The sequence below is a fragment of the Glycine max genome, chromosome 13, assembly GCF_000004515.6.
Source record: "Glycine max cultivar Williams 82 chromosome 13, Glycine_max_v4.0, whole genome shotgun sequence".
NCBI classification, from domain to species: domain Eukaryota; kingdom Viridiplantae; phylum Streptophyta; class Magnoliopsida; order Fabales; family Fabaceae; genus Glycine; species Glycine max.
This window is the reverse complement of record NC_038249.2, coordinates 33,186,696-33,253,855: the sequence shown is the minus strand read 5'-3', so window position 1 is coordinate 33,253,855 and position 67,160 is coordinate 33,186,696. Positions and strand designations below refer to the sequence as shown.

At 32.2% G+C, this 67,160-nt stretch overlaps 10 protein-coding genes across 11 annotated transcripts; 6 read left to right on the top strand and 4 right to left on the bottom strand.

Moving 5' to 3' along the window:
• The first annotated feature begins 6,563 nt into the window (after positions 1–6,563).
• LOC100811153 (U-box domain-containing protein 17) lies at positions 6,564–9,637 on the top strand. Its single transcript, XM_003542927.5, has one exon. It carries the CDS (start codon positions 7,259–7,261, stop codon positions 9,407–9,409), a length of 2,151 nt encoding a protein of 716 aa, XP_003542975.2. The 5' UTR covers positions 6,564–7,258; the 3' UTR covers positions 9,410–9,637.
• Positions 9,638–17,036: 7,399 nt separating this feature from the next.
• Positions 17,037–18,668, top strand: LOC102666239 (transcription repressor OFP5). The gene has a single exon (XM_006594469.4). The coding sequence runs from the start codon at positions 17,266–17,268 to the stop codon at positions 18,508–18,510; it is 1,245 nt and encodes a 414-aa protein (XP_006594532.1). The 5' UTR covers positions 17,037–17,265; the 3' UTR covers positions 18,511–18,668.
• Positions 18,669–23,258: 4,590 nt separating this feature from the next.
• Positions 23,259–25,405, bottom strand: HSF-29 (heat stress transcription factor 29). Its single transcript, NM_001353462.1, has 2 exons — positions 24,502–25,405; positions 23,259–24,369 (listed from the first exon to the last, which is right to left on the bottom strand). The coding sequence occupies exons 1-2, from the start codon at positions 24,718–24,720 to the stop codon at positions 23,410–23,412; spliced, it is 1,179 nt and encodes a 392-aa protein (NP_001340391.1). The 5' UTR covers positions 24,721–25,405; the 3' UTR covers positions 23,259–23,409.
• Positions 25,406–29,925: 4,520 nt separating this feature from the next.
• Positions 29,926–33,495, bottom strand: LOC100305463 (uncharacterized). 2 transcript variants are annotated; one of them, XM_006593267.4, is made up of 3 exons: positions 33,129–33,495; positions 31,298–31,597; positions 29,926–30,173 (listed from the first exon to the last, which is right to left on the bottom strand). In XM_006593267.4, exons 2-3 carry the CDS (start codon positions 31,566–31,568, stop codon positions 30,094–30,096), a joined length of 351 nt encoding a protein of 116 aa, XP_006593330.1. In that variant the 5' UTR covers positions 31,569–31,597; positions 33,129–33,495; the 3' UTR covers positions 29,926–30,093. The 2 variants fall into 2 exon arrangements, with proteins under 2 accessions (XP_006593330.1, NP_001235743.1); NM_001248814.2 differs by having other exon boundaries at positions 30,001–30,173; positions 33,372–33,454.
• A 726-nt stretch (positions 33,496–34,221) lies between these two features.
• Positions 34,222–36,489, top strand: LOC100799943 (uncharacterized). The gene is made up of 3 exons (XM_041007942.1): positions 34,222–34,303; positions 35,199–35,408; positions 35,936–36,489. Exons 1-3 carry the CDS (start codon positions 34,222–34,224, stop codon positions 36,487–36,489), a joined length of 846 nt encoding a protein of 281 aa, XP_040863876.1.
• Positions 36,490–36,673: 184 nt separating this feature from the next.
• On the top strand, positions 36,674–37,858 carry LOC121172650 (ankyrin repeat-containing protein NPR4-like). Its single transcript, XM_041008306.1, has one exon. It carries the CDS (start codon positions 36,867–36,869, stop codon positions 37,449–37,451), a length of 585 nt encoding a protein of 194 aa, XP_040864240.1. The 5' UTR covers positions 36,674–36,866; the 3' UTR covers positions 37,452–37,858.
• Positions 37,859–37,963: 105 nt separating this feature from the next.
• LOC100813648 (uncharacterized) lies at positions 37,964–42,239 on the bottom strand. Its single transcript, XM_003542932.5, has 5 exons — positions 41,857–42,239; positions 40,593–41,519; positions 39,800–40,000; positions 39,217–39,412; positions 37,964–38,350 (listed from the first exon to the last, which is right to left on the bottom strand). Exons 1-5 carry the CDS (start codon positions 41,968–41,970, stop codon positions 38,166–38,168), a joined length of 1,623 nt encoding a protein of 540 aa, XP_003542980.1. The 5' UTR covers positions 41,971–42,239; the 3' UTR covers positions 37,964–38,165.
• A 1,790-nt stretch (positions 42,240–44,029) lies between these two features.
• On the top strand, positions 44,030–44,769 carry LOC100781567 (uncharacterized). The gene has a single exon (NM_001254713.3). The coding sequence runs from the start codon at positions 44,093–44,095 to the stop codon at positions 44,408–44,410; it is 318 nt and encodes a 105-aa protein (NP_001241642.1). The 5' UTR covers positions 44,030–44,092; the 3' UTR covers positions 44,411–44,769.
• A 3,686-nt stretch (positions 44,770–48,455) lies between these two features.
• On the bottom strand, positions 48,456–49,565 carry LOC100799408 (probable C-terminal domain small phosphatase). Its single transcript, XM_003541638.5, has one exon. It carries the CDS (start codon positions 49,494–49,496, stop codon positions 48,627–48,629), a length of 870 nt encoding a protein of 289 aa, XP_003541686.2. The 5' UTR covers positions 49,497–49,565; the 3' UTR covers positions 48,456–48,626.
• A 5,385-nt stretch (positions 49,566–54,950) lies between these two features.
• On the top strand, positions 54,951–56,401 carry LOC100816306 (pyridoxal 5'-phosphate synthase subunit PDX1). The gene has a single exon (XM_003542937.4). It carries the CDS (start codon positions 55,148–55,150, stop codon positions 56,081–56,083), a length of 936 nt encoding a protein of 311 aa, XP_003542985.1. The 5' UTR covers positions 54,951–55,147; the 3' UTR covers positions 56,084–56,401.
• The last annotated feature ends 10,759 nt before the right edge of the window (positions 56,402–67,160 follow it).

Sequence of the window (67,160 nt, the reverse complement as noted above, 5' to 3'; positions counted from 1 at the left end):
TTTGTCATTTATAGTAATTTTACGAGACTCAAATAAAATTATCTCGTAGAAGATACAACACTTCTGCAATTTAGTAGATGCATGTATTGATTTTAGTAAAAAGAAAAAAGAAATTCAAAAACACTATTGCAAAGACCATCACTTCCAATATATTATTGATTCTGTTTATACCTATGACAGCGAGAACAAATACGAGTTGATCGATTTCCACTAATTTGTTTAATTGAAAAACATATTTAGAGAGCAAAAGGGCAAACGTACTTCTAAGTTCTTCAAAAGGCAACATTTAATTAATGTTTAGTTATCTGCACACGTTTCGAATGAGATAAATGATTGTCATTTTACACATCCTATTCAAAATTAAAATCAACTGCATTTAACTTCAAAAACAAACAGGTAGCCATATTAATAACTACCTATCTCGAGGTTTCCTCCTTCTCGTGATTCACATTAATTAGAAGGAGTGACCAATTTGGTTTCTTTGTTTATTTAATTGTTATTTCGTAAATGTACTCTAAATAGATTACTTTTGCCTTCCTTCATCTTGAGGAAAGAAAAATGTGTGATCTTAAGAAATTGAAAGTTCCGTGGTCGGTCATTTTGTTAACCATGCAAACTGCAACCCCACAAAAGAAGTAAACGGAATGAAATCTATTGTGCCTTTGCTGAAAGGGCACTAGGGCAGTGACTTCATTAAAAGCTTAAAGCTTAAAGCGTCGCGTGCCTTTTTTCCCCCCCCAAACAACAAATTAAGCAGAGACACTTGCACATTCCAGCGTTTGCCTCTTGGCAAAATCTCATGTAGGGAAATGCACTCTTCCTTTGGTTGTTGAAGTGATTGTGAAGCTTGGATGAAGATTAAGATTCAAATATCAATAATGACGTTTTTCTTTTACAATAATATTTTCAACGTGAAGAAATATTTACTATTTTTTATACTCGAGAATATTCAAAATAATAGTATTTCAAATTATTTTTTTATTTTATTTGTGATATAAGGTGATCTATAGCAATTCTTAATTGAGGTCGAAAGTTTAGAAAAAGGGCTCAGACCAGTAAATTAAGAAAGGTTCTGACACCACCTTCGACATAGAAGAATATCTCTTTTAATTTTTATCTGACTATTTAAAAGGAATTAATTATTTTAGTTGTGCATTTTAGGTGCATGTGTTAAGAATAATAGGTAATGAACATCATTCACTCTAAACTTGGAGGTGGATAAGTGGAAAGCAGAAACATATGAGAGAAAATGTGAAAGATGATGCAATGAAAGTAGGAAAAAAAATGAGAAAACAAATTAGTTGGAAAAAATATTTTTCATTAATTGGTTTCCATTATATTTAATCTTTATTTTAGCAAATAAAAAATTGAAATATAATATCTTTATATTCTATTGTCTTCCATTTTATTTCCTCTGCTCAACAATCTAATGATAATGTGTTTGATTGACAGTTGACACGTGTTCTAAATCACGTTTGTAGCCCAATCCATGAGTGAAATTCTCAGTGCAGATTAAGTAAATAACTGCATACAAACACGTAAGATTAGAAATCAGACCAGTTTAAAAACATATTGGAACAGAACTGGCAAAATTAACTTGTTTTTTTTTATAGCAATATTAAGTTAAGAGTACTGTCATTAATAGAAGTGGAAATATTAAGTCGTTCGAAAATTCAGCATTTAACATGAATTGAAATTATTCTTTTTTTTAAATTAAAGATTCAAACATAACTAATTTTTTCTAAGAATTGAAATTAAAATTAAAATTATTTTATAAAGATTAAAAAATTATTTTAAAATTTAAAGAAAATAATTTACTGTTCAAAGTAATTGTAGTTAACTTGACTTAATCAATAGTATTATTAAATTTCTTCAGCCTCTAAAATTTTCTGCCACGTGTTAATCAGCTGACTGCTTGCTGATTTACTTTTTCTTTTTTTTACTTGCTTGCTCTCTTCTTTAACTTGCTCAGTTTCTTGAGGTTTTTTTTTTTTTTAATTACGGGTTACTATGCCTGCAAAGCAGGCTGGCCCACACCTAATTTATGTATAATCGAATGTATGTGATATCAGGATATTAAAAATAAAAAGGAAACTTCAAACTGTACCGAATGAAAGAATTAGCACTTTTTTTTTATGGAATGCACATGATATTTGGATGTTGGTTTTTTATTTTATCGTGTTAATTAGTGTTGTGAATAACCAATATTTGTGGGACAACTTGACTGACTTTTTAAATTAATTCTTTTAATGATTTTGGATTCAATTTTATTCAAATCACTACATAGTATTAATAAGTGTTATAAATGTAAAATATTTGGATACCGAAATGTATCATATGAATATTTGGATTTTTTCCATAAAAAATATTTATCAATTTTATTGAACACAATGCCATTGGCCATCCTTTAATAAAAAAATTATAAGTAAATCACCTATTATTGATAATATAGATGTAAAATATCTATAAATTTTATATAATTAATTTATGTCAAAAAATTTGATTCAACATTTTTTATAAGGTTTCTTTTTTTAACTATATTGTTTCAATTTACAAAGTTTAAATTTGAGATCCTATTTAGGATATTTGAATCAGTTTTATTCAGGTCAATTATGTGCATATTTTTTTTTTATAATTGAAAATGTTGAAATACATGTTTTAATGTAAATCCAACAAATAAAAATAAACCAAACACAAAAATAAGAAGTTTAGTCTGTTGTCAAAATAACTTTTCTTTCACACACAATTTTATAATAGAATTTCAAATATGCTAATCACTAAAAAATACAGGTGTTTGATAGAAAAATATTTCTTCATGAAAAGGAAAGGGGGAAAGGACAGAAATGTAAAAGTAATAAATTTAATGAATGGTCCTAGGCAAAGCATTTAAAAGAGTGTTTTGCATATGAATGATATTATGAGTAATACATTATTAATGATATATTAGTGAAAGCGTGTGGTAAGTGGGCAAGTGATAACGTGATTCACTCGCTGAAAGGAAGCAGAATCGATCAGTCATTATTCCGCAGGACAGACCAATGACCAATGACCAATGACCAATGACCAATCCACTCATTCTTAGGTGCAGGTCAAATGATCCAACGTAAGCGTCACCTGTTCCTTCAGCTTTCCAACAAGTCCTCGATTGACCATGCGACACGTGGCCTCATTTTAGTTTTTGACTTTTCACAAAACGTGGTTGGAAGTGTTTCGTACTTAGGTTAAGTCACGTCGTTACTTGCCATTCAACTCTTCTGCTGTACTACCTACTGTGTAAGAAATTGTACTCATACTTCAAATTTATTTAACTTCCTTCTTATAACATAAGAAAAAGATTAAAAAAAAGTATGAGATAATTAAGATGTGTGATATGATACTCTGATAGAAAGATGCAAAAAGTGAAGTATAAAAATATAAAAAGTATAATTTATTCATTAATTATTTAATCGGTTTGTTAAAAATTTGATAATTTGTTGGTTTATAAAAAAAAATTTCCTTTTATTCTTTCATTACTTCTAAATGAAGTGTTAATCATATATTTATATGATAAAAATATTATATAGAAAATTATTCCCAAAAAATAATTAAATAATTATATTGAATGATGTAAGATTGATTGGGATTATAAATTAATTGCTCCATTATTACATGAAGACAAATTTATTAGCATTGATATAAGATTTTTACAATTGGTTAAGACTTTAACATTATTTCCTCCGTTCGAAATCGAAAATAATAATTATTTAAGTTGTTTTACATAATAATTAATATTAAATTAAAAAACTAAAATAACAATTATTTTAAAATATTTTTTTTTCTGTTACATAATCATTATAATGGGAGGGAGGAAGTATTTAACAAATCAATTTAATCATTAAATCATGACTATATATTATTTTAATGATTTCTATAAAATCCTATAAAACTAGTATGCGTTTATTTAATTTATTTTAAAATAATCAATTAAATTTATCAAAATTTGAAAGTTGATTTGAAAAAGGAAACTATTACTTGACTTAAGCAGCAATAAAAAATTAAAAACATAATAAAATTACCAATATTTATCATCATTATTAAAAAGTATTATATTATTATAATATATAATTTTTAGAAGACTTAAATATATTTTTATTTTTAATAATTTAGTTTTTTTTTTTCATTTTTTCCTTGAAAAAAGTTATGTTAGTAATTGTACATAAAGTATAGATAACATTTTAAACAATAAAAAGTGTCTTGAATAGTAAAATAATATTATCTAAAATATTTTTAAAAAATAAAACAAACAAATTTTAGAAAAAAAAATACAGATGAAAATCATTAAATTACATAAACTAAGTAAAAGATATTGAAGTCTTTCTGGAATATGGTATGTGTGTTTGGAGATTCTGATTTCTGAGCGGTCAACTTGGCGTTTGGAGTGGTGCCTACTGCCTAGTTCTTTAGTTTAGTCAAAAGATCCAAACCCCGCATTTACCTCCAAATTACAGCTAAGCTAAGCATACCATTTTAATCCACTCTCATAAATCATAATCGCGTGCCCTGGCCCCACCACCTTTCTCAAGTCAACCCTCCTTCTTCCTCTTCTCTCATCTTCACTCCAAACTTAACTTTTTTTTTTTAATTCTTATTAATACTTTTTAATAAAACTATTATGATTTATACTTTAAATAAAATAAAATAATCAATTAAAAATATACATTAATACTAATTTAAATTAAAAAGGTAATATTTTATATTTTGAACATTTTATTTTATAATTCATCTCGTTAAGATACTTTATCTGACTTTTTCTTATAATAACTACATAGTTTCTTTTTCTAATAATTAAACTCCTTAACATTGTTAAAAATATCAGTTATATTTTAGTTTGATTAAATTTAAAGGGAATTCATGATTGAAATACAGAAGTATAAATTTTTTTATTTATTTTAAAAAGTCTACATACTCTCTCTTATTCTTTTTTAGTAAAAAATAATTATTTTCCATGAAAGACAATTAGATTGAAATTCGTATAATAAAACACACAATATTAGTAGAAAATAAATTTTTTTACTAAATTGTGAATTTTTTCCTGATGATATTGGTGCAAATATTCACCATGCGAATCAATGATTAATTTTTTTTAGAAATTACGAGCACACAAAAAATAAATATTTTTTTTAATATAATTTATTTTATATCAAAGATCAAAATTTAAATCCTAAAACACTTAAGGGACACAAATAACTATCACTTGTGTCAATCACATTTAATTAAAACATCTTCAACACAGGTGCTTCATAAATGACTTAAAATTAAACAATGTTGTTTAACAATTTTTTATCATTGGAACAGATGGCATGATAGTATATTGCTTAAGTGAGTTGTTTATACAAGAAATCATTGTTTAATTTATTCTTACCAATTAAAGAATCATTTTTCAATTAACAAATTTAATGTGACTCAAGTTAAATATTTTTTCTAACAACTTTAGCATGGAGTAAATTTTTGTTTAATTTTTTAAAATTTATGTAACATTCTAGGACTCATAAATTTTAGATAAACAACTCATTTAAATAATCATACATTATATATGTTATTACTATAATTTTATTTTATGAGAGAAAATCATACTCAAACATTATACGATTATTATGAACAATAAATTTTTTAAATATTTTAAGACTCAAATTCAAGATACCAATAAATTATAGTAGTCTTCCAGAAAAAGTTTCCTCATAGGCAAAGGCAACCCAACACTCAAAGGAAATGTCTTGCGTAACTTGTCTTCTTAGGTAAAAAATATGAGATTATTTATTTTTGTTTGTTAGCGTGTATTTTCCAATATTTACTGATCGGGTCATTTGTGGAACATAAAAACCTTCCATCATATCTTGAAAATCTCAATATATAATTGTTTGTATCAGTTAATTGTGATCAAATATAGATCATTCAACATTAATTGAATTGGCTCAACACTCATTTTTGATAGAAGTGATCAAAATACGATCTAATTCGATCTTGAAGTTACACAACCTTATAATCTCAAAATATGTGAGTAGAGACTAATGGGTATTGATAGGAATGGATCTAGATAATACCACTAAAAAATAACTAATTAGGATCAATTAATAATGAAAATTACATATATGTCCATTAAGATTTTTTCCTTGCGGCAAAGATTTTTATCAAGGGATAAATTACCAATTTATGATAAAAAAATAAACACGACATCCAAAATTATACGATCATCTACCCATTTTTGAATTAAAGCAAACAAAGTGATAAAAAACCTCAAAACGGTAGCAAATGCCAAATGCATCCATCCTATTTCCTTATCTTGTGGGGGAAAAAGAAACAAAACATGATGCACGCATATCAAGGAACTGCAAACAGTGTGGACTTTAAGCAAGTTTGAAATCATAGCCGAAGAAAGCAAAAACGAACAAACGAAGGGCATCAAAGAAAGGTGTACCTCAAACACTATTTCACCCACAAAGTCAAAACCTAAACAACACACAAGACAGAGCCAGCAAAGAGTCCCAACTTCCCCATCTATTACCATTTAAGCCTCATCTGAAATAAAGTAACAACAACTAATAAGTAATAATACTAACATCTCTTTCAAGCCATTCCAAGAACACCAAAATTGTAATTTCCTACAAAAGCCGAACCCTTCTTTTTTAGGTTGACAAGCCAAACCAACCTATCTTTAACCCTTTGCTTTACTCTTTCCCTGCCTCGCAGTCGCAGCAAAGCAAGGGGAAACCAAACCTAACCCCAAAATAAATGCAAATAAAAAAACAAAACAAAAAATGAATGGACCAGAATCTGCATGATCAATCCGTCAAACTTAGGAAAGTCATTATCACGCAGGCTGCATCGAAACTCCTACGGGATTGAAAATTAGAAAAAAAGAAACAACACAAAGTCATAGGAAATTCAGTCCCTCTTACTTTTCCTTCTTGCACTCATACGCGGATTCGGCCCATTTTTTAATTCTCCATCCTCATCGCTTCTTCTTAACCCTTTGAACATTCAATCCCTCACCCAACACCACCATCAACTGTTTCATAGTCTTTCTTTCTCTCTTGCGTTTCCCAGAATAATTTTCCCGGAAAATTTCTTCACTCCCACCCCAGATCTGAAACTTCCGCAAGTTCTTATCTTTTCCCTTAGAAACTTCGGTGTTCTTAAAATTATCATCTGGGTATCGAAGATAACAACATATTAAATCCCCCAAGTGGAGTTTCAACGCGGAAACCCTAGAATTTATTGAATGGCTTCAGGGGCAATTTTCTCGTCGCTCCGGCGGAGAAGGTCGCCGACGTTGGAAGCGTTTCTGGCCCCCGTTGACTTAAGCGACGTCGCTTTGGTTCAGACCCTCATCTCCGTTGCCAACGAGATTGTGTCGTGTTTTTCGAAGCGTAGTTTCTTCTTCCAGCGCAAGAACTCGCGGTCTCTGATCCGAAAAGTGGAAGTTTTTCAGTTGCTTTTGGAGTATTTGCGTGATTCCCAATCGGGTTCTTCGTGTCTTCCACCCACGGCGGTGCTTTGTCTCAAGGAGCTCTACCTCTTGCTCTACCGCTCCAAGATTCTCCTCGATTACTGCGCCCAATCGAGTAAGTTGTGGCTCTTGCTTCAGAACCATTCCATCTCTGGTCACTTCCATGATTTGAACCAGGAGATTTCTACCCTTATGGATGTTTTTCCTGTTAAGGATGTTTTGTTGAGTAAGGATGTTAGGGAACAGGTTGAGCTCTTGCAGAAACAGTCTAGAAGAGCTAAGCTTTTTATAGATATGAAGGATGATGCTCTCAGGCTTCGGTTTTTCTCCTTTCTTGATGAGTTTGAGAATGGAGGGATTCCTGATTCTGCTGAATTGGGGTCTTTCTATGTTGAGAAGCTGCAGATTGTTGATGCGGCTAGTTGTAGGACTGAAATTGAGGGCTTGGAGGAGCAGATTGTTAATCATGAAGGTGACATTGAGCCTACTATTTCTGTGCTTAATGGGTTGGTGGCTATGACTAGATATTGCAGGTTTTTGCTCTTTGGCTTTGAGGAGGATGAGCTTGGTTTTGAGAGTGGAAGTCAGAAGAAGCCTAAGAGGAGGTTGATTACTCAGGAAATTGCTGAAACGTTTTTGACTGTTCCTAAGGACTTTTGCTGTCCAATTTCGTTGGATTTGATGAGAGACCCTGTGATTATTTCCACTGGTCAAACCTATGATCGGAGTTCAATTTCGAGGTGGATGGAAGAAGGGCATACTACTTGCCCCAAAACAGGTCAAATGCTTGCTCACACTCGTCTTGTTCCAAACCGGGCTCTGAGGAATTTGATTGTGAAGTGGTGCACTGCACATGGAGTTCCTCTTGAGCCACCAGAGGTCATGGATGCGATGGGTGAAGTTTTCCCGTCGGCCTGTCCCACCAAAGCTGCCCTTGAAGCCAACAGAGCCACAGCGACGCTTCTCATTCAACAGCTCGCGGGTGGGTCTCAAGCTGGGAAGACTGTGGCTGCCCGGGAAATAAGGTTGCTTGCAAAAACTGGAAAGGAAAACCGAGCCTTCATTGCAGAAGCAGGGGCAATTCCGTATCTGAGGAATTTACTTTCATCGCGAAATGCTGTTGCTCAGGAGAATTCTGTGACTGCGCTGCTCAATTTGTCCATTTTTGACAAGAACAAAAGTAGGATTATGGACGAGGAAGGGTGTCTAGGATCGATTGTTGATGTGTTGAGATTTGGACACACCACAGAGGCAAAGGAAAATGCTGCTGCGACGTTGTTCAGTCTATCGGCCGTCCATGACTATAAGAAAATAATTGCAGATGAGATGCGAGCAGTCGAGGCCCTCGCAGGACTGTTGCAAGAGGGGACTCCAAGAGGAAAGAAGGATGCTGTGACAGCTTTGTTCAATCTTTCCACACACACTGAGAATTGTGTTAGAATGATCGAGGCCGGGGCAGTGACAGCTCTTGTTAGTGCTTTGGGGAATGAAGGAGTTTCAGAAGAAGCAGCTGGTGCACTGGCCTTGATCGTCCGGCAGCCAATTGGGGCCAAAGCAGTGGTGAATGAGGAATCAGCAGTGGCTGGATTAATTGGAATGATGCGTTGTGGAACACCGAGAGGTAAAGAGAATGCGGTTGCAGCGATGCTCGAGTTGTGCCGGAGTGGAGGTGCAGCTGCAACAGAAAGGGTTGTGAAGGCACCAGCTTTGGCCGGATTACTTCAAACCCTTCTTTTTACGGGGACAAAACGCGCAAGAAGAAAAGCAGCTTCACTTGCAAGAGTTTTTCAGAGATGTGAGCATGCAACTTTACATTATGGTGGATTAGGTGTTGGCTATGCGTTTGCTAGCAATTCAAATACAACTAGGGATACCAGCTTTGCGGGTGATGTTTCAGTACCAATGTCCATTTCTGTGTTATAGTGGTAATACTCCTGTGTTTACTTAAGTTCCCAATTTTTGTTGTAACTTGTAAGTGTTTACAGATTCTTTTATTGAAATTTAAAGTCATAAGAAATTATAGCAATATCATCATGTATTCTAAGAGATCCAGGAGTGTTGTTGAGCAGTTAGCCTCAACACATATGTTATGAGTCAAATGATGTAAGAATAGAGAATGCTCATAAAAAAGAGAGACCATGTCTGGAATCATATTTGTTTCTTGCCTTTTTTTCTACTTATTTTCATAATCGATGATGGCCATGGCGACAGAACCTCGCACATACGCAATCATATCAACATATATAATTTGGGACATCTTTGCGCGTCACATTATCACTTTTAACCACAAATTCGTAAACAATCTATGAGTTTCTTACGCTAGCTGTTTTCATTTTTTTTTTTCTCTCTCCAAAAGTCCAGCGGTTGGACCAGCCTAGTGATTTGTGAGTATTGAATTAGAACCGTTAAATTGGACCATAGTGTGAACAATTAAAATATTTTTGTGTTATGTAATATAAAGAGTGTTTTTAATTATAAATTCAATTTGTTCTCCAGTCCTCTGTCAATAAAATGGGTGTGTTCAGATTGAGTTGCGTCTCGCTGGATATTACGTGAGGAATGCCTCAAATCAAATGTGATTCTTAAATTCTATAGTTATCACAGTCCACTAAATCTGTTCCTAGAAGAATCTAGACTTAGACTATACGGGTGAATGTTCTATTCTTTTTTGTCCACGATGGCATTGATACACTTTTTATTGGCATAAAGTTAAAACGAAGGTAGATCACACAGATGAGATGCTCCCTGCCTGGAGTGTCTATGCTCTTTTGATCCATGAGAAAGCAATTGGGGTGAGTGTGCATTTGTATCGTGGGAAAGGTACGAGGGAGAAAATTCTTCGAGTAATTTTATGAAGATCCTGAAAAGAGGTTAGGAGGTAGATATTTCAAAGAGGGATATTATTCTCGAAATTAAAGTAATTGGCCCCTTTGAGTGGTGCAGGATAGTCGTCAGACTCATCACTTATTCTTTCCTTTCCCATAATTATGACGCTGATGACCAAACCAGGTTTCCTCCAATCAGATTCTTTCCATGGATGCACATCACCACTGTATCAAAAAGCTCATCACATGTTTCATTTGAAAAAAAATAGAGTACAGAATATTTTATCAACATAATACAAGAGATTAGTCTCTCATTAAGATTCAAATCCCGATAAGAAAGTATATACTTAGTGTTTGATCTTTCTTCCAACATGATTGCTTTAGAGAATAGTACATATAAAAAATATAAATATTTTTTTTTAAATTCATTTTAAATAAAAAATTGACAATTTTATTTTATTTTCCTTTAATTTTTTTGTATAAGAAGGGAAAATTAAAGATATTTTCTCAAAGTAAACAACTATTGTTTCTGCTCTATATTTTCGATAAAAATAAATAAATAAAAAGATTGATTAACCAAAGAAGAAGAAAAAGTGTCAAATAGAATTGAATTTTTCGTCTCAGGAAAAAAAAGATTGAATTTTCCGTATGAAGAATATGGTGATCAACGATATGTTTGTAACGTTAATTTATTTTCAGCTGATGAATTGATAATAACTTCAACGTTTAAAGGCATTTTTAGTCTATATAATTTAGTTTTTTTTTTAATTTTCGTTTCTTTTATTTTTTTTCTTTCTAAACCTTGTAAAATGTAATTATTTTATTTTTAGTTGTGAAAGTGCTTTAAATATATATTTTTCATTGTTTCTCAAAGAATTTTTTTCTATTTAATACATTTTAAAGACAAAAAATAAAATAAACACATTTTACTAGAATTAAAATATATTTTTACAGAAATAAAAATAAAAAATACATTAAATTACAAGAAAAAAATGTATTTAAACCTAATTTTAGTGGTTATGCAGCAGGTCCCCATAAGTTCTGAATCCCCTATATTTTATCTTCTTTTTACGTGCCTTATATTTTATCTTAAATATTTACAAGAAGAAGATAAATGTTAATTTTGTGATTCAAAATTCGTCATAAATCCTTTCTAAACATTCAAACCAGTTGGAGGGATTCCAGTCCTGCAGATTCCACGCCGTCCAAACAATCCATGAAAACAATGATCATGGACTCATGGTAGCTTGTTTGTTTCTGCCATCGCTTTTTGGGAAGTAATTGGAGCCACACATTACAGGTTTTTCTAAATGCTTGACTAACAACAGACATTCTATTAAAATCTAAATATCTGTAGACACGTTCTAATCTAAAATTTATGATTAATATTATTAAAACTATTTTATCTAACTTTAAAACAAATTCACTTCAACTTGTGGATATTAATTAAACAGATATGTGCATCTCATTTTTATTTATTTATTTGTGTACAATAACATTAATGAAGTTTAAACCTATACTCTCGTACACTACATACACCTCTAATTGCCTAAGGTAATTAATCCATTATAGGCATAATATTCACTATTCATGAGATAAATTTTATTGTACGGGTGAGGTAAGGTGGGGCATGACTTCACCAAACGAGTATTTAATATTCAAGACTAAATGAATGAGAAAGAAAGTGGTAACACAAAGGACACGTAAATGAAAAATAATTGGAGATTTCGCCAAAAACTTATAATCAGAGAGACATGGTGGTAGTTGAGGTTGAGTAATATGCTGCAGTTGGAGAAAGACGGTTGTTAATGGTGACAATAACACTGTATTAGTATTAATTTTCAATTGCTTTATTGATTCTCAGCCATTATATTAGTCGTACTTTGTTGCTCCATCATTAATTTTGTCCGACCAAAGAAGCAGCTCGAATGGAGTGTCTTATGTCCCAGCAATGGGACCAGTTCACCCGATTAATCTTTTGCTCATCATGAAAATGGAGTTTTGTTAGAGTTGTTATAGTGTTATTTTAATAATAAAAAATAAAATTTAGTCTCAGTAATCTATGCCAAAGTTTTAGTACATATTTGGATAAACTTTTCCAACATAGTTTGTATCATTTTTGAGGCAAAAACACAAAAAACATGTAAATTTGTTACTTTTGCATTTTATCTATTGAAAAGAGTGAAAATTGGTGACAACGTACGTAAATACACACATACTCTTAAAAAGTAATCTATAATTATAATTTTGACTGCAATTAAAAGTTTTTTTAGTGTTTGATAGTGTAATACGACTACAACTATAATCAGATCAATCACATTTATTTATTTGTAATTTCTTATCATATCAAAAAAATAAAACTGCAATAATGACTGTAATTTAAAACTTTATGTTTGTCAATCATTAATACCAATTTTTAATGCATGAATTATCAAAGCAAGGTAGAGATAAATATCATTCAAGAAGACGAGACAAATTCTAAGAAATTAAACCTAGAACTATAATTTTTTTATTATAAAAAAGTAAGTTAAAATGATTTAAAATTCAATTCAGAAAATCATATAAACTCTTTTATCCAAATAGTTTTTGTTTTTAAATTTAAGTTTGAAAATAAAATTGAGTACAAAATTTAATATCACTTCTAAGAGAACCTTAGAGATTAAAAAACAATAAAATCAATATGTATCATAGAGATCTACCGTGAATTTTGTATGGAGATGTAGTAAATTATTATCAGAATTTAAGGCAAATTGCCATAATTTGAACAACAAACTTCATGCAAATTATCATCATGCAAACATATAGCATATAATAATTATCTAAGGTTCTGTTTGAAGTGGTAATAAATTTGTTATCACTTCATACAAACTTTACTACTAGAAGATGTGAGTGAATTATGATAATAATTTGCCTTATATAAAAATCTCTCGTCTTCTGGTTTTTTTCTTAAAAAAAAAAAAAAGTGTCCAGTGGTCCCATTTTTTATTTCTTTCCCATTTGCCAGTTCTATTTTGTAAATGATGAGTTTTTCCCTATTTTACACTTGACATTACTCGATATATTGTTTCCCAAATTACGCAATCTTCAAAATTTCAAGTCATGATAACATTCACACATATAGTATAATGTGTCAGACCCCCTTTTTGGGTAGTTCTTAGATGTCTAAAGTTACGTGTGGTTTTCATTTAGTTATATTTGGTCATCATGGGCAATTAGTTAATTTTGGATTTCTCAAAATACTTTTTCTCAACTTTGTCTATATCTTATTTATTATATCATAATTTATTACACCGGATAATATATGAAATTTTAGTAAGATAAAATTAACAAGATAATAACACTAAAAGTTCCCATAAAGTTAGTATTTCTCTTATTTATTATATCATACTAATATTTACATTTTTTATTGAAAAATTAAGCCTACTTCTTTTATACAGTATTTCTCTTGCTTTGTAGTTTTAAAGGGCATTAATATATGGTCTGTATATAAAAATAGGAGAAGTAAGTGTAATTTTTTAAAAATAATGGCTATTAATGTGTATTAAAAGATTAAAAAAATCCTCATTTCTCACTAATTTGTTGCCATGAGAAAGGAATGCTATTCCATCCCTATTTTCCATTGCAAAAATGTATTGTTCCATGTGTAAAGTTAAAGGAATTAGATGTACTCTTCCTAAAAAAGGAAATAGGAATAATGGTGTACATATAATTAATGTTAAACTCAGATGAACGGTTATATACAAATTAAAGGATTTATTGAGAATACAATTTTTAATTTATAACAAAAATATCAAGTTTATTGTTAGGGAAAATCTGAGATTAAGGAATTAGGGACTTTAGTTAACTTATATTAATATGGAAAAAAGAAAATGTAATAATTTGATTGTGCAGCATATCAGGGAAACAAGTACTCTAGAAATCGTATCCAGAAATATTAAATTAAAATAGGAGGATTAATTGTCAATTTGCGTTGCAGAGATGGGCTTGTACTGTGTCTGTTTATAGACCATAGTCCCGTTTGAGTATAATTGATGTCATCTTGAAGCAATAATAGCCATGTTTTAATCTGTATGTACATTATACTGTACTTATTGAAAAGAGCTTAATTATCAGCTTATCAGAGGCCCACGAAGACGCCTTACAAATGTGAAAGCAATTGATAGCCATTGCCTATTGGGCTTTCTTCTGGAAACTTATTGCTCCGATTCCTTTACTTGATTTCCAATCTAGGGCCAAGCTTTGTTGTTCATGGATCACCTACAGCTCCAATATACTTTACTGCAGCAAAATTCAAAATGTCCTTTTTTTTTTTCTTTTTCAAACTACACTCTCAAACATAGTTTTTTCTATTATACTCACCCATTAGTTAAAATTTACTACAAAAGTACAAAATAATGAGTGAATCTTCTAAAACAAAGTGAGGCGAACACAATTTTGTATTTTATAACGAATTTTAGCCAATAATAAAGAATATTAGAAAAAGTGAATTAGAAAGTTTGTTTTTATTTCTCTCTCTCTTTTTAACCAAGTTTGAAGTTCCTATGTTTAACCATTAGTGAAAAAAATAAGAAATCTCACGCTGGGACCATTTGCCAACGAGTATGGAAAATCATGGCAAGTATTAAGTGTTTAATTGAGCCTGAACTTTCTTATTACTCCTTTCTTTTAGTATCTCAACATGAAGGTGACGTAAGCGGATCCTTATTTCCCTTTAAATTAACATGACTGTAGTTTTTTTTAGCTCTTTTATAGAAGGTAATCTTATTCTAGTCTTGTGATATTAAAACATGACTGCATAATATTACAAGAAAGAAAAATAGACAAATTTTGTTATGTGGAAAATTTGAGCGTTTCTTTCACATAAGGTAAAGAAAAAAAATTGTGCGTTTCTTTACCAGCACGCAAAGAAAATGGCAAACCCAACTTTTCGTTCATTTACTTGGTTGGGAGTCCAAAAGTTTTTAATCACTTCGTACTTAGAATTGCAGTGCAGTGACCAATTATAGCCTAACATGTAGAGTTAGCAGCTGCAAGATAATCGGATTTTTCTGATGATATGGACTTGATCATTTTCAAGACCAAATTGAATGCTGTAATAAGCAGTTGGAAATAAATTACAAAAAGCATCATAATCATAATGATAATAACACTAATAAGTTAATAACTACCTTCTATATAAGCAATAGTACATAACATACATGAGGTTTCATAAAAAAAAAAACTAGTAGTACATATAAAGGGAAAGAAAAATATTCCCATTGATCATTTTTCCAGTTTCCTTACTTCTGTGGCACATATGAAACACTTCTTCGGTTAGTTTTTCTTGAAGTGCTAAATACACTTTCAGGATCTAGATATACTCATGAATACTAAATGTTTTGTATTTGGCTAAAAATGAATGTTCCTTTGAGCGGGCTCTGTTAACGGACCTCTAATTTGGCGCTTCTCTTTAAAGCTAAAAGCTGCTTTTAATAAATAGTTTTATGATCAAGGGAAGGAAATTCAAAGCAAGGCACAACTGTAGTAAGTGATGATTATCCATCTATTTCAACATTGATTGAAATTTAGCAATTCCAGCTCATTGCCATTATCACACCATAAAATGCATTTGAAGCCAATAGTTAACTTAATGAGTAAGAGCCTTAGCTGAAAGAACAATGATTTCACGAGCATAATTTTGGCCTTCCGAACAGAGGGATGCGAAATTAGAACCATCTGCCATATATTAAATTAACGATATAGTTAACTGGGATGAAATTTCAAAGGGGTTCCTAGCTTAAATCACAAAATTGGTGGAGGGTGGGACTTCTTGCAGATCTGACTTATTCACTTAATTGAAATGTTTTAGTCAACAACAAAAAATTCAATAACCAATTTACAATTTTGTTTCTTCATACTGCCACACCCTTCTCCATGGTTGTCATTTTACACAAGAATATATGTGAATGAAAAAAAGATTCACTTCCGGTCTTAATTAAAAGGCTTTGAAATGTTTTAGCTAATATTGAGAAATTCAATCAGCAATGAGAAAGATTTGAAAATTTGATCCTTTATACTGCCACACCCTTCTTCCTTCGTGTACACAAGAATATATGCGAATGAAGAAAAGATTAACCTTCGTGTATATCAAAATTAAATGGGCTACTACGATAAGAGCCCTGTTAAGGACTGTACCTTCAGGTATAGGTAACACTAACTAGCTGTTAATAATATAAATGGCGTACAAGCCAGCAAATCTAGTTAAGACAATGTCCTACTTCACTCTTTCACACAGCTTAATTTTTGTTTGGAAAAAACTTTCATAATATTTTATAGGTGCCGTTTATATTGTTATCTAGTTAGAACTTAGAATTGAACTTTTATCACGATTATCTGCATCATAAAAATTTAAATTAAAAAATTATATAAATACCAAAATAAAACTGTAAATCTAATTAAAAAATAAACATAATTAAATAAGATGTGAGATATTCAATTTTATTATCTTTTAATGAATTTCATTTAATAAAAATATTACTATATTTAAAAGAGTGAGTAAACAAAGAGTGTAACATTTCTCTTTCTCCTCTAACCTCTTCTTTAATCAATAGCAATAAATTGTAATATGTAACCATTACTTGATCCTTTGACCTTCAAACGGAGGTCCCCTCATTGGCACATAACCTTTTTGCAAGTATAAACTAAAAAGCATCAAAAGTGGGTAAATGGTCACAGGTTTTGGGTGGTTGTGTGTCTTTTGAAAAACAGCAGAAGAAAACAGTAGGAAACCCACGTTCCCATTTAACATCCTAACCGTCCCACTACTACGTCTCACAGAGTTATGCCACTATGAAACAACATTATCTTCCACTTTGAGTTTTGATTCTTTCTATTCTATTTCTATCTTCCACAGACTATAGTAAAAACCTTAACCAAATCAAAAGGAGGATAATCACCTTGCCAAAAAATCAAATAATGATGAAGTGGGGAGGAAGAAAACACTCTTCAGCTTCTTCTTCTTCTTCTAGCTCTTCTTTCATTTCTCATGCATCTCCTTTCTCTTGGTTGTCAAAGTTCAAGCACATGAGAATCAATTCAGAAAGTGCTGGAAAAACGAAGCACAAGGCAAAGCAGAGTGGTTCACCACAGTATTCTTGTGAGTATGGAGAAGATAAATATTGTGTAAAGGATGATGATGGTGCTTTCTGTAGACAATTACCATTTAATGAAGAGAGTTATGAGGATAAGAAGAATAAAGATATTGATGATAATGTTAAAGTCATTTCCTGCTCAACCACAAGTTGCCTTGGTGTTAGAAGGGATGCTAAGAAACATGGAAAGAGAGAAGGCACACTCAAGTTAAAGGAGAAGGATAATATTGGTCTTGGAGAAGAAAGAAAGTTGCTGAATGATGGGAAGGTTTCAAAGGAGATGGATGAGTACAATAGAGAAAAGGAATATGAAAACTTAAGGAGAAGATTTGAGAGGAAAGCACAAAAGGCTTTTCAAGAGCAACTCTTGACATTAGGAAGAGAAGTGGAGGAAGTTGAGTTTGGATCCAGTAAAACAGTGGAAAAAGAAGATGTGTTGCAATATGAATCACCTAGAACAATTTGCACCCCAAGAACACATGCTTTTTCCACTTCATCAGTTTCAAAGAATCCTATCCTTGGAAATATTACAGAAGAGATTGAGAAAACTGAGAGGCTGTCTCCCAAGAAAATGAGTTCTGAGAGGCAGAACTTGAAACAATCTGAGGAGTTGAAGAGGCAGAAGCAACCACATCATCTTCCTCCCAGCAGAGAACTTCAAAGGAGGAAACAAAAGCCAAGCTCTAGGGTCAAAATACATTCTCCAAGGATGGTTTCCAAGGTTGAAATCTGCAAAATAAAGGCTCTAGAAGACATGAAGAAAGCAAAACTAAAGACAAAGAAAAAAAGGGAGGAAACTGTGGAGGAAACAGCAGGATTAGAGAGCTTTGCTGTGATCAAGTCCTCATTGGATCCAAAGCAAGATTTCAGAGATTCAATGATTGAGATGATCATTGAGAATCAGATTAGCAAGCCAGAAGAAATGGAAGATCTGTTGGCATGTTATCTGACTTTGAATGCAGATGAGTATCATGATCTCATCATCAAAGTGTTCCGGCAGGTATGGTCTGACATGACCCGAGGTGGTTTGGGTATTAAACTAAACTTGCAATGGAGTTACTATGAATAAAAAAAACCTGTGTCTAGTTTACTGGCTTGACCACAATGAATATTCGTTCTAAAACCATATATATGTAGTTCTTGCTATGCTTTAGTTTTTCTTGGAACTCAATATTCTCTCCATGTAATTGTGTTTCCATAAATTTCAAGTTTAATTGCATCATCACGATCTCGAGTAACTCCATGCTTCCAAATAACTATTAATATGAGTTATTTCTTCTTTGTGCAATGTGCATGCATATGTACATAACATGCACAAAAAACTCTTGTTAGTAGTTATTTGGAAGCATGGTGGAATTGTTGACAATCTAATCATGATTAATTATCTAGCAAATGTTTGGCTCAGTAGTATATTCAATCCGCATTCGGTAGCATTGTTTTTGAAGAAGGTGTTACGTTAGGAATCCAAATGACAATATTAGCCAACAAGAGTTAATGCACACACTGCTATGATGCACATCATGTATGGCTTTTTGGGAAGGAAAAAGGGAAAGGAAGGAAAAGAGATGAAATGAAATGATATTTATTTTTCTTTTTCTAAGAGCATTGAGTTACAATTCACTTGCGGATACAAGACCCATCATCTAATTGCTTTCAAGTCAGGCATTCACAAGTTACAATGCCTGAAGAATACTAGGGATACTGTTAAAAGGAAGAAGCAATTAAGCTTCATTGCCCTTCAATGATATCTGCTTGAACCATGCTACAGCAGGCTTTTTTCTCAGCAACTTGATATTTTGATATATACATAAAAATAGCAGAAATGAACAAAGCTAACTCCTTGACATTGTCTCACAACTTACGGCACGAGTCTATGCTAGCTAGATCCACTAATCGATACTACTAATTTGTTGAAGCCAACCAATTTCTGAATCATTAAAGCTTTCTCTTTAGCATTGTTTTCATGAACCCTTTAATTTATAGACTTACCACCTATCCTAAAACATGGGCATTCCTTTTGGTTATATTATCAAACGTTTAGAACTTTAGCTACATATTGTCCTCCCATCACGTGCCAGCATGGCAGCATCCTAGAAGTTCTTACTCAATACTCACTAACCAGAGACATAGCCCACTAAACAAGAGTCTCGAGTAAATGACAAAGTTAGTTTCTGAAACTGTGATTCCTTGTTACTTTAGTTTCTTTTTTTTTTTCCTAACACAATCAAATATAAACTAAATCAGTCACCGAAATGTTTATTTTGAAAAATATTTAAATATTAATTAAACAATATTAGTTTAAAATGATAGTATAAAGCGATATTTTGATTAAAAAATGTTAAAGCAACTAAGAATTAACATTTAAAAATCTTTTTGCCTAACTTATTAAGGTAGCAATATGTATTTGTTTAGTCCGCATTAATGGATTCCATATATACAATTTAGTCTTTTTTTTTTTTCGTAGCGGTAATAAGGATCAAACCTATATTGGGTATGTATACTACTCGCGTTAATATGACCCATATTTATTAGAAATCCAGACAAAATAATCTTAGTGAAGTTTGGCTAACCCTCTTTTCTTTAGACTAATTTTTGGACTCAAGTTACACCTAATCCATATCTATCTAGCATGGTATCAAAGCTTTTACTGACCTAGTGGTTTAGAATTCAATATGTGTGTGTCACCTCTGTTATTTAAATAAATAAATAAATAAAGTTGAGTTTAAGCACCATGAGGCATGAGCAGATTTAGGCGTATATATATATAAAGTTATCAATTTCCTAAATTATGTTGCATGAAGACTTTATGCTTTGACCTGCAATTCTATCGTAATAACCATGATGATCATCAACCCAAAAATCATTTATCTTTTGAAGATTAACTTATCATAATTCCCTGATTGTTTCTTTTACATTTTGATCTTTCTCTTTCATTTCTCAGTCTATGATATTCAAGACTCTATGTGCAAAGTTAACATACATAAAAACCTAATCACTAATATTATATTAAACAATCTTAATTACGCTGTAGAAGACCTAATTCGTATTGAAACTCTGCATATTTTTTATATACATGTCGTTGCTCATTCAACATTCAACACTTCATAAGTTTAGTTAATACGCCAAGTCAATCATTTCATTATAAAATCTTAACAACTGTCAATAGAGGGGAAAAAATTGTAATAAATTTTGCACATTTCATAAGATTATATACAGGGATTAAATCAACACATATTTTTCACTTTCACAGCCAAATTGTATATTTACTAATCATAGTTACGAGCACAATGATTTGGCCATGCGATGATGCGATCTTCCACTTTTGGTCAAAGTCTACGGTTTAGTTTTGCCTTTGACTGGGTCAATTGTCCACTACCCCCATTCAGTTTCATTTTCGGTGGGTTGTGAAAGTGAAGTGGATTACAACTTGTGACTTGTGAGCAAAAATGTAAAAGTTGCAAGCAAAAACATTTTAATGATTGTTTCACTGATTTGATAGTATTTTTTTATATATAAGAAACTTCATGAAATAAATAAAAGTTATACCAGCGGTTATGAAAAAAAACAACTAAAAGTTGATGAAATTTCAACTGCAGTGGATATTTTTGTTTAATTTTTGTTTTGCATTTCGGGGCTCGAGGAACTGGAAAAAAAATCGTAAAAAAGAAAATTGACGAAAAAAGTTATTTAAATGTCCAATTGCTGGGCAACTACATTTTCAAATTAGCATATCATAATTTCATCACAGCCTTGGTATTTTGCTGCAGGCCTTTGAAAGCGAGAAGTTTTGTGTATTTTGAGAATATATATAACACTACCCTAATAAAAACATAACTCGTGACGACCAAGGCTTTAAATATAGATACAAAACTGCTGAAAATATGTTGGAAGTTCTTTGAACTCTGTAAGCAATGTTTAGAAAATTTCATTAAATTCCTGAGATGAATCATCGTCGAATTGGTAAATGTATTTTTAATACTATATGATATATTAAATAATTAACTGACATAATCATTAAAAAAAATTAAACAAACTTATAAATTAACATAGAAAACATGCATGTCTTACCAAATAAATAATGCTCCCTTGGATGATGACAGTAGGTTACACAAACAATCAAACAAATAGCTGATAATTGGGTTTACACCTTTGAATCCCTGTCACCCCTAGATACAAGATACTAAAAATCAGTTAATTAAGCTCAGATTTAGCTTCAGGGTCATAATAACGCCGATACAATACTCCTAAGAAATTAAGCTAAGATTCACAAATCACAGCCATTGACATTTCAGATAAATACACATGCCTGAGATATCTCAAGTATAAATCAATATAAATTGCACGTTTTCAAGTTAATCAGTTATCAGCAACTTAAATTCACAAGTCTGTAACACAAATAGGAACTTCTTTTATTGTTTCTAGCATACTCATATTCTTCTACTTTCTATATACCTAATTTGAAATAAAAAAAAATAAAGACAAACTGCTAAATGCATCAGCCAAGAGTAAAATAAGGACTCCACCAAGAAATTAGGTGCACATCATGCCATCACATGGTTTAGCAGAAAGCTTCATGACCAAAATAAATCGAGCCCCTAAAATAAGCAAATCTAAACATGTAATAGTCAAATCCAAACGAAGGCCAGAAATATGAACTAAATAACCAGAACTCCATCATGGGAATAAAAAATAGCAATAATCGAAGAAAAAGCAGAGAGAAATTAATGGACAATTGAACATATCAAAATGGCATGACTGACATGTTCTCCAGATTCGGTAAAAAAATTAAATGGACTATCATGGATAAAAAAAATTATTTAGAAAAAGAAAGTTGATAAATACATACATTATACGTAACCAGAATGTGTATGTATGTGTGTACACACTCACAATCATAAATCATTTTATCTTGTATTTCCTAATATGAAAAATCCTAGTTTTCTAGTAATCTATTGTCTAAACTCGAGACTATAAATTTATTAATCAGAAGACCTGTGAAAATTATTGAATGATGAAATTGGAGCTAAAAGTATCTACTCACAATATCTTCTTGCTCCCAATACAAAAATTATCAATTTCAGTAATCAGTTTTTAAATGTGATATTCTTAAGCCTGGTAGTATCATTTAAATCTCATAAATTCAATATGCAACAGTTCTTTCCATCCTAATTAGTGAAGCAACATAGCCCTAAATAATCTAAAAAAATATTCGTGTTCATAGTGAAAGCAAGAGACAAGTACTACCACTCTTCAACCTTAATCCCAAACAAGACAAAAGGTACTTACTACAATTACTTCTTCACAAGTAGTACGATATGGGGTAATAGGTATGTATTCTTTTCTCACTTATCTTATTTACAAATAATGTCATCCATTACATGATTTAACAAAATCACATTATAGACCCTTTTTTAAATGTCAATATTTTTTAAATGTCAATATTGGTCGGGTACCACCCTGCAGGCAGTGTCGGACCCACATTAATTTGAGGGTGTATACTTACACCTTTCATTTTTAAAAATTCATCAATAAATTTTCTTTTAAATTAAAAATTGTAAATAAAATCTTTTATTTTTATATTTTATTCCATTTATATTTATATAATTAAATCCATTGATTTAATTTTTTATAATTTATTCTCATTAACTTAGGATCTTGATTCCACCACTGCCACCACCACCACCTGTGGGAGACCGCAACAGATGGTATATGCAGTTGGTTTCTATTATATGGAAAAGCAACATAAGGAATGGATCAATAGGGAGAAAAGTGTAGAAAAACGAACCATACTTTTAGCACAGTAGAACTAAAAGAGAGTGAGCAGTATAAAAATTGACTAAATTCTATAGAGGATGCAATCATTTAACCAAAAATATAGAATATGTATACCTACATTTATTACATGAAAATTGAGGGGCATCACAAGCTAAAAGGAATAATCAATTGCAACTAAGTTTGCTCTGCTTTGCTAAGAATGCCCCATCTGTTCTGGAGGGTTATTTACATTCCTAATGTTCCACCAAAATTTGGCATTACTTCTGCCATCAGAATCCTCTCTTTCAGACTGAGCTTCCTGCATTTCTGACGAACCAGGATTCTCTGTCAAGAATCGTTCCCAGAATATGTCATTAACACCAGTAGTCAGAGGAGCTGTTTCGACAGGTTGTTCTTTTGATGCATCAAGATCAGGAGCCGCAACTACAGCTGGCTCAGAACTCACGTTGATTCCATGTGACTTAGGCTGATCTTCAACTTCTAGTTGCACACAAGATATAGCTGGACTATCTGCACAACTTGTAGATTCATCAAAATCCAAGTTTAAATGACTTTGAACAAAGACGTCACCAACATCATGTGTAATATTCTCCCAAAACGTCATGGATGACTCAAGGAGATCCAACCGTTCTGTGCTCGATGAGAAAATAGAAGCACCATCTGCATTTTCCCTTGGTAATACTTGGGAAGTTTCCATATGATCTTCAATGCTAGCGTCATCACTAAAGAGACCACTTCTTGGCAACCTCCGTTTTCTATCCATGTTTTCTGTCAACAGCAAGAGATTTAAGGCAATCCCAGGTTTCTGCAACACTTGAGAGACAGAAGAAACCAAATTTTCTTGCTTCTTTTCCAACTTTTCCAAACGATCATTGGAGTGTTGTAATTGTACCTCATACATTTTCCACTCCTGTTCATGCATCTCTAACTCCCGAAGAAGTTGTTCTTTTTCATGTTTAAGCTTCTCTATCTCATCCTTAAAACTCTGCCTTTCTGATTCAGTCAGCGAAGAAACCCCTTGACCCTGGATATTCTGCAAAGAATGGCTATGGACAGGTTTGCGCCTATGGATGTTCTTCAAAAGATGTGGCTGACCTCTTACAAAATCATCATTTGCAAATTCCCATTGTTCAGGATCAATCTTTCTAAAGCCCTGATCAAACAGAAAACCATGTCACAGTTCAAGCAATCAAACCATTCATGAGAAAACAAGAAAACAAAACAAAGAAGAAGAAGAAAACAAGTTATCAAATCCATAAACATGAAGAAGATCGAATTTGCTTACGTAAGTGTTGAGCTGCCTGATGAAACTGGAAAAGTTGTTGTGCTTAAAGTATTTGGGTAACAAATCCCTTGAAAACTCTGGTGGGTTCCAAACAATGAAACTCCTATTGGTGGCACTCCATGAAACAATGGAATTAGTTGAAGGATCATCCACCATCTCATAAATCTTGGTGAGGAAAGGTGGCAGGGAACTAGAACTGCCCTGAGCTTCCTCCATCATCCAAAACACAAATCTCAAAGCAGACTGAACTCTCAAAAACCCTTTAGTATGTATACCCAGAAAGAAAGAAAAAACCTTTTACCTTTTTCACAAATTTAACCACTACAAAACAATACACAAATTTTTACATATATATATATAAAATACACTCCCTTGTTCTCCCATCATTTTCCTTTCTAGCTAGGTTTCATTAATCCCAGTAAACACCAATTAATAATTCCCGAAAAAAAAGAGACCCTTTTTTAGCAATTCAGTTCACAAACCCTCCTTCAAGCAAATTAATGTTCACAACCTTACCTTCACTCCCCCAGCTATAGCTGGTGTTGAATCACACACCCAAAGGTGAAACCTTTGTCGAGATTCAAATGCTCAAACACAAGAGCAAAGCTGAAAATGGAAACAGCGAAACCGAAAAAGGATTGCTTCTCCTCCAAATACGAAAAGTTCATATTTCTGTCCATAGTTGCCAAAAGCTCAAATTCTGACCATGATTTTCAACAGTATTTAATGAATTGATTTTTTCACAGAAAATGAAATATCTAATTTCATAAAGTTTTAACAAATGAAAAAGAACTTGCTGGTCAAGTAAATAATAAATGAATATTTAATTAATAGTTTTTTTTATAAAAAAATAGAAAGACAATAAAATGAGATAAATTATCATTTTGAAGGAGATTGATGAGAAGGTGCAGGGAAAAAGAGATCTTTGGGTTATTTAGTGCTTCCAAATGTGTTTGGATCCTTCTAGGCAAGGTAGACAATTTTGAATTTTCTTCTTTTGATTCGTTTTCTATTTTTCAACACTATTTATTCTGATTGATTTTATCGGAAAAAACAAAAGAAAAAGAAGATTAAAATTACCCAAAAAAAAAGGAAATTCCAAGTATCTTTGACACATCGAGCACAGAAATTTGGTTGCTCTGACCTCGTACATGGATTGGAAGTTCATGAATATGTAAGATATAATGAGTGTCCTTGAACTATTAGTTTAAAAATAAAATAAAAATATTTATTATATTAAAAACAAAAAAATTAATATTTCTTTTTATATGTTTTTTTACTTCATTTCTTTTTATATGTTGTTCAAAGTTTTTAATTATTAGACAAATGAAAAGTCAAAAAATAAATGGCATTAACTTTAAAAATCCTTTTTTTTATGGAATTTTTTCTTACAACTAGTGTTTTTTTTCACAAGTTTCGAACATAAGAGATTGCTGGTATAAAAATACCTAAAGAGTTTGTACAGAGCAATGCCTGTGAATTTTTTTTATATATAATTAAAGAGAATTCGCATGTTTGATTTCACATTGGGAAATCAATTATGGGTTGATTTTGGATATATTTTTATATATTTAGTTTTAGGTTAAAGAATAATCAAAAACTGATTTAAGTTCTGAATTGGTTATATGTTTCAATAACTTTAAATAACTTTTGTGTTCAAAATTTTGGATTGAAACATATAAACATAAATCATATCACTTTAAAATTAATTTAACCAAAATTAATTTCATTAAAAATTAATTTTATCAACATACATCCAAACATACAAAAAAATAAAATAACTTATTTTCATATAAATTATCAATTATTCCGTTACGTTGAAAAGTTTAATATGATAAAACCTATTATTGTTGGTATAGGAGTACTAAAGTTTAAATAATTTACATAAAGTTTTAGATTAAAATTTTGTTACCGTCATGATTTATTAAAAAATAAAAGTTTAATGAGATAAGGTGAAAATAACTTATAAATATCACTATCAGTTATTTTTTGTCAGCTCTTCTTTGTAATTATTACATTTATAAGATGAATTAAATATAATATAAATAAACTCTTCAAACCTTATTTAAATTTCATGGGGTCTATTTCGGCTGATAACGAGAATAGGAAATAGGAATTGTAACAAATGAGGAAAAGTAACAAATTCGATAGAATCTTTGAAATGAACCAAAATACAGAAAATTCAAAATCAACTAATCAGGTTTAAGATGGGTTAGAATGAATTTGGACTAAGATTTTTTTTCTTTCTAAAAAAAACATTTAATGCGATGCGAGACAAATGAAAAGTGAGATTGCTTATAAAATTCACTTTACGTAACAAATAACAATATTGAAGCTTTCCTATAATAAAAAAACATTGAAGCTAAGCCTGATAGGATGGAAGTACCGAGGGCTCAATAATACACATTAATGCAATATTCCTGCCTCCTTGTCTCTATCTCGTGATTATTATTATTATTATTGAATGCAGTGATTATTATTATTTTATATTGCTTATCATCACTATTATTTTTTGTTTCAGGATACTGGAAATTGGAATTGCAGCTGAATTCAAGGGACTATAGTTTGCCCTAATTTTGGACGAATCGTAAAATATGAGAATATTATATTCGATATGAAGATTGCTAGTAATAATTTTTTTAATATAGTTCTTTTAATATACTTACTGAACAATATTTCTAAAACATTATTCTTTTAATCGGGTTGGTTTGAATGATGTCACAGGTAAATATTGTTAATTTTTATTAACAGATCGGATTCAACTCGTCATCTTTTTTATTTTTTCTTCTTTCTTAAACATTTAACTAATTTTATATCTTCTTTAAGATTTTAAGATTTTGTTGGTATTGTTATATTTTTTTAATATACTTTTTTTATTAGTGAAAACTTTTTCAAATCATAAAATTATAAATAAGATTTATTAAATAAAAATGATTTGAAACTTTTCAGTTTTTAATAAATTTTAGCTGATAGTAAAAATTATACTAAAAAAATATATTAGAGAATGTGTTAATAATTTCTCTTTATTCGATATATCTGAGGGAAAAGTTAAAACTTTGAAAGAATTTTCCCACGTTTTGCAGGGAGAGAAACAGAAAAGGCTCCTTAAGGGAACGCATGACTTGCATCTGTATGGTTTGAATAAATGAAAGATTGAGAGAAGAATTATGCTGGTCTATTCTTTGAATGTTGCTATTTTTTTCTTTTTGCTATGATTATTCGTTAGAGTAAATAAAGAAAAAAGAAAAGAAAAGAAAAGAAAAGAGAAGCTGAGTTTGTGATTATAAATGTAGAATAGTTCTAAGAGAGGTGCTTTCGATCAGCCTATATCACTTTCAGCCTCAGTCTATTTAGGTTTCTGATAATTTGGTGGGAAAAACAATGCATTAAAAAAATCAAAAGAAAAACAATGCATTAAAAAAATCAAAAGAAAAGTATCCCACGCAATGCAGAATGCAGATATTAATTAAAAATAAATCTCTGTCGCTTTTTTTTAATGAAAATTATTATGCCTTAGTTTATGAAGGAGCGTTTAAAAGTCATTGATCCTTTTCTCTTCTAAGAGGACAAAGTCGATGCCATATCCGAATTAACGAAAGAAACACATATCATATCTTAATTTTTAGATTGTGTTTTCAAGTTGATTAGTCCTTTTATTTTTAAAATGAGTAAACACCCATTTCCATCTCTAGAAAAATTATAAGACCTTATTTGGTTCCTAACCGAAAAAAGAAACTGAATAGACTCTCAAGATTATAAATATGAGATATTTTATAATCTCAATAGAATGATAAGATAAATAAAATGAAATAGAATAGTTATTTATACAAAAAAATTTCTTCAATTTTAAGCAATTCAAAATCATATATGACATACTAAAATATTTTTTTTTATAAGCAACCCATTAAACAACTCTCATTGTATGCTCTAATGGCTCACTAGGGTTACTTGGTTTGGTTAGTGGGTTTTGGGGTGCCAATATAATTTGAATGTTAAAATCTATCAAGTTACAACTTTTCTTCTTTTTTGCTCCAAATAATAATAATAATAACGCCTCACTTGGGTTGCTACAATGCTACTAATCAATTAAACAAGTTCTTAAGCAAAATGGGTTTCACTTCCTTTTTTCTCTCTCTTTTCTTTCTTTGGTTTTTCCCCCATTTTTACTCTAATTTATGAAAAGAACATAGGAATCAAAAGGATGAATGTTTTATTATTTAAATGTCTACTCATTTTATTAAACTGTTTTTTTGTATATAAAAAAAGATTGTTGAAATTCTCATTTTTATTCATAGTTGGAGGGGAGAAAAACATAGCATAGAACACGTGAGACTTATAAATTCGATAGTCAAGTGACTTATCTCTATCTCCTGTGTGTAGTGGATAAAATCAAAATTGTTTCTTGTGATGTTAATGACAAGGCTATGTTATCATGTCTTAGTTAAAGACAGACTTGTAAAATAAATTTGATTTTTATATTTTATGGAAAGACAAGTTTATTTGTCTGTATGGATGGTTGTAATGATAATTAAGACGGTATGCAAGGGCAAATTTGCCATTTCCATTTGTTCAATAATCATATACTGTCTTAGAAAAAGATTGACAGACTAAGTGAAAATGCAACCGGTTGACTTTTGTTGATCCTTCTTTTCTTAAACTTTGAAAATGAAGGCCTTGTTATCTTTTTGATTTCCTCCTCTACTATTACTTTGATTTCTCTCTACCGTTAAACAGAATAAAAAGAATGGACAAAAAGAAAAGCAATATTATTGTGCACTGTGTAGCGTCACCACAAATTTAAATCACAATGATTACAAAAACAATTATATTAATGCTTTCATCTGACCTTATCCCCGACCAAAATGATCTTACCACACGTTCCTCATTTACCTAAGCCCTGGGTAGTTATGAAAAATGCACGATTGAAAGTGATTGTTATTATACGGTAGTTGAAACAGCAAATTGAAAAGGTAGAGAGGTTTTTAAAAAATTCACCCATGATACCGAACATTATTAGTTAATTGTTGAAGTGTTCAATGGGGCTACCTATAGTTTGTAATTATTCCAAGAGATTACAATTCAGCTGCACATGTGAAGGATCTCCGTGCAGAAGTGCAATCTCTATAGTTATATAATCTCTTCACTTTTATCATATATTAAATAATCACATATTTTAAACTATCTCAATAAAATTGTGCGAGGGTCATTCCCAAAGACTATCCTTAGCAAACCTTGTCACAACCAATCGTCAATCACGAGTTGATCCCATCTCATTGAAGTGGGTTCAGTTTAAGGGAACAAAACAGTCACAAAGGCAATATGATATTTTTTTTTGATAGGCCAAAGGCAATAATATTACCTATAAGAAACAATTTCACGCTACAATTTAAGCTTATTTTTCTAAACTCAAACTTCAATGCATAATTTTTATAAATTTTGTCACCGAATTAATTACTTAAGTATCGAGTAGTAGTACGATTACACTTTTCTACCATTTACTTCGATCTGTGCCATTGAAGCATACAAGTTGCAACCAAATTTGATAATTTAAGTTTTCAAGGTATAGCTCTATTGTTCATTTATTATAACACTCTAATAATCAGGGATGGCAGAAAAGCGGTATCCTTTAGCACCCCTCCATGCATAATATGCAATTCGAGTCTCGTAAAAGCCTGTATCCAAAAATCAATAAAATTATGTTGCAAGTTTATCCAGCAAAAGATCCACATGACAGATATGATAAAATCTGCATAGTCACGGTTGATACAAACTAAATTGTTCTCTATTATTGAAGAAGCGTCTATGAACAAAAGCAGTTAGATATTTAAAGCTCTAGAGCAAATAAAACAGGTAAAAAATAATGGCAAGCAGCATCATTCCATACATAAATAAAATGAAAAGAATAATTAATTCATAATTGTAAACATAATCATAGGGATGAAGATCACCTGTCCCCATTCCATACCTCTAGTTCTACTCTCACCAAAGAAAAGCGAACATTAAAGTGTCAGCTGATAAATTGTGTTATTATAGTATTAATGCTAGCATATTTTAAGTGGTGGGATAGTCAATGAGGACAGGTGATATGGATCCATAATTGCATACCTCATTATTTGCAATTCTAGTTCAAATATAGCATGTAACTTTCATTGCAAAGTGGCAACTTTTTTTATAGAATTTATGTTCTTGGTGAGTATTGGTGTGTCCCATTGAGTATTGGCGTGTCCCATTACTTTGGAACATTTTTTAATGATTCATTGCAAAGGTTGATCAACACAAGGAGGCTGCACAGTTTATGATTTATGAAAAAAATTTCTGCCAATCATAAAGTGCATCACCATCCCCAATTTGACCAAACTCATTTGAATATTTGACAAAATTGGCATGCTTTCTGTGTTTCGGTGTAAAGCTAAAAGGCAGTTGGAGTGAAAAAACATTTTAGTAGTTCTTAATGCATAACTACCGAGGGCGAGCCCTGGTGCAACGGTAAAGTTGTGTCTTGGTGACTTGTTGGTCATGGGTTCGAATCCGGAAACAGCCTCTTTGCATATGCAAGGGTAAGGCTGCGTACAACATCCCTCCCCCGTACCTTCGCATAGCGAAGAGCCTCTGGGCAATGGGGTACGAAGTTTTTTTTTTTTTTTTAATGCATAACTACCAACAATTTTTATTTTTTTTGCTCAGCAGCATAACTAACTACCAACAAATAATTGTCAAAAACAATTAATTTCTTTTTGTATTAAACTAGAGTGCCTAACATACATAATGCATATGACATTTAGAGAATCCAACATACCTGGGAGAAAGCTAAGGAACCCTAGGGCTAAAAGGCCATATGCTTGAGATCGTTCTCCCCCCATATGACCAGTGAAGATAAAGTATGAAAGAAACAGAAGTCCTGTACCAAGGAATAACAGGAACAGTGCAAGGGCAATGGATTTCCAGGGAACTTTATCCAAGGCTTTTGGTGTATAATCAAATCTTGGGTCAAAAGGTCTATTCCTATCACCGATATAATCATCCTCATCTGTGGCAAGAGGGGAATAACGAACACGTCTAGTAGTCATATCTGTTCCTGAGTTCTTTGCTCCTAAAACTTTTAACCCAAATTAAAAAGGGCCAATTAGATTTAGATCTGATAGGTGCAGAGAAAGAACAAAACCAGAAACTATAACACTACAAGGGATGAAAAGACTTGCAACTAATTGGCAATAAATAATAGAGATACAATAATATGTACAACTATAAGTTTTCAACATTTAAAAATTATTAGTGACCATAACTATAAGGGACTTGGGAGTCAGTTTAGAGACTCTGCACATGCTACTTTTTAGATAACTGATGATGGTGAAAAATCAGTATAAAGAACAGAGAGTTTGGCTCCTCTAAAGTGAGGGATGCGCAGGAGAAATAATGCAGAGTAATAACAGTTGTTTGGAATATCAACGGAGTAAATTTTAACAAATTCATGGTTTGTTACATATACGTGTGTATTTTATTACAGTTCCATTGAATTTTTAATCAATGGTTATAAATTTGAACAATTCCCTCGAGAAAAGCCAAAATTCAGAAGAACACAAGCATCACAATGAATAAATACATCATCTATCCAAGTCTAATGTTGGAACAATATTAAATACAGTCACATTTGGTATGCCATACTTATAGAATGTAATAGATCTTCTTTCAATTCTTTTTGTGGTGATATGCCATGTTGAAATTGTACTAGGGAATAACTTTTAAAGATCTTGGCAGAATCTGTTAACTAACACAAAGGGAATAAAATAAAAACATAAATACCCTTCATTTTGCTATTATTGACTAAAAATTAGGTTCCTTATTTTTTTATTTTTTTTTTGGCAGTAGAATTTCTTCAAAGTTACCTGGCAGAATAAGTGGAACTGAAGAGAATTTTAAATTAAAACTCAGGTAGGTTGGATATCATCTCCATTATTTCTTGAATCTAATGGAACCATTTCCATGTAAGACCAGCCGAAATATTCTCACCCAATATTCAAAAATCTTGGGCATTTAGTTTAAGAAAACCCATATCCATTAAGAATCAACTTCAAAAGTTCTAAGTGATAATAGCTATGCACAATAACATAAAGCAATTAGAAATGATGAACTATGACCACAGGTTCTAAAGTGAAGACAAGCTTTTTTCCAAAGATTTGAATAATAGTGATTAAGCAAAGAATTCAAGTACTGCAGTGTGAGGGGATGCTATCTATGATTATCATATTAATTTACATGGTACGTGTAATCTGGGAATTAGAGTTTATATCTAAAGATATAGGGACTAATTTTCAATAATATGAGAAATTAAGGTCCAGTTGTTTTAGTCTTGGGATATAAGCTCTCGGGTCCAATTAAGAATCTATTTCCTATCTCCTAGTCTACTTGTTTAAGAACGTATCATCTCCTAGTCTAATCATAAAGACTAAAGAGTCATAAACAGTTCGGAAAAATTGAGAACAAAGCAAAGTTTTCTCAATCAGAAAATTAGCAAAGCACTCAAAAACCGATTCCAGATGAAAGCAAGAATCTTCATCTTCATGTAAAATCAGAAATGGGGAGAATCAAAATTTCCCACAACCCAGGTATCAAAAAATTACTATTACTACCTTTTACGACTATCAACAAGCAGCTCAAAATAGATTATATGAATGATGGATATCTTCTACCCTTCGATTCCAAATTGAAAGAGGCGAATAATTGTGTGAGCGAAGGAACTCGAGAGTTTATTGTGGACCGGTTCTTAGGGCACAAATCAGCAGCAATTTGCAACCACATACATACATCATAACATAACAAAATTTTTAGAAAATCTGTACAGATCTTTGCGAATTCGGAAAAAGAATGGGAACCTGTTTTTGCTGGCCTCGATGTCCGATGGTGGCTGTTTTGGTAGAATGGGTGTTCGTGTTTGGCTCAGTTCATTTTGGGCTTCAATGTAGTAATGGGGACAAGTACATCTCTGTTGACTAACAAATATTACGTTGATAAGATGACCTTTTAATTTTTATATTTTAGTTTTTAAACACATCAAATTATTTTTTTTAACAAAAAAATTATAAAATGGGTCTAATTTTTAAAGAATATATATAATTTTTTTAGAATAATAAAAAAAGTAAATAAATACAAAAGTTATGTTATTTTACAATACTAGTAAGCGGTTGTTTGTTTGAAAATGAAAAAATGAGTTCAACTTAATGAATTGGCCCGTTTAATGGACAAAAAAGTTGAGATTTTTAACGTGCGCTTTAGATTCATATAATATAAGAAGGAGAAAAATATATTTTGCTTGCAAATGTGCATAATTAATTCTAGAAGGTAGAGGGTATTAACGAGCCAACCCAACTACAAGGGAATAGATATACAATGTTGGAAAGTAAAAGTAAACCTCTAACTTTAGTTATTCTTGCAATTAAGCAAGGCATATGTGCTGATGAAAATATATTAATTTCCATGATATAAGGAGACATTAGCAATGAGGGAGCAAGAAAGAAAGAAATTAGAGATGATGAGCTTAATTGATAAAATGAAAAAGCCAAATATAATGGCCAAGAGATACGAATGGGAAGCTTTGGGAAAAATTTTCAAGAAACACAAGGATTTATTGGACAAGCAAATTGACTTGCATGAGAGGACTCCTCTTCACTACGCAGCACACTGTGGCAGGGAGACATCAAGCGTGTGCTGAGGTTGCAGGACGACATGGGGAACACGCCGCTTCACGAGGAGAAAGAAGGCCCAGATCAGCAGTATGAGCCATTGCTGCGTATCACAAACAACCGCTGTGTATAGGGCTGCTGCACATCTTTATGGATATTGGAACGATATGAGCACCTCGCTTATGAAAAGGAAGACAATGAACTCACAACTCTGCAATTGCTAGCAAAAATGCCCTCTACGTTTAAAAGTCAAACCCAAATGGGGCCTTTGAAAATTTTCATATACCTTTGTATGTCTCTGCCAGCTATTTTGGCTTTTGAATAACAAAGCATGCATATACCCATAAAAACACATCAATTTTATGAAGGAACACATATTCAAAATTAAGCTTGTATAGTTACATCCAAAACCAAAAATTGTGCTTCGTTGATTAAAAAATATAGAAGTCAGCATTGTGATAATATCAAATACATATTATATAATATATATATATATAGAGAGAGAGAGACTTAAATTAATTGCAATTTTAATATTAATTTTTAAAATTAATAATTATTATTACACTTTATCATCCAAATCCTAAGTTAGGAGGAAACTTAATTGTACTTTTGGTTATTGGATATCATAATTATGTGATTTTAATCTCTACTAAAGTTTTAATTGAGTCAATTGGGCCATTTGGATATTGTAATTATACAATTTTAGTCCTTTTTATTTAATAGACCCAATATCATTAATCTTGTTAATAGAATGATACATGGTGAATTCAATTGGTTCAATTAAAACTTGATGGACTAAAATTATACCATTGTAATACCTAACTAGGAGACCAAAAGTACTTGTGTGTTCTAAGAAGGGTTTTAAATTATAATTATCATTTCAGTTGCTTTGATGTGATCACCAATTAAAATTTTGGATTCTAATCTAAGTGTCGGTGGATTCGAATGATGATGAGCAATTTCCTAGTTTAAGTTATATTGCAAGTTATGCTAATACATAGTTGTAATATTGTGACATAGTGCTTCCTAACTTTCAAGATCACAAATACTACAATCAAAATAAGGAATACACGTCAAAAAAGGAAGATTTGGAAAGTGGCAAGGACGACAAAAATGAGCCATCTCCAACTCAAATGAAGCTCGAGCATAATACAAGAGAAGGACAACATTTGAAAAGCGGCGGGAAGACAGGTAGAAATGAACCACCTACAACTCCAAGGAAACTATCAGGTATGCATAAAATGATAGGTTAAAACATAAATATCAATTTTGAATAATATTGGTATAAGATTAAAATGATTAATAGAAAATGAGCAAAATATTATAAAGATTAAAATGAAAAAATAGATATATTAAAAGGACTAAATAAATAATAAAGATCAAAAATAATTTTTATTTCATTAAGAACTTAACACAAAAAAAAATTCATTAGAAATTCAAAACAAAATTTGATAATTTATTAAGGATTTAAAATATATTTAAGCCTAATTAAAAAAATGATTAAGATTAAATTTAGTTTTAAAAAAAGTCATAATCATTTATGTATAATTGTTATAAAAAAGATTAACTTCTTTCATGCTCTTGCTAAAATATATATCTCCAAAAGTTGCAGCTATTTCATGGATGTGGTACACCATGTGGAAGATTATGGCCAAAGGTGCAAATTCATGATACATTTCTTCAAAGAAAAAGTATTTCTATTGTTTGGACATTATTTTTTCCTTCACGTGTTTCTTGTATGCTTTGTTAATGTTCAGAATGGGAAGAGATTGATAAACTTTGGAGGAAAAAGGAAATGCATAATTTAGCAAAGGAACTTGTAAACTTGCTAGCACCAAAAGACTATTCATGGCGAAATACTGCTATAGCAAGGGATAGAACAGTTTCCATGGGGAGATCACAACAAGAAGGAAAGTCTAAAGAAATAAAAGGGGAACAAGAGGGTGCAAGGAAACCAACTTATACCCCCTTGCTTATGGCTGCTTGCAATGGAATTACGGAGATTGTTGAAGTAATAATTCATTTCCATCCTCATTCAATTGAGCATGTTAGTGACGACGAGCAGAACATATTGTACATGGCTGTCAAACACCGCCAGAAGAAAATTTACCAAATCTTAAAGAAATTGAAAATGGTGAGAAGTCTTGCTGGAAAAATAGACAAGGAAAATAACACTGTCCTTCACTACACTGCAGAATTTCAAGGGGGTTCCCAACCGGGTTTTGCTATGCAATTGCAAGAGGAGTTGCATTGGTTCGATGTAAGTATCACATTATATTTTGTCATTATGAGAAATGATATTGATAAATAGTTTCCTCCTACTTCACAATTTTGATGTGTTGATTCATATTCTAATTCTAATCATATAACAAAAGTAAATGTGTTCAAGAGAAAAATAAAAATGACCTTGCTGACACAATATATACTCTCACTTTAGTATTTAGTATTACCATTATTTTAGTCCTAACTTTATAAAACCTTGATTTTGCAAAACATCATTCACATAGTTATTAAAGTTTGCAAAAAAAAATGTAGTAAAAAAGACTACAGTAGTCATTGCTTACAATCTATTCTGTGTGTATCTCTACATATTGTGCATTCATACTTATACAGCGAATAGAAAAGAGACTCCCTTATCACTACACCATTCACAAGAACAAATACAACAAAACAGCAAAGCAACTTTTTATGGAAAAGCATGAAGCACTGCTCAGCGATGCTCGTGAATGGATAAAAGAAACTGCTCAGTCATGTTCTGCAGTTGCTGTTCTTGTTGCCACTGTTGTCTTTGCCGCGGCATACACAGTCCCCGGAGGCACAGATGGCAATGGCTTCCCTAGATTTCTTCATGAAACTATATTCTTGGTGTTCACAATTATGGATATTGTGGCTCTTGTAAGTTCACTGGGTTCGGTGAATATGTTCCTTTCAATCCTCACATCACCTTGTGAGATGTGGGATTTTCGGAAGTCTCTCCCACGGAAATTGAATGCAGGTTTTGCCTTGCTGTTCTTCTCCATGGCCACAACAATGCTATCATTCAGTGCAACAGTTCTGATCAACATCAAGTTAGAGAAGAACAAATGGACTTCAACTTTGACTTATGCTGCAGCATTCTTTCCTGTCTGTATATTTGCATTGGTGCAGTTCCCTCTATATGTTGCCATGAAAGGATGTTTGAGGAGTTTGCTTAGGAACCTTAAGAAGATCATTCCTCGTTTCCTCCTCAACTTGGTCAAAAAGAGCAGGAGAAAGAAATTGTGGGACATTTGAATTGGAAACTCTATTTTGTGCCCCCCTCCCCTTCCTATTTTTTCACATTTTTTCTTCAATCGTAATTTCTTTTGGTTGGGTCCATTTGTCTATGCCACTTTACTTTTTCAAGGTCGTCAACATACAGTGATTGTATATTTGTATGGGTTATTTGTGGTAAAATAACCATTGGACATGGATGTCCATGAATAAGATACCACGTCTTTATCGTGACTTTTGGTACACAAGAAACAACCATCGATGGATGTGGCTTTAGTAGGAATTTTAAATTTAAACATAACATTTTTAATAGGTCATCTGGTGCTGTTAAATGAACACCAGTAAAGTGTACTATTATTTTTTAAAAGTAGCTCTACCTTGAGACAATTATTAATATAATCAAATGCATTTTTTTTACAATGTCGGCAAATGCATAACGAATAGTATTATTGAAAATTTAAAATGCAAAATATAGTTTGATAAAAAAATTTATTGCATTTAATATAGTAGAGGAACTTTTGAGGCTCAAAAAATCATCAAAGGCAGTTCTAGCCAAATAAAATTCACCTTAAAGCAGGTCACCAATCCCTCCATCTTGGTCAACGTGGAGTGTACATATTTACAAGACAAATAATGATACAATGAACATTTACAATGAGTGTGACTTAGCAGCTGTACAAATTATGTCCTTAACGCCAATGTCCAAAGGGAGAAAGGAGATGTTGAGTCATTCAATTAATCATCAAACTTCGAATACAAATCAACAAGTGTACGGTAGAGAATGGCAGCAGCAGGTGGCCTAGGCAACGAGCCAAGAAGTATATCTGTTGCAGTAATAGATTGGCTGCCATAGAAAAGGGAATTTTCTTGTGTGCGAGTAGTCACCATACTTCCTTCAAGTGAACATCCAACAAATGCACCTGCATGTAGTATTATAGTGGTCAAACATTACACCCTAAAACAAAAACAGATCAGACTCGAGTCACCTAAGCAAAAACTCCAAATGGAACAAAGAACCATTAAGTTCAATTCTGGGATATAAAGGTTACACAATTAACTTCATAACATCAATCTGAAAAGTTTATGAGCGAATCTGGCTTTTGGAGATTCAATTGCAGCATGCTTGTTAATTGCTAAAATACAAGTTTCAGTGAGAAACAACCAAGTCCCAATCAGCCTTCCATGGGTTCCATATTTAAGTCAATTTTAACCATCATGTGATCACAAATACCTGAAGATTATATGAAGAGGAAAGATAAAATGAAAAATAGAAGAGAGAATTCTTTGCTTATTTGCTCTCATATTTTCTGTAGCAAGCAATTAATTAAGAAGTTGAGCTACATCAATGCCAAATGGGATTTGGCAGTCAAGGTTAGTCTCAGATTATGCTTTCCTCTCCCCTTTTCCACCCTCAAGAAAACCTTCTACTGAACTGTGCTCACTTAAGAGTGGAACATTAGCTGCACGTGTATCTATTGTTGAAGAATTTTATCTACAAATCAATACTTACATAATTATGACAATGATAGCATCTTCGGTTACTAAATTTCCACAAACAAAATTGAAAAAGTTTACAGCCATTCCAGTTCAAATATATATATTCATTGGTAGTTGATAGAAAAAAAAGAGTCAAATGATCCTATAGGCAGAGACTACAGAGTATATTGAAGTTGAACTACCAGACTAAGAAATATTTACATTGAATAACAAAAGAAAAGATCAAGTTGCATACTGTTGCAAAACCTAAGGTTTCAGTATACTAGATGATCACAAATAAGAAACATACCTTTACTGCAGCTGTAGGTATAACAAGCAGCATAGCCACCATCACCAGCTCGAACATCAGCTTCAACTGACCTACCAACAATGCCTACTGCAGCACTCAAACCAGCTCCAAGTGAAAGATGCATATTGCCACTAAATGTCTTGACAGCATCATTTGTTCTCAAAACAATAATGAAGTCTGTCAACTCACCTCCAGCCTATGTGGTTAAATAAATAAATCAACACTTCAGAATATATAGAAACAAATAAATATCAGTAAAACCTTGAGACAGACTACATATGTATGGAGTAGGAAGTCAGAATCAGTGCTTGGTACAGTTGAGGAGTAAACAGAATAATATTAAAATGAAGATCTGTGTGGAAACTTAGCTATTGCATAATATATATTTCTGTAAATTTCACCAGAAGTTACTATTAAATTCTAGAGTCCAACAAAATAAAATGTTCTGGTATTACAGTTGACCGGAAGCAGTATGTATAGCATATAGTGATAGATTTTTGGCAACTGATCCATAGTCATTCATAAGCAAAGTCATTAGTAATTGCACTGTTTGGCCAATATCGTTTAAGATTAGTTACTTCACCTGAGCCCCCCACCCTACACCAAAGGTGGAAACAGCAGATGGAGGAGACCATGAACCATCTTCCCTACGTGCAACCACAAGTCCTGTTCCAATATTATAAGTAACCACCACTCCTACTTTGACCACGGTGATAATTGCAAGGCCTTTTGCTTGTCTTAGAATGGCATCTGGAATTGACTTCTCCGGCTTTAGAAAACCTATCTGCAAAAGTGAAATTCTAGATGAAGTAAAACTTATTTCAGCACATAAAATTTAAACAGCAGACTTCTTCACAATATGTTGTATTGGTATAATATCATTAAGAACCTAAACTTTTAATCTTAAAATTTACAAAGTGATGCCAACATCAAGAAGATATACAGATACGAAGACAAACCACAATCATGCCAAGACAATCAAATTTACAATTTGGGGGAGGGGGGAGAGAATCAAATTTACAATTGTGTGACATGCAGTTTAGGGTCAGGGAGACAGGCAATCAACATAGCTGCTGAATCTTTGATTGTTACCAAGTAATTACATAGCAACTCCACCCACATAATACTAGATTAACATTTCATGATTTCATCTATGTCACTACATCAGTCCCTAATAAAAAAACCCAGCTGCTCACCATTATTTGTTAGAACAATGCACTTCACAAAAAACTAAGAATCCAGAACAAAATAACAGGATAATTATAATGGATTTTCTAGTTCAGATCAGCATTGTAGAAAGTTCTTCACAGATGTCAAGCCCACAATAATTAGCACAAGTCATTCATGATTTCTGCTTCAACGATTGGAAATAATACCTGATTATAAGCCTTGATAGTGTTAGTTGCCTTGTAAATTTCATATTCCATAGACTGCCCCCAAGGAAAATTAATCCACGATCTCAAAGTGCTCAGATCTGTCAGGTCATGGGTTGGCAACTGAGCAGCATTACTTACATGATTCATCAAATAAGGCTGCACAGAGTCAAGTCGGACACAGCATACATCACATACTCTTTGGGGGTCAGAAACTCGGAATTTTGAAGGCAACAAACTCCGCCCCTTGGAACACTCACCACAAAATATTCCTCCACAAAACCGGCAGTGATGACGGGAGCACATGATGGGATGAAATCTCACACCACAAAGCATACAAGAAGAAGCAGCACTATCTGCTAACCATTTTGGAGGCTCTGCTTCCAGTAGTTCCTTTACATTACCAAAGTTGGCCTCTGTGAGAGTTTGTGCCATTTCTCTCCAAGCTTGTTCAAGCACATGGCTGGATATCCATGAAAAATTACATGTATGAATATCTCCCGATGCCAAAGAAGTCACTTTTCCTCGAGCTACAAGTAACATTTCTGCTAGCACATCCCACATAGTCAATTCCCTTTCATCTCCAACGTATTGATTCCATCCCATATCATCATCAGGAAAATAGCCACCATTTGAGTGAAAACCTTTGGTCCACTCTTTGTGATCATCTTCCAACATTGGTGGAACAGAAACTGGTATCCAAACTCCAGTATCTTCTTGCAGTGGAGTATCATAATAGAAGTACTTTCCCCGCTTCTGAAGATTAGCTGAAGACTCCATGTCCTCGTTATTCTTTTCCATTTGTTTTTCGGGTGATTCAAGATATAATCTAGAAGAATTTATACAATGCCCTTCAGTGCTATCATTGAAAAACGAATCACAATACTCTTTAGTAACACAATTGCTCCTCCGACCATCCACCTCATCATCCTGTCAATGATATCAAGCACAATAAACAAATCAACCATATAAACCAAAGAGCACCAAACTACAACCTGTCTCAAAAGGGGAAAATCAATATTGTTTTAACTTTAAAGTAACGTATTATAATTTAATGCCTGCAAATGATCCAGGAATAGTTCCCTTATTCCTCTTTCTCTTCCAGTTTCATTTTTAAATGCAACTTCAACACATCAAATCACCCCCCAATAAAAAAGATATGCAAGGCCAATTTCGACACATACACAAAAATCCAAAAAAGTGCAGAAATTTCCAATTCCCCAGACAAAAACACGTGCATATCTAATTAGGGAAGGAGAAAATTTACCAGAGGAGAATCGGAATAGGATATCTTGTCGCCAAGGGAGCAACTAGAAACCCTTGCAGATAAATTTTCCACAAATTTAACCTGATTCTGAGAATCCAAGATTTTGCCCTCCATTGGAACACCTAAAACAAAGACCAAAATAGGGCATGTATGTGCATATACTGTTTACATATATTATCAGCCAAAAAGAAAATTTTGCGCTGAATATCAATTCGAGGCCAAAAGAACAAAACTTTGAGAGGACAAACGAAAAGGGTCTGTGATGGAATTCGAATTAGAGCTTCAATGGCGTGTTATCAATACAGAGTTCCCCCGAGGTTTTTACGTCTCCTTTGCGTGCAAACCCTGAATATTTTCGACTTTCTTCTCGTCGTTCTAATTTTTAATTTGTTATCTTATACATATACAGAGTTCCCCCAAATTTTTAATTTTTAAATTAGAAAGTTATTCAACGAAAACATTCCATATTACGATGACTAAAAACAAAAAAAAAAATTTAATGATTATTTTTTCAAACAACTTAAAAAAATTATTTTTTAATGGTTGATATTAAAATATATTTTTTAAAAAAGAAGATTGATATTAAAAGAAAAATATATATCATTTATTTTATTTCATCCCATTAATAAAGATTGAATTCATATCCATTTTGAATATGATTGCGTGAGAGTATTGTTGATTCTATAAGTTCTCCTTCAAGATAAAATTACAAGGGTAAATAAATAATATTTCAGACCCAAAAGTCTAAAGTTATTTAGAAATTGAGCTCAATGGAAGTTTTTAAACATCTTTTTTTTTTTCTTAATCCAGTAAAATATCTTTAAAAGCTAAAATTGAAATACGCCTGGAAATCAAAACCGCCAATACTTCAAATCCAATGAACTTAGTCGAAATATTAATTAATTTTTAATATTTTTTATACTATAATAGTAATAAAGTTAGAATTTATGATCTTATATATATATATATATATATATATATATATATATATATATATATATATATTATCTTTTTTACCATCAAATATTAGTTTTTGTTTTCTTAGGTAATTAAATGTTAATTGTTAATTTTTATTAGTTTTATAGATGATTGTGATTTTTTTCTTTATTCAAATAAACTTATATATCATTTTTTATATATTATCTAACGTTCCTCATCACTAAAACAATCCCGGTAAATATAAACGAAATTTACATTCTTACATTCTTAAAAAGGGGATTATAAATTAAATACATACTAAGAAAATTTATCATTATTTTCTTAAGAAAAAGAGAAAGAATTTAATTAAAATGTGTGTAAAAGCTTTTCAAACTATTATTGAATCAACTTTATTTTTATAATAATTATTTTTAAAAGTTACTATCTTAAATAAATTTTAATTGGCTACCACTATAAAAAAAACATACTAATAGCAAGTGAAAATTAAATTCTAAAAACAATGAAACTAATAGAAAAACAAACTCAAAATAAAAATCTAAACAGAAGACGAAAAAAAGTAACGTTGCAGCCTGCAAGGCTTGTGACAGAGGAAGAAACAACCAGAAACTCCTGGAAATGACGTATTCCCTGCTATGCTTGTGCTTGACCAGCCAGAGTTTGCCAATCAATTACACCTTTACACATGCTGAAACAAATACTAATTTTAAATTCGTATACGATTGTAAAGAAAAACAAATTACATAAATAAATACATTATACATTCAACTGAAGTCCAGCTGTCATGATGATAAGTCTTTATATTAAGTGGTAATTCATCAACGATTTTATTGTTTACATATTTAACAATAAAAATGTTATACCCTTATTATAATTATTAATAAAAATATATATTAAATAAAAAAATTCCAAATATTAGTACTATATATTTTCAATCCCAATACTTTAATTTAATTTTTATATTTTACGATTTATAACTCTTAACTAGTATTTTATAAACTATTTCGTTGTCATCAGAAAAACAGATACGGTGTCGTTGTATGGAATGTATAATTTTATTGTCTGAAAACAACGTTTCTTGTCTTCGACGACATTTACCGGTCACGTCAAAAGAAAAATCGACATTTACCGGGGAAAGTGGTAGAAAATTTGGCTTTGTAAAAAACATTTCAATATTATGCGTCAAATATAACACGAAGGCTTTCTTTTCTTTTCCTTTTATATTTTTTTCATTGTCGTGTGTGTGTGTGTGTGTTGAGAGCTTTACCAACTTCAAAACTTGGAGCTTTTCATTTCATTGATGGCGTTCTCTCTCTTCATCCCCAGCCAACCCTTCCCTTTGGTGCCAACCCTTCTTCTTCTCGTTCTCCTCCACGCTTCTCTCTTGGAACCCTCTCACGGCGCTAGAATTTCCAAGGATGCTTCAACTCGGCACCTGTTTGAGTCGAGGAACACTAAGCACCCCAACAAGTGTGGAGAGTTGGTGGCGCTGTCTCAGTGCTCGCAGAACTCAAAGTGCAGCTGGTGCACCAGTGAGGTCCTTGATGACATGTGTTTCACCAAATCTGAGGCGTGGAGGTTGCCACAACAGGTTTACTCTTGCAGCTTGATCCGGTGAGATCCCATTATGTTTTGCTCCTATTTGTCATTGGGATCTGTGCCTCCCAAAGCTGCCATTTTTACTCTCATTGTGTATGAAAGAAATCATGAGTTGATGTTGGAGGGGTCTTGTTGTAACTCTAATTGTTGTTGTTTTGTTGATTCGATCTATGATTTGTTAGATTGGAATCATGCTTAGGATAGAGATCACAGGAGATGAATACATTTGATCTTTTGTTGTGTAATTTTGTCTTCTGACCTGATGTTTTTTTTTGGCAAGCTACTGAATATTGCAATAGCTTCATTAAAATGAGCTTAATATTTATCAATTTTTAATTGAGATGCTTCATTATAATGTACTGAGAATAAAAAATTTATATTTATATTGGTGTGAAGGATGTGATCCAAAAGGCTAAGAAGCACTTAAGCTCTGACTATAGACTATAGTACTATACCAATGGTATACTCCTGAGTCCTGATTATAATTAAATAAGGAAACAAAACATGAAATTAAAAAATATAAGGAAACTATTCATTAGAGATGATTTAAGACACCCTAAAACAACATTTGGAAGATTCAAACAACATAAAAATTAGAAATCAAGAGTTTCAAAAACTTGAAAGTGTAATCTGGGAATGGAGATGGAAAGTACAGGCTGTATCTAGGATTAGGGGCTAGCAGGACTAGACTTCATTTGAGACAAAGGTTAATGGAGTGGCAGATGATAATAGCTGGAAATGGAGGGAAAGATAACACAGAATTGTATATAGAACTAAAGAGGCTGGTGAAGCCAAGCACCTTCAAAACTCCCTCCCCAATGCTATACTGCCATTGGAAAAGATTCATACAGTATGCTATAGGATTCATATAATAGTCAAACTAACAACAAACCAGCTATGATCACAACAAACAATGCCAAGAAACAGCCGGGAAATGTCAAACCAAATGGAGAGAGAGAACATGTCAGATTTGAGCATTATACATTACTTCTTAGATTTAAGAAGTGGTCACCATTACAGTAAACCAAATGGAGTATTACTCGTACGTCCCTGTAATTTTATGGTCACGGCATACAAATCCTGTTTTAATGATTTAATTTTCAGAATTCACATACTAAACTTGAAGACTCTAACTCCTTATTGTCGCCACTTGAAATACTTTCCCTCATGTCTATGGCGCAATGTTTTTGCAAGGTCGTCATTCTTGAAGTTCTCCATTAACAGAGCATCATTGGTCGACCATCTAGCAATTTCATCTTTATACCTGTGAGATTATGTTTTGATATTATTCCTGATATTATATTTATTATTAGAATATTTTATTTCCTATTAATCAGTAATTGATTGATCTTGTAATCAATACTAATTCCCTTTTTATATTATAAATAGTGTGAGATGTGATCTACATTGACACACAACATTACACAATAAGACACGTTATACTTATGATATGAAATAATAATTTTGTTTAACAAAATTGCAAGTAATTGACTTGGGTATGGATATTTAAGATACTAGGATAGGTGCTTTCTGAAAACATGGATATACGGTCAAATCCACGCAGATGTCATCTGTAGAAGAAAGGAGTAAGAGCATCTCTAAGGTGGTTGCTTAATTTACTTTTCCTGTTAAGCTACCATTCCTAAAACACAATTGAAGTATTAGAATTTAGAACCATGTGAGTTGTCATCTGAAATAAGGAACCGCATCTTGCAGAATCGATGTTTGTATATCAGAAAAAAAGTTGACCCATCAATGCATGTAGGGAACTCTACCAAGGCAAAAAAAAGAAACACTAGAAGAAATTGAACTAGAAATTGAAGCAAAGATGATGATTAATGAACAAACCATGATTTATTAGTGATTACAAAAATCAGTCCACAAATCAAACAATAAAACAGATACATAAACTAGAAAAGAATAAAATAGATCCTTTATTTCCTTGTATAGTTGAGAATGAATCATCATAACTTCAAAACCCAGTTTCTTTATGATAAACAAGGTTATGTTTATCCATATACACAGTGCCTGAAATCTGAATTTTGGTGCCATCTGGGAGACAACTAAGTCTAAGATAGCTTAAAAGGTCCAATCTTTGATGCTCCATAAATAGTATGTTCCTATCCCCACTGTGTTTCTTGGAGAAATTCGTATGTTCTCTGTGAGCAGGAATTTTTTTTCTTGCTCTTTATCAGTAATGTATAGTAACTCAGCTATGGCATTAAAAATGTAGTTAAATAAAGGAGACAACAGTGGCTTATGTAATCTACCAGCTGCAACTTTCACTGAACACCAGAGAATTGAAAATATTCTTTCATCTTTGTAACTGATCTTCACTTAGCAATATGCTAAAAAATAAAATAGTCTGTTTTAAGGATGCCTGGAGGCTTACTGTGACAGGGTAGTTGATATGAAAACTATTGAGAGAGATTAATTGATTCAATCTCATTGTATTCACGAAATCCATAATAAGTTGCATCAAAAGCTTCAGTTTGTTTACAGTGTTTCCTAAACTTTCTTTTCCAGTTACCAGTTAGTGGATCAGCACGGTAGAATTTAAACAGGGTAAAATGTCACAAATTGTGACAGGGATGTCATGCTAATTTCTTCACATGCATCTTTCATGTTCAGAAATACCTTAATAGTGCAAAAGGTGCCCCGGTGAGTAGATATAACAGTATACTCTAAAAAACAGAATTTGTGGTTATCTTTCTGATTTTTTTTGCAGGTGCAGGTCACTCATGTGAGCTTAAAAGCCATTGAAATAAATTTAGATTATAAAATGGGGACAAAAAAATGGCTGGTGAGCTGGATTTTCCCTGTAATGGATTATCTAAAGTCGTTTGTGAAATTTTCCATGCTACATGAGACTACAATTCTTCAAATCTACTAATGAGCGGAAAAGATGTACTTTACTTTAAAATACCAACCTTCACACTACCAATGCTCAAAGCTAGTGTTTCTTCCTCCCAAGAGTACTACTGGGGTAAAAAATGAGGTGGCAAAAGAATGCATCAAATTTTCGGTAGATCCGATTTCTCTTCCCGGCAGAAGAGAGATTTCCATATGTAACAGCAGTGGCCTAGTTCAATTTCGTATGTTCCAAAAAAAATCTCAAAAAAGTAAGCTTCGATAACAGGGAGGTTCTGCCAAGTTAAATACTGTAATAACATGGGGCCAAAAGATGAAATACTGTAACGGTGAACACCGAAATCTAAGAACTGGCCTTCTGCCTCTAACTCAGCTTCAAAATAGGAACACTATTGTATTCGGAACTTCTTATTCACTTTCACATTTTCTAACACATGGATATTATTATGCCAAAATGAGTCCTGAATAGGAAGCAGGGACACTTCTCCAAACAACTGGACACGCAATGGACACCTCTCTGGACGACACAATAGACACATTTGTGATTTGTCCCTTTTGCACAACAACATCCATTCACTGACTTTGCATTCATGGTCCCTCTGTTTCATTCGTCATTGGTTATTTTTCATTCGTTCTGTATCCTATGTTTTAGATTTTAGATTTTAGCCGTATCCAAGTGTCCGTACTTCATAAATGGACTTATTAGGTTGGAAGATCTTTGAAACTTACTTAGTTTAGTGTATTTTTCGCTAATCTTGTTGTTCTATCTAGTAAACTAAGTGTGCGATTGAATTGTGCAATTCATTATTCAATCGCTCAATCTCAAACCTTTTTTACAATTAAAACAAAAGTGAGAACTTTGTCTGAAAAGACTTTTTAAAAGCAAAAATTCAAAACTTTTTCTTTATTTCTCTTGTTCTTCGATTCAGTTTAAAATTTTCTCCCTCCTTACTTTGTTTCCTATATAAAGTATAAACCAAACAAAGTTTTCAAATAGTTGGTCATTTAATTGGCAACAGCCCTTGTCTTAAAATGTGGGATTCTAATCATTGACGAATTATTTGCTGCAACTTAACAACTTACTCCTTAACTCCAACATCATGTCTGAATGGAAGTGTGCTATCCATTTTCAAAACCTGATCCAGACTCATTATAACCATAAGTTGAAACAAACTGAAAGGGAGCCATTAACAAACACATCAATTAAATTAAAGTTAAACTAAAGAATTAGTAATACACGACATTTTCCCTCCTCACTCACAACCAGACATTGAACAAACAATTCATTGTTGATTGTTCAACTCACTAAGAGGAAGGAAGGAAATAAATCATCATAAAAATAATTATAAAAAGAATCTAACAATCTAACGTCGCTGCTGCACAGTGACATAGTGCTTAACAGCATCCCTCATATCATCACATTCACAGCAATCCGACTCATTAAAAAAGCTTTTCAATTTCCAAAGCTCCCGGTCGAAAATATCATCCACGAAGGGCCTTATCAGAATTGCGTTGTCGGGTTGGTTTGAAAACGAATTCGGGTTATCATCGACGATAACGACCCGTTTGAGGTCGCGACCCGTTTCGTTAAGATCCTTCACGAGCTTCCCGTCGATGTTTCGGCACGAGTCACGGTAAAGCCGGTGCGAGATGAACCGGTTCCGGTCGAGCCGGTCAAGGACCATGGAGGCGTATTCCTTCAGCGCCGCGGTGAAAACGACAACCTCGTACTTGGCGGCGAGGGACTCGAGGAACTCGTCGACGCCGGGACGTTTCAGGACGTAGAAGTCCATGGGCTCGCCGCCGATGACCGGTCGGACGACGAAGTCGAAGCGCTCCGGCGGCGGCGAGGGGTGGGAGTGGACGAGCGTTTCGTCGAGGTCGAGGAACACCGTTTTTCGGAGGGAGAACGACGGAGGGAGGAGCGTGGTGGTGTCGTCGAACAAGAGGGTTCGGCGAATGTTGTCGAGTTGTTCGTGTTCGTCGGTTGTTGTTTTTGTCTTTTTGAGGATATTGTACGAGGTTGCTTTTTTCTTGTGGGCGCTGGTGCTGAGGTGCGCGATCTTGAAGAAGAGTTTCGTGATGCGGCGGCGGATGGTGGCCAGGCCGGCGGAGGACGCCGCCACTACATTTTTAATGGAGGTTTTCCTGCGCCAGCGACGGTTACTGTGGTTGTTGCTGTTGCGGAGGTCCTTGATGGACTTCACTGGGCTTCTCTTCACTTTTGATACCATTTTTTGGATTCTTTGGATATCGGAGAGAGAAATCAGAGAATGGCGAAAATGATGTGGTTTGTGCTGTTGTGTTGAGTTAAGGGGCATTTTAAACTCTAGGTACGGTGCAACGGTCACAACAAGCTTCGGAACCGAAGCTATATTCCAACCTTTTTTGTTTGGCATTTTTGCCTCTTGGTTTCTTACTGTACAACGTGTGTTATTTGTTTGTTGTTTATTGTGCTCATCTTATCCGTAAAAAAAAAAAAAAACAAACAAACAAACAAACCTAAATGATTTGTTTTTCAATGTATAATTAACTGAAAGATGTGAAAGCTGAAATTTTATTCTCCAAGAAGATAAAGAGTGTGACCACAAATATATTTGGTTAAGGTCAATGTGATTCTATTTAATAGTTAATATATAAATATATTTGTCATATATATAATATTTTTTTAGATATATTTATCATATTTTTTTATTTTTTCAAAAAATAAATTTTATATTTTTATCTTACATAAACACATTTTATAATGAATTAGACAATTAGGAATAAAGATGATTATATAAAAAAAATTAATGTTAAGTGAACCAAGCTTCGTTTTTTTAGATTAATTAATAAAAAAAGCCCAACAAAAACAACTCGTAAGAACTTGTTTTGTTATTAATGAAATTTTAATTTACATAAAGAAATATTATAGTTTTAAAAAGTACTTTAAATAGTTCCATCAAAAAAGTACATTAAATAAATAATTCCGAGTGTATATTTCTGTTTTCGTACTTTAAAAATTAGAAAAGATTAAATTATCCAATTAGACCATTAATTAATAATACTTTTATTGTATGCATCAAAATGCTTTTTAGTGATCGTTAAGATGACAAGTTTTTTTTTTTTGGAAGGCATTAAGACAACAAGTTAAGGTACTCATATCAAAATTTGAGTTACATTGATTCCTATAAAAATTATTTGTTAAAACATAAAAACTAATATTAAAAAAAAGAATTTGTTATATATGTTTCTATAAAAAAAATCACATTATATTATTTTTTTAATTTTTAATTATGTACTTAAAAGTAGAAGATGATAAATTATTTAATTATACCGTGAATATTAAAGAGTAAAATAATAGAAAGCTTCTATTCAGTAAAAAAATAATATTCTTTTCTTCCAAAAAAAAAAAAGGGATTAAAAAGTGATTATGGTATTGAGTACCTTGAGTTAGATTGATTGTTATAAAAAGTATTTGTTATTGTTGCAACTAGCATCAAGCTCAAGGTATTAGGTCAGTTATAAAGATTAACACTACTTGACATTTTGTTTTGTTTTTCCCCTCTTCTTTTCATTGTGGGAGAGTTTTCATATAGAATGATGTTATTAATTCAATGAGACATATTAGGAGTTGATTAGCGATAATGTTTTAGGTCAACCAGTCCTTAGCTTGTAATTTTATTAATGTGAATTTGGTGGATGGTGATTGAGGAATCAAACTTAGTACCCAATAAACAATCCTAAAAATTCCATAACCAACAAATGTCAAGCTTTATGCATCATATTAGTTCCAAAGGTTCACATTGTTGGATTTATTATGTTATTCATTTCTGATTTATTGTGTTATTCTTTTCTTATTGTGGGTGAGTTCAGTGGCGAATCCAAGACTCTAAGTTAGTAGAGATAAATTATAAAAAATAAAATCAGTGGATTCAATTATATAAATATAAATAAAATAAAATATAAAAATATAAGATTTTATTTACAAATTTAATGAATTTTAAAAAATGAGGGGGTGCAAGTGCACCCCCCTCATTTTTTAAATTGAAGCCAACCTGGATCCGCCACAGGGTGGGTCTACATAGAAGAATGTCATTAATTCAATAAGACAAACGGGTCTACATAGAAGAATGTCATTAATTCAATAAGACAAACGTAAATGATTGATTGGCAAGAATTTGAGCTTGATGTGACCAAATAATCCTTAGCTTATGGCATAATTTATGCTTGAGGTTCGATGCATGATAATTGTGGACTCAGACTAAGTACTCAACCTCAATTACGAAGGGTTTACAACTCTTCCGGTCCCAAGTTGTATTTGGCTAAGGATTGTAGATAATAATGCTAACCTTATCAAGTTGTTGGTTAAATGCTAGAGTGATTGATCATATATAGTTGAATACTTGGATTGAATTAAGCTCATGAAGTCAAATAATGAACCTGGTGACTACCTAGGATGGTCAAAAACCCCTCTAGTTAGCCTAACATGAGGGTATTGTGGTCAGACAATCAAGTGTTAGGCTAAAAAATTACTTTGGAAGGTTAATTGAGCATAATGCCATTATGAGAATCTGATTTCCTATACTATGAGTTGATTCAAGATGTTATCACACTCTTGTAAGGATGCAATTGAATTACGATTGGCTACTACATGACGAAATAAGTAAAAAATAGCTAAGGTATTTGTTGGTTGGACGGTAACTTTTACATCGATTAGTGTCCTTTATCCAAAAATAATTTGGTCGAAGTTGTCCTCTTGGTACAATATACAATCATATTTTCCCTTACTACCTAATATGTTAGAATTATGTTGTTTCACCTTTGTCCTCTTAAGTGTCAAGCTTTTGGTTGGATTGCCATTTTTTAAAAGTAAGTCCATACCTATTATTTGTTCCCTGATTGCATAAGTTTCAATTAAAATTACCTTTCTTTTGGAGTAAGGTCATACTTAGGTCTTTGTCTTTTGAGTGCCTAGATATTACTTGGACCAACCTCCTTTTTGGAATAAGGTCATGATTAAGTGTTTACCTTCTGATTGTCTAGGTCCTAATTGAACTAATATCCTTCATGGAGTTATCGTGTGTTGTTGGTGCGAGTCAATAAATACCACTAATTGCAACTTTTACAATTGCTTGAGGTACACCACCATTCATATTTCTTTGTTGCAATTTCTACAAATGTTTGCTCAAGGAACCAAGTTAAGATCCTCACATTACTTTCTTCATGATAGTGTTGTATTTATTAATTGTTTGAGTATATAAAAACAAACTAGCCTAACAATAAAAACAACTAAAATTTAAGTTTTAGTCTATCAAGAGAAACGTATTTTCTTCTAATTTTTATAAAGTATAAAAGATCACCTATGTTAACAAAAATATCACATGTTTTGATATATATCTACCATTTAAAATAAAAAATTCTCTTAAAATTTATTTTAGGTCTCACTTATTTTTGAATTGATCTATATAAAAAAAAATTATTTAAAATTCCATACCTTCTCTTTTCATATTTCCCGCTGAATTCATGAGAAGAATATAATTTTGAACAAATTTTATGTTATTATTTGTCATTTGATTTTTCTGTCTCTAAAGATATCACTAACTTGGTTATGCTTTAATAAACCATTATTATGAATACAAAGTAAAATAATTGCTTAATTTTTTAATTTTCTTGAATTGATGCCTTCTTTTCTTTTCTTAATTGTATGCTGTTATGCTTAACAAAATAAGAGTCCAATATTAACCCAAACTTTAATTTTCTGACTTTGACTCTAGGAATTGATTACAATTATAACAACAAATGTATGATAACTAGTCCAAATTAATAAAATAAATGATCTTGAGATTGAACTAAAACAAGAGTCCAATATTAGCCCAAACCTGGGAGTGAGAGTGACACCAGTGGAAGGTTTTTTTTTTTCATTATCAGAAAACATAATTGGTCTAGAGAGAGTCAAAATAGAAGTAATGGAGGATTTGGTGAAAGAGACTGGCAACTCTAATTGGTTATAAGACACTGAGACGCCAGACCACATGATGAAGAAAACAAAACAATTTGATTATTGTTTGTGTGAGGAACAAATCAACAAAAACAAAGACACAAGTGGAGGTGGAAGAGTGTAGTGTAGTGGACATGTTGAATTCAAATTCAATCTCTTCTTCTCTTCTATTTTCTTTTCCACGTTCCACTTATATTCACCATTGGGGAGGAACCAAATTCAAGATTGGATACGAAAGGCCACCCTTGATTTCTTAATCTCGTCCTCTAAATAAGCCTTTGTTTATAAATTTAGAAAGAAATCAGATGGACTTAAAAGCACGCACCAAAGACGCCGCTGTACTAAAATGTTAACTTGACGACATGATAATGATATGATATGATGGGTTGTTTTTCTGCACAATTTTTAATTGAAATCAAAACTAGTAAAACAAATAATAACATAAAATCGCATAACATACACACACAAAAAAATGTATCCAGTCCCAATAATTTTTTAATACAGAAATAGGTATCATAAGACCGACCATTATTATGATATTGTAATTTATGACATTGTTTTACAATATCTAATTATATTACTTAACATTTTTTTTATATATTTCTAAAATTTCTAATTATTAATTATTTTAAATTTTCATATTTAAATACATTCTATTTGAATTCTTAATTATTAATGCTACAAAATAATTCTGTAGAAACTTTTTTTAGCATATACAAGTATAAAATATTTACTAATTTTAACTTGTTTGATCGGAACGAGAGAAAAAGGAGTTAATAGAAATAAGACACATGAGTGAAAATAAATATAAAAAAAAAGGTGTTCGATGGAAGGGAAATAAAGAAGAAATGAAAAGAAAAACATGACAAAAATAAGTAAAATAGAGTATAATGTTCAACAAATTTTGAAATTATTTTTACTCTAAATCTCTGGTACAAATTTATTCTTATTCTTTTAAATTTAACTTTTAATTATAAATTAAAAATGATTATTAAATGCAAAAGATATTACTTGCTAGCATCCTTATCTAGTCATGAAGAAATAATATATGAATTAAAGATGCTGAAAATAATTTATGGAGATGAATTGAAGTATTTAATGGCTATAAAAGATATTCATTATATGTTTTCATTTATGTGTTTTCTTGGGGATAAAAATAGATAATAAATATATAAAAGACAAGAGATAGAGGGTTTTAGTATACAATATCTGTTTTCATTTTAATAACTTTCTTTTCAATTTTAAAAATACTTTGATTTAATATTGTAATAAATATTAATTATTAATAATTAAATTTCTAATTTATTTCTATTTATATATTTTAAGTAAATTTTAAAATTTGCATGTAATGTACGAAATCTTATTAACAATCACTGTAATAATGATCACTGTTAATATTAAATGACAACTAATTTAGCCTTTGATATTATTTAAAACAATCACTAAAATACACCTCAACTTTTAAAATAACATTTTTAGCATATTTTAAAATTAAATTATTCGATACTAATAATTTAATACAATTTTGTGTATTAGTGAAGTCATTAAATATAAGATTTGAAAGTAAAAATGAAAAAAGAAGAAGAAGACCTCAAAAAATAAAAGAAAAAAATCTTATAAATATTAAATTAAATAAATGAAAGTGAAAAAGAGAGAGAGAGAGAGGAAGATAATAATAAGTTGATGAGGGAGTAGAGGAATGCGTGGCTGGTTTTGATTGGAAGGGTTGAAAGGCTAGCCCAAATTCGAGAGATATGAATGCTACTTAACCCTTCTCTCTTTCCTTACCCTCACCGCACAACAACAATCCTTCCTTCTTCCTTCTAATTCTTTTCCTTTCTCTTCTCACTTCTCACACACCACATATCTTCTTTTTTTTTTTCTTTCCCCTCAAAATCAAAATCAATGGAAGGATCAGGATCCGGTGTGGTTACAGTGTACGGCAACGGTGCAATCACCGAGACCAAGAAGTCCCCCTTCTCCGTTAAAGTGGGCCTGGCCCAGATGCTCCGCGGCGGCGTCATCATGGACGTCGTCAACGCGGAACAGGCCCGCATCGCGGAGGAGGCCGGTGCCTGCGCGGTCATGGCCCTTGAGCGTGTCCCCGCCGACATCCGTGCCCAGGGCGGCGTGGCCCGCATGAGCGACCCGCAGCTCATCAAGGACATCAAGCGGGCCGTCACCATCCCCGTCATGGCCAAGGCCCGCATCGGCCACTTCGTCGAGGCCCAGATCCTCGAGGCCATCGGCATCGACTACGTCGACGAGAGCGAGGTCCTCACCCTCGCCGACGACGCCAACCACATCAACAAACACAACTTCCGCATCCCCTTCGTCTGTGGCTGCCGCAACCTCGGCGAGGCCCTCCGCCGTATCCGCGAGGGCGCCGCCATGATCCGCACCAAGGGCGAGGCCGGCACCGGCAACATCATCGAGGCCGTTCGCCACGTGCGTTCCGTCATGAGCGACATTAGGGTTCTCCGCAACATGGACGACGACGAGGTCTTCACCTTCGCCAAGAGCATCGCTGCGCCCTACGACCTCGTCATGCAGACCAAACAGCTCGGCCGCCTCCCCGTCGTCCACTTCGCCGCCGGCGGAGTCGCCACCCCCGCCGACGCCGCGCTCATGATGCAGCTCGGATGCGACGGCGTCTTCGTCGGCTCCGGCGTCTTCAAGAGCGGCGATCCCGCGAAGCGTGCGAGGGCAATTGTTCAGGCCGTGACTCACTACAGTGACCCCGAGGTTTTGGCAGAGGTTAGTTGTGGATTGGGGGAAGCCATGGTTGGTATCAATTTGACCGATGACAAGGTTGAGAGGTTCGCCAATCGCTCTGAATGAATATGAATGATTTGTTGCTATGTGGCGTTTCAATCTAGATTATGGGTTTGCTAGTGTTTTTAGTTGTTTCTTATAATAAGGTTATGTTTTTTTTTTTTTTTGTGTTTTGAACCGTGTTAATTGGATTTAGAAAAACCAAAAAAAAAAAAAAATAGATAGATGACTATTTGGGCATGCCTTGTAATATGCTGATACTTGTTTTTACTACATATCCAGCGTCGTGGTGGTATTGTGTTGAGTTAGTGCGTTCGTCCTTAAGTAGAATCGAATCATTCTTGTTTCTGGATATTCAATCCTAATTTTCATTTTTGGGGTCAATTTTTTTTATTGGATTCAGAATCTCTTATTTCCAGCTACTTGTTCTAGTTTGAACGAGTGTGATTTGAAATTGACAATTTTTGTGTCCGCTGAACTAATAATTAGATGCTGAATAGGGAAGGTATTTGAGGTATCTGAATATCAATTTTGTGTCAGTTCACTTGTTTGTAATTTATGTCCATTTTTTTGTTGATGCACCTGTGCGGTATCTAATATCCATTCAGTAGCTTGTATTCCTAATTGCAATATATTCGAACGTCTAAGCATATGATTCTGGTGTATTCATTTTGATGTTTACTTGTACTAGATAAAAGATTGAGTAGGGACAGATTTTTTTCTGTGGTTTTTAATTCACAGCTTGGATAGTATTACTAATCTATGATGTCACTATTACTGGGGTTCCTTGTTTTCAGTTTTGATGTTTAGAGATAGATATAAGCATGTATGTTACTCCTTTTCTGAACCGAGCTTAATAAATGTTGTGACTAATTCTAGTAAAGGGAACTCAAACTGTTTGGTCTGTATCAAACTAGTTTAAACAACGAAAAATAATCCCTGCATACCTAGAGAAGTTAATTGACTGAAAAAATGCAGATATGATAGAAAGAGATATGAAGAAAAATAATGTGTTAATGAGAGTGTCTAAATATCATTTCACAAAATAGCAGATGTTGTCCTTGCAGAAGCAGTTACAATAGCAGTTTACTGAAATATCAGCCTCAGGTAACCCAAAATCTTCCGGTAAAATCTTACGGAATGGGATTCCCTGCACAGCCAAAAAGAAAAACGTGTGCATAAAATTGTAACCTTAAATTCTCTCTTTCATTTATAAAATAGTTAATAAAATATAAGAAAAAATATATAAACCATGGGATTTTGGATGTAGGTCTTTGCAGCCACTTTACTGACTGCAGAAAATCCGGAATCCCCACATCATAATAAACGAGGATACTGCTTACTAGGTTCACAAACAAAAAATAATAATTCATGTATGGTCCACCAATTTTATATTTGAGATAGAAAAATGCATTAGACAATGTAATAAACCAGTGACTTTGTCCCTTTTGTCTAACATTGCCTGCTCGACTTTCCGAGGGTAATCAAATCCTGGCCAAATCCAAACTGTACCACCTCTAATTAACTAATAATGTTTTATAATCTTCACCTAGCTTAGCATCTCATGTGCACCTTGTCTTTAAACTCCGCGTCCTGATTCTCGTACAGAATAAGGTCATTTTTTAATTATGGATAAATTTTTATATAGATAAAGATAAAATAAAGTAGTTTGAAATGATTAAGAAAACTCTTTATAATGAGACTAGGAAGGGAGGCCCTTTAATTAAAACCAAGGTCGTGCAAATGGCAAGTACACAGCCAAGACTTGAACTGATTCATTGAGGCACAGTTAGGGGCAGTCCCAGTTGACTTTTCTGATTTATCTAAATAGGCATTGAAATCACCTAGCACTACCAATGGTCGTTGCAAAGTCTCAGCAAGGTGACAAAGCTCTTGCCAAAGTCCCTCCCTAGCAACCGAAGTAGGACCTTCCATAAACCACAAAAGTATAGAAAGAAATGGATTCATCTACTGGTGAGTAGTCAAGGTGGATACATTGGGGATGAGAACCAATCATATCCACCTTTAACACAAGCAAATCCCAAACTACCTAAATACCTTTTAAAAAATCCCTAAGCATCCACCTTATACCAAGAATCTATTCCAAGATTCTTGATAACTGTATTTGCCTTAGTACAACTGATTTTGGTCTCAAACAAGATGGATTCTACCGTGTGAAAGTGAAAAACTTTTGCATGGTACGAAAGTTCATTTTAATCCATTAGATCAACTTATTTCAAAAACAATGGCTATCATTTTTTGTTTTTTTGCTTTTCTTTTTTTTAATTTTGTTACTTTTTCGATTTTATCCTCCTCTTCTCTCTATCCTCCTCTTCTCTCTGTCTCTCTCTCCCTTCTCTTCTTCCCCTCTACTTCGTTGTGCTTCCACCTTCCTACCTCTACCGCAGGTGTTCTCTCTCTCCTCCTAGCCTCTTACTACAAAGAAACCCAAAGCCCTCCTAGCCTCTGATGGCGCTAGCATGAACCCTTCCCTCTCGCACTTGGATTTTTTTTCTTTTTGTAGTTGAAGGTGGAGACATCGACGATGAAGCAATACCTCGCGGTTCTTGTCAGTGGTTCATCCCCATTGTCCTGTCACTCTAGCACTTGCATTTTTCTGTTTTACCAGTGATAGTGGAGTCATTGTCGGCGACAGCGTAGTAGGAGGTCTGTTAACTCATTGACAAGTGCATCAAATTGTCACAAATAGTAAAGTTACTCGAAAGTTTGAGTGTCGAATCCACATGTACTTTGTTCGTACTTCAATTGGTGTATATCCCAATTTTTAAGCAAAAGAGTAAAAGATATAAGGAATTTTAGATGTAAAATTTAAAGAAAGTAAGAGATAAGAAATTTAAAATAGAAGATAAAGAGAGGTAGGAGACAAGATAAAAATTTAAAGACATAAGAGATTTAAAGATAAAAAAAGTAGAAGATAAAATAAATAAGAGATAAGAAAAGTAGAAGATAAAGATAATGATAATACGTTTGAATGTTTAAAGATAAATTCAGAATTTAAAATATGTTGGGGCCTAGCATGCCAAGATACAATGTTAATAAATTTTCTCTATCTATATGTTATTCCAGTTTCCACCCACATCTATTTGTGATACTTTATCTTTGATTTCCTGCATGAAAAATCTAATTAATATATTTTTCTCTCCCAAATTTTTTTGCAAAGATAAAAACAGTAAATTACATTGAGATTGAAGATGCATAAAATAAGCTAAACAAATCTCACTCTATTTCTAGCAATGAGTTCATTTAAATGTCCTTTTCTAATTCTTAGAAAATAATCATTTTTCAATGCATTACCTCCTAAACAATATATGAGCATGGGTGACCAGATCATAATCAATAAACAATAAATCACAAAAAAAAAACAATAAAAATTGGATTGCATTAAATAAATAATAGAAAATAATTACATTATAAAAGTTGGTTTGTCAGACTCCCAATAATGGAGGTTTAACCTCTTATTGTCATGAGAAACTTTATACTTTAGAGACTGATGTGGGTAGAAGAAGGGAAGGGATAAATACAAGAAAAGAAAGGAAGAATGACTAAAGAAGGAGAGTTTTTCCTATTAGAGATACTCAGGCTTAGAATGTATTCATTAGATAGCTCTGAATCTCGGTGTATCTTTCTCCTTTTATAGGTTTAAGGTAACTTAAAATTCATGCGACCTCGCGCTTAACGAGTATGGTGGTGATCACGCGTTTAGTGCGGGATTCGTGCTAAATGCGCCTTTAGGTTTTTTCGTGAGCTTTTTTCGCACTAAGATTGTGGTGGCCCAATCTTTCAACTTTTTTTTAAAGCTTTTTGTTCAAGTTTTTGCATCAATTTTCTTTCAAAGCACTTATAATTTTCTTCTTTTGAATCATGCTGGTAAAAAATTAACATGATATTAAATTTTTCATTATTTCATTAAAAACGACAATAAGTAAATGAATTATAATTATTTTTAGTCAAAATTGACTATCAATTATATCCAAATTTCATAGTTATCAAGGTTCCACTTTATTGCTCTGGAAAGTATGCGGCAATGTCGATGCAGTGCGTTGCAACGTCGTGGTCGTCCACAACGACGTCGTGGCAGTTCCCGACGAGGAGAGGGGGGAGGGCTGCCAAAAATCGCCTTTTCAAGTGGCATGCAGTGGTTGGAATAGATGAGAATGGTGGGGTATAGCAGAGGAGGTAAGAGGTTTGAGGTAGATGAAAGAGAAGAGGGAAAAGATGAAGCAAAATTGGTAAAGAGAAGAAAACAAATAAAATATAAAAAAATAGGAACCTATGATTTTAAAATAAGTTGATCGAATGGATTAAAATCAACTTTTGTATTCACTTTCACACTCAACATGACATTTTAGAACTATATCCTTGATCAAACGGGGAACTGCAAAATTCATCATAAACCAAGTATACGAGGAAAAGAAAAAACATGCAAAAAGATTCAAGAAGTAGCCATATAATATAAGCACACCAACATCTTGGGCACCACGCTCCTAAATCTTAAAGCCATTGATCAATTTATCTCCATCAATATTCATACTACACCGTTTGCTTCCCTAGTAGACAAGAATTCGAAGGCAATATAACTTGCACGTGATTGCAAGAAATGGTTTTTTTGCATAGTCAATTGAGTTTGGCACACTGAATTTGACACATAAAACAAGTCCATATTTTTCATCAAGTACATTCATTTATCATGGCCTACATCTACTATGGTTTTTTAGCATTCTCCTAGAACCTCTATTCCAGGCAATAATTATGGAAGGATTTTGCTGATCGTCAGTATCATTAAAATATTGGTTAAGAAACTAAAAAAAATATTTATAATAAATATCATAGGAGAACATAAAAAAAAAAGTCATAAACAACACTATTTTATTGTGTCTCAATAAAAAAAATTCTCATTATATTTCTTAACCAATATCCCAAGAATATGATTAACATTTGTCATTATTTCTTAACCACTGTGATAGCATTATGACTTTGTGTAGGATTCTGATTCATCTTATTCTTGGGCTTCATTGAATCTAACATATTGTCATTACCTTTTTACCTTCTTGCTTGTTCTTCTTACCAGCATGTGAAATTATGTTTTTTTTTATTTTTATGGTTAACAACAGTATGAGTTCCTATCGGGTTAGGTTAGATTGATCCTTTTGACACACTTATTAACATTTATAATATAAAAATAATTTATTTCCTCGTATTTTAAAAAATGATCCTTTTTATTTTATAAAGTATATTTTCGTCTGATAAATGAGAAATTAATTGCTTATGCGGACAAAGTGAGGCTACCCTCATTAATGTTTTCTTTTTAGGGAAAAGAGCTCATTAATATTTTTTAATACACATAAATTTTAAAATTAAATATGATATCATATCATATACAATAAATTAAAATTGTTTCTACTCAAACCAATACATGCATTCAAGTAATCGAACAAAATAATTAATATGTTGAAATTAAGGTTAAATCATTCGAATAGTAATGAAGTTTGATTTTTACCGGAAACAATTCTTGACCGTCAAATTCTAGGTTAGTTAGAATTATTTTTTTCTAATGAACTGAGGATTAAGACAAAATAAAATAAAATCAATGTATGTTGGCTAAAAAACACTTTCAAACCATCGCAAATATTCATGTAATGTTTGATATGCATCAATATGTGAAGATGGAAAAGTAGAATAGAGGAACAACACAAATTGAGGGCTTTTGTCTACATTTTGGAATGGGGTTAAATCCGTTAAGAAATAAATATAAAAAATAATAATGAAATTCACACATGAAAATAATTTCTCTCATTTGAAAAGAAAAGAAAGAGAAAAGTGCATACATATTTTAGTCCCCCCCCCCAAAAAAAAAATAGGGGTGTTTTAGGTATTTAAAAAAATCCAAAAATAGGGAGCGTGTGAATAACAACACCATTTAACATTGGTCCGTTGTAGACTAAGCTTAAATGGATCAAGTCATAGTGTTAGTGTTGGAATATATCCAAATGCAAATAGTGCTTTGCTTTCACGTTGAGTCGATGTTATACTATCAACCAAAGTTATACTCCCCTTGATCACAAATCAAAGAAAAAAAAAATTCTTGATTTAGAATATAAAAAAAATTCAACTAACTTTATTTTATTTTTTATTATTATTAAAATATTTTTTATTTAATTGAAGTACTAGTTTTAATGACTCCTTCTTATCTTTTTTTTTATTAACACTTTTTCTTATACTTGATAATAAATTGAAAAAACATTAATTTAAATTTATGTAATTAAATGTGAACATGACATCTTTTTTTTTCTCTTATATTTAAGACTTAAAAGTAAGACCAGTGGAGGTGTTAGATAAATATTTACATGTTTGGTCATGTGATCCTAAATTTATAATTGAAAGAACTTTAAATAATTTTGTTAGATTAAAATTACTTAGTTTTACTTTAAACTTTTAGATAAAAACATTCAAAAACAGTACAGAGATTAATTCATTTTAAAGTTAATTTTAATTATAATCAATTTTATTAAATTAATTTCATTCAAAATTAATTGTACGGACATTTCCTCAAACACTCATAATCGGATTAATCGCAATTCCATGACAATGCGTTGGCAACTAAAGTAGGTCGAATCTTAAATATGCCTGGTTTTTAGTTTTTACTAATTTTGTCTTTTTGTCTCACATAGCCCTTTTGTCCTTTCTTGCTTTGAATGCTTTCACGTGACGATTTGCTTGTTTTTTCTTTTCTTACTTTACACTTAATTTCTTTTAGTAAGTTCGAAAAAGATTAAATTGGAAAATAAATATACTTTTTACAAGTTTTTTTATAACGTTAAAAAATAAGTGTTAACATTAAAAATGTTTTTAAAATAAATTAATTGAACGCTCTGTTATAAGTGTCATCCATTTTCTAAAAAATCAAAACTTATATAAACATACTTCAGAGTTTTATCGAAAACTAAAAAATTCTAAAGTACAGTTGTTGGAAAAAGTTTTCAACCGTTTAATTTTTACACCGTGTTAGAAATTTAAATGGTGAGTGCTTATTGAATAAATGTAGCTGTATTATCAGCTGCTTTATTATTTTTTAGTACAATTTATTGGATTTATGTTATTGTTAGAAGGATGCTGAATTTAATTTGAATGTATAAATAATGTAACAATTTTTAACATTATATGATAATTTCTTAAAAAAACAATATTATATGATCGTAGTATATATATATATATATATATATATATATATATATATATATATATATATATATATATATATTAATTAGCGTGAATGATAAGTTTGATTTTTATTTCAGACAAACTTCGAATTCTGATTGTACCATTATTGTCTATAAAATAGAAAAAATCAAGTCTAAAGTCGTTTTTAGTTTATGTTTTTTTATACTTTTGCTAATAATTATAAAAACAACGCATCATTTTTTTTTTACTTTTAAACATTTATGAAAAAGAATATATTTTTCTTTTTTTAACATATAATTTTGGTTTCCTTCCTCTTTGTGTATTTCGTTGGTTGGAGTATGTCCGTTTGTTTAATTTTTTTAATCATATTAATAGTATAAAATATTATTTGACTTTATTGATAATTGATTTTGTTGGAAAATCTGATTGGTCATTTTTAAGGAAATTTTCTTTTTTCAATTATATTTTTTTCATTCATAAAATTTGAATTCAAAATCTTATTTAAAGAAAATTTAGCGTGAGTCAAATCATCTACTTGTTGGTATTTAAATTTTATTTAAAAGCACTTTTTAAATAAAATAAGTAGTTTTATACTTTTTTACGTGTTTTTTTAAACTGTTTTTTTAGAATTTTTTTGTTCTTTTAAGAAGCCATCATTTTTTTAAGAATAACTTTTTTAGAAGAGATGTGATACATGCACGTATAATAATGAGTACAGTAATTTATATAATATTATTTTTTTCTATTTCTTTATTATTTTATCATTTATTATATTTGAAATTTAATTTTTTTCTCTTTTTTTTTTCTCCTTGATTCTCTTAGTTATACAATCTATTGCAAGTTTAAACAAATGAGCATATGTCGAGTTATCTTATGTATCAGGAATGCCATTTGGTAAAAGAAAATTGTAAGAAAATATATGAATATGATTTTTCTGCCTTTCATTGGATAGTGAGTTACAAAAAAAAAAAGAGTTAAAAACTTGAGAAAAACACACAAGATGTTTCGTACATCGTTTTCGTGCAGTTAAATTATTAAGAATCAGCTACTACTGCTTGTAAGATTTTAGTGCTACACAGGTACAATGACTTTTCTTATGATTCTAGCCCATGATTTATGTCCCTCATAGACAGGACCACTGCGTCGTGGCCCAATAACTGCACATGTTAAAGTTGGAATTCAATATGGCATAGCATAGCAACTCAGAAAACTGGGAATGGATCGATCTCTACTATAATATTCAGAATTTACGTGACAAGGTGACCTGCAAGTTTTGTATCTATTTGACTATTTCTCTCCTTTTTAAATAAATGGGACCCTACAGAAATTAATAACGAAGGGAATAGATTCAAAAGTTTCACTAGACCGTACATGTTACATGAGAAAACCCCGGTTACCTTACACAGATGATGATGATGATGAGATCAGGATCTGAACTAATTTAATTTCTCAAAGAAAACACTTTCATTTGAATAGAGAAAAACAACCAAGAATAATCAGGGTCTGTAAACAAGTTGTTTAATTTTGATGCTCTCTAAGGAATATTGCTTCTTCCAGCTTTCATGTTGTGGGCATGGACTTGGTAAATTAGTCACCACACTCTCATTTAATTTGGGACTACTTTTATTCAATTAATTTTGCTACTAGTGTAGATGTTAGTTGAACCAAACTAACGTCTGATTCACATATATGTAAAAATATAATTGTACTTTATCGTGATTCACATAAAATAATGGAGTGGCTGATGGTGAGCTCACATATCTGGGCCCTTGCTATAGATGTATTTGATGATTAATGGGATTCAGACTAAGATTGACAAATAAGCGTGTGTTTGGAAGTACATTGGCAATTCAGTTTATCAAGTCAAATGGCTTTGATGATTAATGGGATTCAGACTAAGATTGACGAATAAGCGTGTGTTTGGAAGTACATTGGCAATTCAGTTTATCAAGTCAAATGGCTATGAAACGAGTGAATAGGCAATTTAGTCCCTGAGATTATATTTATTTTGCATATTAGTCTCTAACTTAATGTTAAATTCAAAATAGTCTCTATCTTTGCATAAGTATTGCAAAATAGTCATTCCGTTAAATTTTAAAGTAACGTCGTTAGTGAGGTCAATTTTAGTGTCACGTAGACTATCCAACGTGGCACTAAAGAATGACGTGGCATGACACATGGACATGTCTCCTAAGAGATGTCACGTCATTTGATGATAACAAAACGAGTAAATAGGCAATTTAATCCCTGACTTTGTACCCTTGTTGTATATTAGTCCCTAACTTAATGAAAAATTCAAAATAGTCCCTATCTTTTGCATAAGTGTTGCAAAATAGTTCATAACTTAAAAGATGGCAGAAATCGTGCTTAAAGTGTCCATGTATTGTGAAGGTTGTGCCTTGCACGATTTTTGACAGCACAGATTCCTCCTTGGATTCCTTGTCATCTTTTGATTCCTGTGGTTTTCCTCTTCTTCTTTCTTTTCTTTTTCCTGTGCTTTTTTCTTCTCCACTTTGTTTTCCTCTGATTTTTTCTCTTTCTATTCAAAACACAAAAAAAATAAATTAGAACCCAAAATGATACATTGTTGGTAATTGAAGAAAAAAAAAAGAGGAAAAAAAAATGGTTATGCAGACCTCGCCCATTGGTGTTGACGGCTACATAGATAAGGTTGTTGCTGTGGATTTTTGGTTCTTTTTATTTGTGCAATTGTGTGTGGGTTCTTTTTCGTATATATGCCTCAATTGGTTCAAAACCATCAAATTTGAAAAAACCACTCATTCTATCATCATCAAATGACGTGACACTAAAATTGACCTCACTAACAGCGTTACTTTAAAATTTAATGGAATGACTATTTTGCAATACTTATGCAAAAGATAAAGACTATTTTGAATTTTTCATTAAGTTAGGAACTAATATGCAACAGGGGTACAAAGTCAAAGACTAAATTACCTATTTACTCGTTTTGTTATTATCAAATGACTTGACATCTTTTAAGAGGTACGTCCACGTATCATGCCACGTCATCCTTTAGTGTCACATTGGATAGTCCATGTGGCACTAAAATTGACCTCATTAACGACGTTACTTTAAAATTTAACGGAAGAACTATTTTGCAACACTTATGCAAAGATAGAAACTATTTTGAATTTAACATTAAGTTAGGGACTAATATACAAAATGGGTACAATCTCAATGACTAAATTATCTATTCGGTCGCTAAGAAACGCAAAAGTTACAATGGTTAATTTCTATTCTTATTAAGCACATAATTAATGACTACCTGAAATGCACTCGGGCTAAACCGGATGACCCATTTACAAGCTGTTTCTTTCTAAACTTCAAATCAAAACGACTTATCTGCTTTGCAACATCTTAAAAATTAAAATACAACCTGATGCATACTATTATTTGGGCAAATATGAACATATGAACAATGTAATCGATGCAAAATGGCAGGCCCATCTGGTACGTACGATAGTACTTACCCTATTTCTTACAGAAAAATATCATGGTGAGGAAGGTCCCCGCCCCAAGTAGAGATATCTTAAATCCTAGTGGTGTACTGGTAATGACACTTAATTATTATTTTATTATAAGATAAAAAAAAATTGAATGGTTGAAATCTCCATATAGTTAGTTTTTAACTACAGAGGATGCTAATCTGTTTTTTTTTTCAAGCAATTGACTGCTTCAATTCCTTGCAAAGACGGAATGGATGACAAGACCATAAACTAGTTTGTATGTTGATCATTTAACTCATTATATAGCTGGTGGTGGGGGATAGAATTTGCACACTCATTATAGCTAGGTATGGGGTAGAATTGGCCTGTCGGCGGGTAGATTTCGGGTACATGTAATTAAAATTGGAGCCTAGCTTGGGAAGGAAAATTGCAGTAAATTTATATTATTTTATATTATCAGAAATTTAGATTAATTT

What these genes read in the sequence shown, in the direction of transcription:
- LOC121172650 (XM_041008306.1), top strand. Translation starts at nt 36,867, where the DNA reads ATGGAAAAGCATGAAGCACTGCTCAGCGATGCTCGTGAATGGATAAAA.
- LOC100811153 (XM_003542927.5), top strand. Translation starts at nt 7,259, where the DNA reads ATGGCTTCAGGGGCAATTTTCTCGTCGCTCCGGCGGAGAAGGTCGCCG.
- LOC100781567 (NM_001254713.3), top strand. Translation starts at nt 44,093, where the DNA reads ATGGCGTTCTCTCTCTTCATCCCCAGCCAACCCTTCCCTTTGGTGCCA.
- LOC102666239 (XM_006594469.4), top strand. Translation starts at nt 17,266, where the DNA reads ATGATGAAGTGGGGAGGAAGAAAACACTCTTCAGCTTCTTCTTCTTCT.
- LOC100813648 (XM_003542932.5), bottom strand. Translation starts at nt 41,970, where the DNA reads ATGGAGGGCAAAATCTTGGATTCTCAGAATCAGGTTAAATTTGTGGAA. An exon ending in CCTATTCCGATTCTCCTCTG is followed by an intron (nt 41,520 to 41,856) that starts GTAAATTTTCTC and finishes TATCATTGACAG; the next exon opens with GATGATGAGGTGGATGGTCG. An exon ending in CTATCAAGGCTTATAATCAG is followed by an intron (nt 40,001 to 40,592) that starts GTATTATTTCCA and finishes TCACTTTTGCAG; the next exon opens with ATAGGTTTTCTAAAGCCGGA.
- HSF-29 (NM_001353462.1), bottom strand. Translation starts at nt 24,720, where the DNA reads ATGATGGAGGAAGCTCAGGGCAGTTCTAGTTCCCTGCCACCTTTCCTC. An exon ending in TCAGGCAGCTCAACACTTAC is followed by an intron (nt 24,370 to 24,501) that starts GTAAGCAAATTC and finishes CTGTTTGATCAG; the next exon opens with GGCTTTAGAAAGATTGATCC.
- LOC100799943 (XM_041007942.1), top strand. Translation starts at nt 34,222, where the DNA reads ATGGGGAACACGCCGCTTCACGAGGAGAAAGAAGGCCCAGATCAGCAG. An exon ending in GCGTATCACAAACAACCGCT is followed by an intron (nt 34,304 to 35,198) that starts GTGTATAGGGCT and finishes ATTGTGACATAG; the next exon opens with TGCTTCCTAACTTTCAAGAT. An exon ending in AACTCCAAGGAAACTATCAG is followed by an intron (nt 35,409 to 35,935) that starts GTATGCATAAAA and finishes GTTAATGTTCAG; the next exon opens with AATGGGAAGAGATTGATAAA.
- LOC100816306 (XM_003542937.4), top strand. Translation starts at nt 55,148, where the DNA reads ATGGAAGGATCAGGATCCGGTGTGGTTACAGTGTACGGCAACGGTGCA.
- LOC100305463 (XM_006593267.4), bottom strand. Translation starts at nt 31,568, where the DNA reads ATGACTACTAGACGTGTTCGTTATTCCCCTCTTGCCACAGATGAGGAT. An exon ending in GTTCCTTAGCTTTCTCCCAG is followed by an intron (nt 30,174 to 31,297) that starts GTATGTTGGATT and finishes TTTTGGATACAG; the next exon opens with GCTTTTACGAGACTCGAATT.
- LOC100799408 (XM_003541638.5), bottom strand. Translation starts at nt 49,496, where the DNA reads ATGGTATCAAAAGTGAAGAGAAGCCCAGTGAAGTCCATCAAGGACCTC.